Raw genomic sequence first — 68,378 nt, forward strand, 5'->3', positions numbered from 1 at the left:
TGTGCCCCAAGTACTGAAGCCCGCATGCCTAGAGCCCATGCTCCACAAGAGAAACCACTGCAATGAGAAGCCCACACACAGCAACTAGAGAGTAGCCCCCACTCACCAAAACTAGAGAAAGCCTGTGTGCCCCAACAAAGATCCAATGCAGCCAAAAAAAAAAAAAATTCATTGAAAAGAAACATTTAACAACCTAGCTGTCCATCAACAAATCGACGACACACAAAATGCAATATGTACATAAAATTGAATATTAGCCTGAAAAAGGAATGAGGTTTTGATCCATGCTACAATATGGATGAATGTTTAAATGTTATGCTAGTGAAATAAGGCAGGCACAGAAGGGTAACTATCCTCGGATTCCATTTACTTGTGGTATGAATAGGCAAATTCATAAAACAGAAAGTAGATTAGAGGTTACCAGGGACTTCAGGAAGAGGAAGTGGGAGTTAGTGTTTATGGTAAAGTCAGTTTAGAATGATTAAAAAAAATTGTGGAAATGGACAGAGGTGATGATTACAAAACACTGTGTGTGACTGAAATCAAGCCACACTCCCTTTAAAGACTCTAGGAAAGAATCGGTTCTTGAGTTCTTCCAGCTTCTTGTGGCTGCTGGCATCCTTTCGCTTGTGACCACAACAGTCCAGTGTCTGCCTTGGTGGTTGCTCCATCTTAATGCCGATGAACTGTACACTTGAAAATGGTATGTTTTATGTTATGTGTGTTTTACCACAGTATTTAAAAAATCCATATTGGAAACAAAAACAAACCAAGACAATGTAAAAACCATTCTTAGCTCATGGGTTGTACAAAAATAAATGGTGGGCAAAGTTCCCTGGTGGTCCAGTGATTAAGAGTCCGAGCTTCCACTGCAGAGGGTACAGGTATTCCATCCCTGGTTGGGGAACTACCCCCTGCATGATGCATGGTGTAGCCAAAAAGAAAAAAAAAGATGGTGGGCTAGATCTAGCCCATGGGCCATAGTTTGACAACTTCAGTTGCCCATTATTACTTTGAAGGAATAAATCATAGTTTTTATTTTCTATTGTGATAGGCATTTGGGAATGAACATGACATGTAGTTCTTTTTTTAAGATTTATTTATTTATTTGTTTATTGGCTGGGCTGGGTCTTCGTTGCTGCACTTGGACTTTCTCTAATTGCAGTGAGGTGGGGGCTACTTTCTAGTTGCGGGTTGGGCTTCTCATTAGAGTGGCTTCTCTTGTTGCGGAGCACAGGGTCTAAGTTCGAGGGCTCAGTGTTTGCAGAATGTGAGTTCTGGGGTTGTGGCGCATGGGTGTAGTTGCTTTGAGGCATGTGGGATCTTCCAGGATCAGCGATCAAACTGCTGTCTCCTGCATTGCAAGGCAGATCCTTAACGACTGGACCACCAGGGAAACCCAGCATGCAGTTCTTACACAAGGACATGACTCTGGTCACATGTGTGTGCCCCCCCCCCCCCCACCGCTCCATGTTAAGCTGGTTTCTCTCCCTGCTCTTCTGACTATGGTTCCTGGAATTATTCCACCAGGTGCTATCTTCTGGACCAGCCCCCCAGCTTAGATGTGGGCAGGGAAGGCTCTGGAAGGTGGAGTCTGTGGCATTACTAGGTCCCTGGATTCTACCCTGGGGGCTTCCTCTTAGCCCCGGATGTGGAAAGGGAGGCCCAGGATGCCAAGGGTCTTAGCCAAGACAGGAAGCTGCACACCCAGCAGCCTTAAAGAGGGAGCAGAGGCAGGGGTGTGGAATTAGTGTTCAAAATTTGGCCTGCTGAGTCCACATAGAGGGTAAGTGACAGCTGCTCCTGCCTGTAGCGGCAAAGCTGAGTCTCCAGCCCCATCCTCAGTTAGGACCCACAGCTCCTAATCCCATGTGCTCTGTGGATCTGAGCTTCCCCAGGATGGGGAGGGGTAGACCCAGATGGGGGTCTCTTGGTTTTTTTCTTGCAGCACCTGCAGGATGAAGGCTCTCTCCTTCCTCTTCATCCCAGTCCTGGGGCTGCTGGTGTGTGGCCAGTCGCTGTGCCCCATAGATAAAGCCATCAGTGAGAAGATCCAGCATGTCACCAGCTCCCTAGGTAAGAACCCTCCCATCGAACCTCAGCCAGGCCCTCAGGGGCCCCTCTGATTCCTGACATGGAGCAAACATCAAGCCAGCCCCAACCCCAACCAAATCTCAACCCCAAACCCAACCCAACGCCAATCTCCACCCGTCTCCACCTCCAACTACAGCTCAAAACCCTCCTCCCTCGAAAACGCCCACCCAGGACAGAATCCTTGGAGGTGGGGAGTTCCCCACCTACTGGGCCTTCCGCAGGGGAGTGTTCTTGACCCTCTGCCCATCTCCAAACCGCCAGGGCCCAGGCAGAGTGAGAAGGGGGTTGGGGCAGCTTGGTCTCACAGTTCCTTTGCATCACCCCTTCCCACAGTTCCTGAGGCAGTGAGGAACATTGGCCTGGACTGCCAAAGTGTCACCTCCAGGGGGTCCCTGGTCACCTGCCCTTCAGGTAGGTACAGAACTCCGTTGTCCAGTCTCCCGGGTCTATTCTTAGCAACCCATAACCCCCTCCACGGTGTTCAGGTTCCATTTCTCTAGAACCACGGAGTCCCAGCCTCTAATTCCTTAATATTCTGGTCTGCACTCCCGGCCCTGTCCCTTTCCCCAACTCTCGGGCCCCATTTCCTCAGGACACTGGTGTCCAGGCCCCTAGCCTCCCCGCCACCCACGCTGCCAGCGCCCTGGAAGCCCAAACTCGCAGCTTCCAGCTCGGGGTCCAAGCTCTCTCCTCCTTTGCTCCCCCCCGCAGGCTTCGCCGTCACTGGCTGCACGTGTGGCTCTGCCTGTGGCTCGTGGGACGTGCGTGCTGAGACCACGTGCCACTGCCAGTGCGCAGACATGGACTGGACCGGAGCTCGCTGCTGTCGCCTGTGGATCCAGTAACCTAAAACTGCGCTTGCGCGGTGCAGGCCTGGGGGGCGCGGCCAGGCATTTGGGGCCGCGGTCAGGCCCTGGCTGGAAATAAACCTCCTTGAGAAGCTGATGGAGAGGGCCCGGGCTCTGAGCTGTGTCTTCTGTGGGGTGTGGGTGACTGAGCTGGCGTCTCCAAAAAGAGCAAGGTGCATTAGCACCGGAGGAGGGGGGGCAACCGCAGCTTTTCTTCTCCCCATTCCCCCCCTCCTCCCTTGTTGTCCGCCACTTCTACTTTTGAAAATGGGGCCCTAACTTCCTTTAATGACATCCACACTCAAGGCTCATGGTCTTCGTCAAAGGAGAAGAGAGTGTTAGACTATTTTTGTGGGGGGCCTCTCTGCACGGCATGTGGGATCTTAATTCCCTAACTGACCATGTATGGAACCCGTGCCTTTTGCAGTGGAAGCTCTGGAGTCTTAACCACTGGACCGTCAGGGAAGTCCCGTAGTGTTACCTTTGAGGCCACTTTGACGGTCACATGAGGGTCCTAGGCCTCCTGGGAAGTTTCTGGGTTATTCTCCCCCACAGTGATGCCTCTTGGGGGATCAGGGTCTGGACAGAACAGGAACCACCCCACCCCCACCAACCCCTACCCCACATACGCTCCAGAGCCTTAAGTCATGAGCAGCCTCAGGGTCAGGGTGCATCCTTATTGATCGCTGTACCCAGAGACCTGAGCTCCATCCCTCACTCCCCAACTGCAACAGGGACATTCGTTCCTATTCCTCATGAACACTCAGATATGACAACACGCGTAGGGGACTTGTTGGCTCTTTGGTATATCCTGCTTAGAAGAGAGAATGGCACATCGAAGGTGTTCAGGAAATGTCTACTGAATAAACAACCAGACACACAGGTGAATACACCACCTAGGTACACATGCTACACCTATATACACAGTGACACCTGGCCTTGTGCACACAAAATACACAAGCCAGTTACCATGGTCACAAAGGACACCACGCCCTATAGACACGCACATGCCAACTGTGGGGAGGGAACTAGGGACACAGGAACTCTTGTATGCCTTGGAGGGACTCTCGTGCTTTCAACATCAAGTCCCCATCCCAGCCTGGATGACGTTGGTCTCAGTCTGGAGTCAATGCCCCAGAAGAGAAATACTCAGCATCACTGGGGGCACAAATCCAGGTGATTCAAGGTCCAGTTTCCTGAGAACCCTAACCCAGGAGTCTTAAAATCCAGTCCCTGAGAGACGCAGACAGAGACTTCAGAACACTTGGTGCCCAGATTTAAGAGGGACCCCAGACTTACATAGCACCGTCCCCAGCAGCACACTCCAGAGGCTGAAGAATGGGTGACAGGATGGGTTTCTGGTTTTCAGGATGATTTGGACTCTTCCTACTGACAACCACCTCCCCTGGTGGTACACCACCCCACCCAAGGCTGGTCGCAGTGATCATGAACTGATATCACAAACACTCCTGGTGCCCATGGAATCCACTACATGCCAATCCAGGGATTCCCCTCCCAGGTCCTTCCTCTTAAAGCACTTTGGCCTTGGGGTTGGAGTGGGATCAGAGTCAGAAATGTGTTAAGGACCAGAGAGGGCAAGCATAGTACCTTGGCCATCCTGCCCCCTCACTGTCCCCAAACTCTCATGTGAATGCCTCTGTCTTCAAGACCCACAACTATCCCCTTGTATCTGGACCCCAAGAAGGGCCTCTTTTGAGCTCTCCATTTCAACACAGTCTTCCTCCTATCCCAGGGTGTAGACTTTGAAAGGCAAAGCCCTTTCTTAAGTCTCTTTCCTCATTTGCTAATTGCCCAGCCCCCTGTAAGAGTTGAACTGTGGTGCTGGAGAATATTCTTGAGAGTCCCTTGGACAGCAAGGAGATCAAACCAGTCAATCCTAAAGGAAATCAACCCTGAATATTCATTGGAAGGACTGATGCTGAAGCTAAAGCTCCAATCCTTTGGCCTCCTGATGTGAAGAGCTAACTCATTAGAAAAGACCCTGATGCCAGGAAAGATTGAGGGCAGGAGGAGAAGGGGGCGAAAGAGGATGAGATGGTTGGATGGCATCATCGCCTCAATGGATATGAGTTTAAGCAAACTCCCGGAGATAGGGAAGGACAGAGAAGCCTGGCATGCTGCAGTCCATGCGGTTGCAGAGTCGGCCACGACTGAGCGACTAAACAGCAGCCCCGTATAGTAGCCAAGATTGTTGGTTGCCAGCCCCACAGACCCCACCTCAATCTAGTTCCAGCTAAAATGAACGGACATTTTCTGGATTACCTAAATGAGAGGCTCAGGTTCAGAACAACAGACTCGGGGTTGACTGAATCCAGGGTCTCGGACAAGGTCTCCAGGACCCGAATTCTTGTCGTGTCTGCTTTCCTTAGTGTTGACCTCACTTTTAAGCAAGTTCTCCCCTGTCATGGCTCCAGGCTTATATCCTGGCAGTCTGACGGAAGTGGGAAAGAGAGAATGCCCCTTTACCTGGCTAACCCAACAAAAGCCCCAGGCCTGGGTTTTATTGGTTGAGTCTGGCTCATTTGCCCACCCGCTCTGTGCCAAATCTTGGTCTTTGATTGGCTGGACCTGGATCATGCGCCCACCCTAAACCAATCCCTGGTTAGGGTTCATTTTCCTTCTTTAAAGAAAATTCAGACTGTTGCGCCATGAAAGCATCGGGTCAGCCAACCCCACGGGGTCCTCTTAGGCCACCATGACACCATTGCTTGTGGGTCTTCAGTTCCGGGGCTACCTTTTTCTCCAAGTCCAGAGAGCTGTACCCTCGTTTTAGCCTCATTTTAGTCAGGGAAATGTGCAATGTTGCAGACCCACCCCCTACGCCTGTCCATCAGAGCAGAGTCAGTTCCCCATTGGTCCATCCTTTCTGCAACTATTGCATCATCAGTGGAGGCGAGGCCACGTGTCTCAACGACTGCATTCTTTGTAAGAGGAGATGGAAGAGCTGGCGTCTAATTATTATTAAACTGATCTTCCTTGAGCAGACAAGACTGGCAGTACTTTATTTATTTACACCTCACTGGGTGGCATGTGGGATTTTAGTTCACCAGCTAGGGATATACTACAGCCCCTGCTGTGGAAGCTCAGAGTCTTAATCACTTGACTGTCAGGGAAGTCCCAAGATTGGCAATACTTCCGGAAAGAGAACATTATTAAAAAAAGAAAGAGAGAACATTATCCTCTCCAGCCAAATTTCAGGGGTAATTCCGAACTTGCACGCATGCTGTCACTTCAATTGTGTCCTACTCTTTGTGACCCTATGGACTGTAGCCTGTCAGGCTCCTCTGTCCATGGGATTCTCCAGGCAAGAGTACTGAAGTGAGTTGCCATGCCCTCCTCCAGGCGATCTTCCTGACCCAGGGATTGAACACGTGTGTCTTATATCTCCTGTGTTAGCAAGCAGGTTCTTTACCACTAGCGCCACCTGGGAAGCCCAAAGTTACTTAGAATTTAATCACATATTTTAAGCCTAAAACATACTCCTCACACATAGAAAGTTTTAATCTAATTTTTTTCCAAAGGGAGTGTAACAGAGTGGGACCCTATGGGGCCTTCCCAGGACAGACACCACCTCCCCCCATGTCCTCTGCTTGTCTCTTATCTACAGAAAAATTTTATCCAAAGAATAAATTTAATCAAAGAAATTTTAAAAGTGCAGAAACAAAGAAAAATGATCAAATAGAATAAAATAATAATAAACCATTAAACTAAGTCAAGGACATTTAGTCCCTCCTCAAGGGCTATAGATAATACTGTGTCATATGCTTGGAGCTGTTTCTCGGATACCAAACCCCCCAAGTGGGGGAAGCTAACTACACGATGCCCAGACTGCAGCCATGATGTAAGCGGCCACATCTTACACAATTTCAAGAGCTGGCCTCAAGGAAATGGAAACAATCCAACCCTGGAACTGAAGATTAAGTGTACTTAAAGCAATCAAGATGACACTGATCAGACCACTGCATAAGCAACTTCAGGATGATTGTCAGAGCTGATGTACTGTTTCTGGGCCCCCTCCCTCCACCTATACACTCCTAAAATTCCCCTTAAAGCTCTTGCCCATGATCAGCAGCTGGGAGATGACTTTTGGACATGCCACGTGTACACATGAGCAAACGTGCAGCTGGAAGTATTCAGGTATGTATATACACACACATATATACACACACAATGGAATATTACTCAGCCGTGAAAAAGGATAATGTTCTGCCATGTGCAGCAACATGGTGGACTCAGACGGTATTATGCTTAGTGTGGGATTCCCAGATGGCTCAGTGGGTAAAGAATCCACCCACAGTGCAGGAGATGTGGGTTTGATCCCTGGATCAGGAAGATCCCCTGGAGGAAGGCATGGCAACCCTCTCCAGTATTCTCGCCTGGAGAATCCCATGGACAAAGGAGCTTGGAGTGCTACAGTCCACAGGGACACAAAGAATCGGACATGGCTGAAGCAAATGATCATGTACACACGCACATGCTTAGTGAAGTAACTCAGAGACACAAATAGTTGTATGTCATGTTAGTGTATGTTATCACTTGTATGTGGAATCTAAAAACAATTTTTAAAGGAATGTACGTAACAAAATGGAAATGGACTCACAGACAGGACAAATTAGTGGTTACCAGTGGAGAGAGGGGAGAGAAGAAGGGAAATATAAGGGCAAGAGATTAAGAGATAAAAACTAATATGTATATAGTAGATTAGCAACAAGGATACATTTTACAGTACAAGGAAATATATCCATTATTTTGTAATAACTTTAAATGGAGTATAAGCTACAAAAATATTGAACCACTATGCTATACACCTGGAGCTAACATAATATTATATAAGTCAACTACATTTCAATTTTTAAGAACCCTGCCAGGGACTTCCCTGGTGGTCCAATAGTTAAGACTCTGTGCTTCCAATGCAGGGAGCATGGGTTCTATCCCTGGTCAGGAACTAAGATCTAGGTCAGTGCAGGAAAAAAAAAAGGAAAATAAACCTGCCAAAAACCCACATGTGTTTCGAATTATATTTACTTTTATCAGAAGGGAACTGCTCTAGACTGAAAGAGAAAATTCCTTGTATACTTAGCCTCATTTTAATCCCCAGTTTTCAAGGTCAGATAGACACAAGGAAAGCTTTAAAGATACCTATACAGAGTGGAGACAGTGTGTGTACATGAATATGTATAAGCATGCAAATAAGCACGCCATATGTACACATATACAGATGTGTGATTGGGGGTATTCAGAAGTGTGAGTGTGCAAGTGTGTGTAGGGGGTCTGGGTAGGTGAGCTGATATGTGGATGAGTGTGAATGTGTTTCTGAGTGTTCCTTCGCCAGGGGTCTCCAGGTGGAAGAGGAACTGCTTCTCGGTTAGACCAAGGTGACCTCTGGCCTCAGTCCCAGATGTGGGAGTGGACTTCCAGTGGTTAGCCCCATTGCCTCATATCCATTCTTCTCCTCCGAAGGGCCTTGGAGAAGTAGAACTTCTCTGGGTGGAGCTGAGGGGTGGGACTAGGACAGAGGGAAGGTAGGTGTGGGGACCTAGGAGTCTTGCCCCAAAAGGTGGGGTGCCATAGTATCTCCCATGAGAGCAAGAATGGGAGGATGAGGTTCATCCAGGTGGACACACATACACACACACGGAGAGCTTCCGGTAAAGTTCCTGACCATCCTATTTTCAAAATTATTTTTATTGAATATAATTGAGCCATGACTGTGTAAGTTTACAATGTACAGTATGTTGACTTGATACATTTTTCGATTGCAATATGACGATCCCCGTGGAACTCAGTTCTCCTGCATTGCAGGCAGAATGTTTATCATCTGAACTACCAGCAGGGCATTAGTTAATACCTCTACCACAAATTGCTGACCATCTTGTTCTGTTTCTGAGTCTGGGTGAACCTATCTTGTCCCTCCTGAGAACTTTGGTCTCCTAAGACTCTTTTTTTTCCCCCCAAGCTGTGACTGTTCTTTTTTAAAAACAAGGTCTTCTTTTAAAAAATTTTCCTTTTGGCTGCACTGGGTCTTTGTTGCTGTGTAGGTTCTCTGACTGTGGCGAGGGGGGCTACTCTCCTGTTGAGGTGGGAGGGCTTCTCTTGTTGTGGGCTCCAGTACTTGTGGCTCCTGGGCTCTAGAGCACGGGCTCAATAGTTGTGGTGCAGAGGCTTAACTGCCAGATTTCCCAGATCAGGGATCCAACCTGGGTCTCCTGCATTGGCAGGTGGATGCCTAAGGCTCCTGTTAAGCCGGGGTTGCAGTGAGGATGCCCCAAGGGTGGGGGGTTCCTGGATCCCTGAAAGCAGGAAGCCTACATTCTCCTTCCTCTCCTCCACCTCAACCCAGAGATTTCCTCATCTCCCCCAGACACTTTCCGGTGGGTGGGGCTGTGTGAAGACAAATTTGCTGCCGGGGACCATAGAGACTGAGGAAATCTACATAAACCAGAAGGTCAAGATGCAGGCGGTAATCAAACACAAGAGACGGGGATCCTCAGGCAATAAAGAAGGTTAGGCATCTTGGGTGAGGAGGGGAGAGGTTGGGATGGGAGGAGTGGGGAGCTGAAAGTGAGGGTTGGAGGGCTCCTCCCCCCCCCAAAATGTGTGTGTGTGTCACCCAAAGGCTCACACGCATTAAGATGAAGATCAGAGTTCCCTACTCCTTATCTTTGCCCCAAGAAATCTGTTGTGTGGAGGATTCAGTAAACCAAGATGTCTGAGCTCCCTCTCCCATACTCACCCCTGCCCCAGAGCTCTGGGCAGCTTTCTTCAAGCCCTCTCAATGACTTGCCTACAGCTGCAGATGACCCTAACTATGAGAATATCACCTTTACCTTCAAAAACCAGAACCAGCCAAAGGGCAGTCATTCACCACCCAACAATAAGGGTAAGCAGCCACACCCCTCCCACACACAGCCCCTATCATAGGGCCTTGGAAGAGGTCTGTGGGAGGCAGGGACAAAGGGCAGTGTGTGAAGGTCAGGGTCAATGGTGTGGGGGTGTGGTGGCTTTGAGACTTTGCGTGACAGTGGTGGGGGGCAGCTGTGTAGGCGGTGATGAAGATGACAATGTGATTGTGTTGGTGGAAGTGTTGGTGAAGGTCTGGGTGTTAGTGATGCTGGTGGGTCAGGACGGGATCACCTAGACAGAGCTGATCAGAGTGTTGATGAAGTCCTGATGACCTGTTGATAGGGACAGTGCTGGCAAGGACAAGCATGGACGTTGGTGATGGGGATCATAAGAGGGCATCGTGGGGACAGTGCTCGGGACAGTTGCTGGTGGCGCTGGCTGGGGTGCATGCTGGTGGCAGTGTTTTCGATGGCCACAGCTGCTCATGTATTGAGAACAGTAGATATAAGTGAAGAGCTGTCAGTGGTGTTAGAGTCAGTGTCGATGGGCTAAGCAGTGGTGTTAGGCCCTGGAGATGAGTTGTCCTACCTCTATCCCAGTGCCAGCCGAGTCCAGGCCACCCTCGGACACTGCCCAGGAACACCACTGGTTGCCTAAAGCCATGATGAGTCTGAACACCTTCTTGACTCTGTCCTGCATGGTCCTCTTAGCGCTGGTGCTGGTGAAGAGTGAGTGGGGTGTTTCTTTCTGTTGGCAGAGGAAGGGGCTGGGGGCAGTGTGGAGGGGTCCCCAGAAGCTGGGGAGGTCCAGTGCTGCTCCCGACTGCAGAATTCAGGTGATTCTAAAGTTTTTCTAAGGTTTCCTTGCCTCTCCCCATCCTGAACAGATTTCGAGGTGTCCAGGGAGCTGGTGGTCTTGAAAGAGGTGCTCTGGAAAGGTGAGAGGAAGAGCTGGGTCGGGGTTGGGGGAGTAGGGGGAGCGAAGGCGCCACTGACAACTCCAATCCACACCCTCATCTCCATTTCAGTGCAAGGGTACCAAGAAGAGCAGAAGACTCAGTGGGCCACTGTGAAGCAGAACATCACGGCAGCCAAGCAGAGCCTGGACACAATCAAGAGGAGCATCCAAGAGGGGAACCTGAAACAGAGGCAGCTGGCTACAGGTGCCCTGGCAGACCTCCCTGGGGCGAATATGCCTCCGTGCCCAGTATTGGGCTGGGTGCTGGGGAATCTGGGGAGGGGACAGCAGGGGCCCTGCCCTCCCCGAGCACAAGGTTTGGAGGGGTGATGGATATCACCCCCCACAAACACACCCTGAGTCACTCAGGGAGTATATATATGCTGCTGGGAATTCCAGGTACTTTGGGATTGTGTGGCATCTTTTTCGGTTTGGGGGTCGGGGAGAAGGTTTCCAATAAAGTTAAGAGTGCCCCATCTCAGCTTTTTCCTGTCTCCCCACCACTCCAGTCCAAAACATAGACGAAGTCAAGAAAACATTAAAGGAAATCCTCAATATGCTGAAGATGTCAAAACCAAGTAAGCTGGGGCCAGGGGCGGCAAATGAGGGGGGCACCCGGATTTGGCTCCAGGTTCTCTTACAAGAATGAGATCTATCTGATCTTGGGTCTCCATCCTTCACTCCCGCCCCTACTCTGCAGGTCCCACACCTTAATGCGTGAGAAGATCTCACAGCCCCAGCTGCACCATGGAGGAAAGACAGTATTTCTTAGTGAAGATGGAACATGGGAACCCATGCTGGTCTGAAGCTGCCCTTCATCCCACATGTAGAAAATCACATGTCTTGCGAATGAGTGTTGTGGCGTTGCATGTGTGCACATGCGTGCGTGTGTCAGGGTAAGCTCTTCAAGGAGGGTGGGTATTTCAACGTGTCCCATAGGAAGGTGTTATGGGTGAGTGTTGATGGTGAGTATGGTGTGCTCCCGGGTCACTGTACATGGGCACACACATGTGGGCTGTGGCATGGCGTTAGTGTAATTCATGTCACTGTGTGCGGCTGTGGGGGCCACAAAGGCATGTCACTCTAGGTGTGGGTGTCGGTGACATGTGTTGCAGGCACCCATTTCACCATCAGCATAAACACAAGCATGTGTCCTGCTGGGTGTTGTGTGATGGAGGTGTGAGGGGGTGGGGTGGTGGGTACGCCGTGGGAAGTTATCACTGTAATTGTGGATGAGTGTCCTGTCACGCTATGCCGGTGTGAACAGGTGCGTGTCAACACGAGTGTGCCTGATGATGTCGCCGAGGGTGTTCAGAGCAGTACCCGCATGTGTCCACTTGTTTCTGCACTCACATTTTGTGATTCATGATGATAAAGACCGAAGGGAAACCACATGGCTTTCCAATCTGTTTGGTGCGGTGGGGGGCTTTGGGACCTGGTGGGGAAGGCTCCGTAAGTGTGCAGACTTGGAGAATGGGAAAGGTCGTGTGGGGAGCACATGGACCTGAAGCCAGGAGCCCTGGGGGCAGGAGGGGGTGTGAGAACCAGTGCACCCAGTGGGTCCCTGTGTGTCCATGAACCTGCACCCAGGGGTGACTGAATCCCTGTGCCTCTAACTGTCTGTGCACTGAGAGGTCCAATGCTCTTGGACCAAAACAGAAATGAGGTTTTATTCTGATAACCAGGAAAATACAGGGAACAATGAACAGTCTAGAGATGTAGCATAAACGGGCCTGAAAGAGTTCATTAATCCTAGCTTTATTTTAAATGTTAATAATCTGTAGTGTCTGTAACTCTGTCCTTCACAAGACTAACCTCTAACATTCTCTGATTCTGTGAATTATATCCGGCACCTAACACTCTAATTCTGTGTGAATTACATCCTGTTCCCGGTGTTTTACACTCTCTTGTAGCAAATCACTGCTTGCAGCATTCTGCATTTCAGGAAGAAGATCATGGGTCAATAACCAGGAGAGCAATGGACCCAATTACTGAGTTGCCTGACACTGTGTACTTAGTCGCTCAGTTGTGTCCAACTCTTTGCAACCCCATGGACTGTAGCCCTCTAGGCTCCTCTATCCATGGGGATTCTCCAGGCGAGAATCTTGGAGTGGGTTGACATGCCTTCCTCCACGGGATCTTCCCAACCCAGGGATTGAGCCCAGGTCTCCTGCATTGCAGGCAGATTCTTTACCTTCTGAGCCACCTGACACTAGCTCTGACTGTTTTGAAATAATGAAGGAAGAAGAAAAACGCAAGACCTTCACCATTTTGATCTTTGCCACCAACCCGCACCTCGGGACTTGGAGCCCCACCTATTTATTAGACTTCTGATTCCCCAGGGCGGGGGATGGGGTTGGGGGGTGGGGAATGGTCTTGAGGCTACAGGCAGCTGCGTTCCCTCTTTGCCTGGCAAAAAATAAAACTCCTCTTTCTTTTCTCCTCCAAACGTAGTCTCTGTGCTTCTTCTGTTAGACATCGGTGCACCGAGAATCAAGATATTGGCATTAATGTCTCCCTAAGTGTGCATGGCCTCAGGGATATATAAGCCCCTGAGTACGGTACTGTGCTCCGGAATGTTATCTGTCCACAAAGCATGTATTCATGAGCGCACATGCCCCTAAGTGTACTATGCCCATGGCTCATGGGTGTACGTACCCTCAGAAAACTTGTGCCCACGGGCATGCACATGGACATGTTTGTCCGGAAGGTACATGTGACCCGAGACGAGTAGACGCACATGTGCCTGACACAGAGACCAGTGTTTATCATCAGACGTGCACTCCTGAGCAGGGGATGACCCATGCCCCTGTCCCCTTGATTGTGGGCCAACCAGGGCCTGCGAGGCCCCTGCCCGGGCACCTGCGCCCTTAAGTCGAGTTCCACGGACACGCGCGCCCCCCTGCGGCCGCTCTCCGGAATCGCCTCGCGCGTCCTGCCCACACGCCCGTCCCGTCGCTGCGCCTGCGCACGCCCCCTTTTACGGCGCCGTAAAGCAGCTCGGCCAAATCGGCGGCCGCAGGTCCGGGTGAGACCCCGCCCGCCACGACCCCTCCCCGGCCCCGGCCGTGTCCGTTTCCCGACCCCCTCCCCGCGGGTCTTTGGGTCCTGGGCCACGGTCTCGGTGTTCGCGATCCCCGGTCATCCCCCGCCTCGTCCCATCCGCCGGGGGTGGGGGGCACGAGGAGGGTGGGCTTCTCCCCGGCCCCGTTGCCTGGTCCACACCCGCGCCGAGGTCACGGGATCCCGGTCTTCCCGTGGCTTAGCTCACTAACCCCCTGGCAGCCGGGTGGAGGGGTTTCTACGCTCTCCCTCCCATCTCGCGCGCTGGGCCCTCCCCATGTAGGCTGCTGCGCAGCGGGGTAGGGACGTCCTGGAGTTCCTAAAATTCCCTCCGGTGCTCTTTTCATCCTCCACACAGACCCTAGTTGGGGCCCTGCCTCAGCCTCCCCCAGACCCTGGCCTCTGGTCCCGTCCCTGCGTAGTGGGGCGTCGGGGCTCTCAGCTACCTCTCCTGACGGTGTGTGTGTGTGTGTGTGTCTCGGAGCCCTTGACATCCCCCACCCGCGGCCATTCCCATCGCAGATCCACAGTGCGTTTGTCTCAGCATCCCCCAGGGATTTTCTCCCCACAGCCCCACTTCCGGGTCTCTCCCGCCACCGATGGCTTCACGCCCTGGAGTGGGAGGATCACGGCGCCCCCTCCTGGCTCCGCTAACCCCCCGGGTCCGACAGTCCGCCCCCTCCATCTTGTTTCCCACAGTGCAGCTAATTTTCCGGAAAGCACGAGGGTGGCGGGTGGGGGGTGGGCTCTCAGCGCCATCCCTGGCCGCCCCTCCATTTTTTTTTAACCAACGCGGGTTCACTCCAAGAGGCATGCTTCGTGCCTGACAAACTCGGTGTGCCCGAGGGTGCGGCTTTAGAAGGGTTGCCAGCATCCTCTCCTGGCTCGCTCCATGTGCCTTGCTTGTTCCCCAAGGCCCCAAACCCTCCTGGCCCTGGGTCTCGCCACACCCCCTTACTTCTCTCTTCTGACTTCACCCTGGGAAGTCAGCGCTGTTGCTGCTGGAGCGCCTGAGGTAGGGGAGGGATTGCTGCCGTGTCCTCTCATGGCCCCTGACCCTTGTCCCCTCCCTGCCCTAGGTCTGACGCCCCGCCCCCTCCCCACGCACCAGCTTGAAGGGTTCAGGACGATGCTTTTAATGCACAGAGGTCACCTGGAACTCATGGGTTGGGGTGGTTTTGAGTGTCTCCTTCTGGGTATCTCTCCCCACCTTCCCTCTCCACCAGAGAATGGAAGTGTTACTTGCTCAGTCGTGTCATGACTGCGACCCCATGGATGGTAGCCAGCCAGGCTCCTCTGTCCATGGGATTCTCCAGGCAAGAATACTAGAGTGGGTTGCCATTCCTTTCTCTAGGGTATCTTCCCGCCTCAGGGATTGAGCCCAGGTCTCCCACGTTGCAGGCAGAGTCTTTACCATCTGCCTCTCCTGGCCAAGGGTATAAGCCTCACAAGGGAGCTATGCTTTATGCTCAGGTAGATTCTCCTTTTCTTCTCATCTCTTCCCGCGTGGGAAATCAGCGATGGGATACACATAGGAGGTGGTTGGAAGGGGGTCTCCTTCCCGCCTCTGACACCCACGTTTCTTCTTCTCCCTGCAGGGCGGCGGCATGGAGGCGCGTTTCACGCGTGGGAAGTCGGCGCTGCTGGAACGCGCGCTGGCCCGGCCACGCACCGAGGTGAGCCTGAGTGCCTTTGCCCTGCTCTTCTCCGAGCTGGTTCAGCACTGCCAGAGCCGCGTCTTCTCCGTGGCGGAGCTGCAGGCACGCCTGGCCGCGCTGGGCCGCCAGGTGGGCGCCCGCGTCCTGGATGCGCTGGTGGCTCGCGAAAAGGGCGCCCGGCGGGAAACCAAGGTGCTGGGTGCCCTGCTCTTCGTTAAGGGCGCCGTGTGGAAGGCGCTCTTCGGCAAGGAGGCCGACAAGCTGGAGCAGGCAAACGACGACGCCCGCACCTTCTACATCATCGAGCGTGAGCCGCTCATCAATACCTACATCTCGGTGCCCAAGGAGAACAGCACGCTCAACTGTGCCAGCTTCACCGCGGGCATCGTGGAGGCGGTGCTCACACACAGCGGCTTCCCCGCCAAGGTCACCGCGCACTGGCACAAGGGCACCACGCTGATGATCAAGTTCGAGGAGGCCGTCATAGCCCGGGACCGGGCCCTGGAGGGCCGCTGATCTCCCCGAGATAAAGGATGCAGACAGCCCCCTTCCCAAGTGTGTCTTGTGTCTTGTTTGAGGGCCTTGGAGAGCCCCTACACACCTCGACGGGGACTTCCCTGGCAATCCAGTGGTTGGGACTCTGCAGTTTCACTGCTGAGAGTGTGGTTGGGGAACTGAGGTCCTGCAAGCCTCACAGGGCCCTGCCAAACAAAACAAATCCCACCGTAACCCAGGCCCTTGCCTCAGGCCGCTGAGGGTGGCCCGAGGCCTAATACAATGGAGAAGTGGGGTAGGGGCAGATATGACCTAGCTTAGGGGTTGGGGGAAGTGGGGTGGGACGTGGGGGTGGGGCAGAGGGCAGAGAAACCAGGCCCTAGGAGCTGCTGGTTTGGCTCCAGAAGTGAAAGTCGCTCAGTCATGTCTGACTCTTTGCAATCCCATGGACTATACAGTCCATGGAATTCTCCAGGCCAGAATACTGGAGTGGGTAGCCTTTTCCTTCTCCAGGGGATCTTCCTAACTCAGGGATCAACCCAGGTCTCCCTCATTGCAGGTGGATTCTTTACCAGCTGAGCCACCAGGGAAGCCCCCTGCTGGTTTGGCTGGGGGTGGGGGCAATGCTGGCACTTTCTGGAATCACAGCTGGAGGCCATCCATCTGCAGAAGAGGTGTGGGGAGGTGGGTATTAGGGTTTGGGGCAGGGGGTCAGGCTGAGGGAGATTTCTTTAGACCAGGGGCTGGCTTTACTTTATGTAACAGACCAGAGTGAACAGTTGCCCCCCACCCCCCCCCCAGCCTCTCTGGTTACTTTGCACCCACAGGGGTAGGCAGCAGTAGGTTGAGGAGTGGATGTAGCTGTGCATCTAGAAAACAAGCAGAAGGTAGTTGTTTGTCAGCTCCCCTCCCCCCCACTTTTTTTAGACCCTTGCTACTCCCAGTATGGTCCTGGGCCTTGGCATCAGCATTTGAAACTGATTGGGTGTCATCTTGGGGGCTCTGAAGGGCTCTGGTACCATAGTCCTTTATGTCTCAGCAGAGAATTCAGTGAATGGCGAAGTGATAGATAAGAAGTGATTGATTAGAGCAAGACACTAGCAAGGCTTTACAAGCAGGCGGGTGAGAAATGCCACACCCTGAGAATTTAACTGGGCTACAGTTTTAGAATCAAAGGAAAAGTGAGGAGGGGGAGAAGACCTCCTTTGTCTTTCTTAGTAGACGTCATGCTTCTATCATCAGCTCATTGTCCAGGGTGGACAGGGGAGCCTTCTTGTCCCCATGTGGTTAAGCTAGGGCTGTAAATTATTCTTCTTGTGTGCAGAGAGCTTGTCCCAGGAATCACTAACTGAGCTCTCTGGGCAGGAGATGGGGCTCATGTCACCATTGTTTTATTGTTTTGGGTCACGTCCCGAGCTTCTGTTACATGGTTATATTGCTAAGTAAGCCTGGTTAGTTTTGTGGTTAAGCAAATCTGCTTTCTTGAGTAATTACTCATTTACAGGGGTCTGCCATATCTTTCTACTTACAGTCCCCTGGCAGGATTAGCTGTCTAATAACCTACTTTGTTTACATGCGTGCATGCTCAGTCGCTTCAGTTGTGTCTGACTCTTTGTGACCCTGTGGACCGTAGCCCCGCCCGGCTCCAGACTCCTGGCATTCTCCAGGCAAGAATACCGGACTGGGTTGCCATGCCCTCCTCCAGGGGATCTTCCCAGCCCAGGGATCGAACCCACCTCTCCTACCTTGCAGGTGGATTCTTCACGGACTGAGCCACCTGGGAAGCCCCTTGTCTCTGTCTCTGTCACATCTTCTGAGAGCCTGTCGGAAATGCAGACGCTCAGGCCCACCCCAGGCTAACCACTCAGAGTCTGCATTTTAGCGAGGTCCCCAGGGGATTCCCGTGTGTACACTGGGGTGGCTGCCCCCTCCCTCCACTCCCCAGAGTTTCCAGTTCTGCAGATCTGGGCCCCAGCTGGGGATTTGCATCTCTAACAAGTTCCCAGGAACTGCTGGTACTCCGGAGGTGGGGGGAGGGGGGTCGGGGGGACCCATTTTGAGAACCCTGGCCCTAGCGACTTGCTTCTCAAGGGGAAATGGGCAGGTTCACTGCAGAATCATCTGGGCGCTTAAAATAGTTTGCGGTTAATTTCTGAGCATGTGAGCCGTGACTGGACACACCTTCCTTGCTCAAAAAGGACAGTGATCACACTTCAGGTGAATTGCGCCCTTGTGCCCACCACTCTTGATCACTCCTTCCTCCCCCTCCCCCGCCCAAGGAAAGCCCTTCTGGACTTTTGGGGGTGAAATTTCTTCAAATTTTCACTTCTTTCTCTCCCAGCCCCAAGACGTGAACAAGTGTGTTTTGAGAGGGAATCTCAGACGCTTTTGCTTGGGTCCCCCTTACGGCTTATGAGAAGGGTTTAAGGGCAGGGCGGGTGCAGCTTTTCCACTGACTGTTTGGAGAGGGATACAAGATGAGGAGATGGGGGTGGGGTGGGGATGCCAGGCTTGGTCGGGAGCAGCTTCAGTCATCCCAGCAAGAGGTGAGGCTCAGCACATTGCCAAGGAGGTACTGGGTGTCAACAGGAGAAACAAAAAACCCTGTGTAGCGCAGAGATGATCAGGAAATGGCTAGTGGGGCGGGGGTGTGGGGGCAGAGGGGAGGCAGCCCCGGGCAGCTGGGAGAGGGCTAGCTGGGGTGGCAACCTGAGCCAGGGGTGAGGAGGCAGTGTCGGTGCCTGGAGGATGGAGAAAAATCCGGAAAGCCGGATTTCAGAGGGAGCCATGGGCTGAGCAACCCGAGGTCTTCAGGGACCCTAGAGAGAGAGGCTTCCGGGCCCACTGGGGCAGGGGCCAGATTGTGGGAGCGAGGGGCAGGAGGTGGGGGTGGCAGGACAAGCTCCGTTCAGAAGCCTAGCAGTGAAGGATGCCCTAGAGCAGCAGTCCCCAGGCTTTTGGGCACCAGAGACCTGTTTTGTGGAAGACAGTTTTTCCATGAATGGGGGATGGGAGAGGGGAGTTTTGGGACAATTCAAGCACATTAAATTTACTGTGCACTTTATTACACCAGCTCCACCTCAGATAATCAGGCATTAGATCTCAGGAGTTGGGGACCCCTGCCCTAGGGACATAGGACGGGGGGAAGGAGATACAATTGGTCCCCATAGGATGATGGAGAGCTTGGGAGCTAGGAGAGGAGAGCCCAGGGTCTTTTGCTCCCTGCAGAGGATAGGTAGGGACTTGGGACAAAAGGAGAAAGTTTGGGACAGCTGAAGGATTATGGGGCCAGGTACCTGTTAAGGGCAAGGGGAGGACGCAGGGAACAAACTAGCAGCCATGGTCCTGCAGGTTCCCATCACAGGGGCTCTGACTTCGGATGCTCGGGGCTGAAGCCCCCAGGTGGAGGGGAGTGGAGTGAGGAGGATAAACCCAGCACCAATCCTTGGTGAGGCAGGCAGGCAGCATCCTTCGTTTCAGAGTCCCCCGAAGCAGGTGCCGAGAGCAAGTCGCATGTCAATTTAATTCAACTGATATTTATTGAGCGCCTACTCTATGCCAGGCTCTGGGGACACAGCTGAGAACAAAAGAAAGGCCCCTGCTCACCTGAAACAGATCAGTAACACACAACCTGCTGAAAGGAGAAGAGGCTTTGGTGCAAAAACACAGTGGGGTAGAAGGGATGGGGAGTCAGGAGGTGTCCTTTAAATGGGAGGGAGGTGGGAAGAGCATGTGCAAAGGCCCTGTGGTGGGAGTTAGCCTAAATATTGAAGGAGCAGTGAGGATGCTGGCAGGGGAGAAACTGGGGAGATACAGCCTGCAGGAGGGGTCCACACTCTCAGAAAGAAGCCTGTGGGACTCTGGCTTTTCCCCTGAGCTGGAAGGAAACTTCTGGGGGTCTTAGGGCAGTGAAGAGGAAGACCTGGGTGAGCAAGGAGGGGGCCTGCACCAGGCTGAAGCAGGAGGGGTGAGACGTGGGGGGATTCTGAATGTGGCTTGACTGGGGCCTGGCTCTTTCTGATGGGTTTGGAAGGGGGTTGGTGAGAGAAAGAGGTGGCGAGGGTGACCCCCTGTCGACCTGAGCAACCTGGAGGCAGAAACCTGAGTTCCCATGAGGAGAGGTTGGGTAGGCAGCTGTGCACTGGCCCAGAGTTCCGAGGAAGGTTTTGGGGGAGAGAAAAATCTCGGGGTGGTGCAGGGGAGAGTGAACAGGTGAGTGGGGGTTCTAGCCCATTTTTCACTTAAGGGGTCAGCTTTGTCCCCTCCCTGTTCTGGACCCCAGGGAACCCTCCACAGCCTCCAAACGTGTGGCTGGGGCTTAGCCTGGCCCTTGACTCTTAGGATTCTGCATGGTCCTGGGTGGCCCATTGTGGGTCTCTCCTCTTTCTCGAGTGGGCCCGAGAATCACAGGAGTGTGTCTGGCTCTTCCTTTTCTAGACGAGAAACGGGGTGGGCAGGTGAGGTGCTTAACCAGGGGCATTCTAAGATCCTGGTCTGCCTCCCTCCATGGCCCCCCAGAGGTGTGGGTCTGACCTTGGTCAAACCTGGGGTTGGTGCTGCCCCAGGCTCCCAGACCCTGCATGCGGGTGGGGCCGGCAGCTGAGGACCCAAACTGGCCTCCAGGTGACCTGTCCACCTCCCCCATGAGCTTCTCCAGCCTTCTATGTACTGGGCCCTATTCTGGACTGAGAACTGCATTCATGGCAGTCCACTGCCTTGCCCTGCAATATTCCTGAGTGTCTAGGGGTGTTCTCTGCTCCATCAGACCCGAGTCTTCATCTTCAGGGCCTGCCTAGTAAATGCTTCTTATAATGAAGTAGGAAAAAAAAACAGAGGGGAACTATCCATGCCACTTCAGTTCCTGGTACTCAGAGGTGGCCCTGGGCACCACATTTTACAACTCCCAGCATCCATGTTCCACGCCTGGAGACCAGAGCCAGCAAGGCCCCGAGGAGGGGGCATGAGGGGTCATCATGGCCCCATTCTATTGATGTGGGTCGGTGGGGTGGGGGGGGGCATTGGCTGCCTGAGCTGAGGTCTCTGTCCTCTGGGGCCAGGATATGGATCTGCATCACGAGCTAGGGATGGAGGAAGCACGCTGGGGTCTCAGGTATTCCCTGCTGCTCCCTGGAAGGCTGGGCTGCCAGGCACTGTGCCCCAAAGGGAAGGGAGCTTCTAGCCTCCAAACTGGAAGGCAGGGGATTCTCACTTGAGGGCAGGGCAGTGGTGACGGCCGGCTGGGCTGAGAGGCAAGGGATGGGCCCTCGGGGATTTTGGTGGGGACGGGGGAATGAGTCTGCCGCTTCTTCTCGCTGAGGGTCCTCAGGGTCTTGCTGTGGGTCGCGCTGTTGCCGTGTTTAAGGTGGAGGAGTGATGCAGAAGGGTGCAGCTGGATGGTGGGCAGGGGCACTCAGGGCCGAGGTGGCAGGCCAGAGCTCAGCATGTGGCCAGCCGGTCACACACCCAGCCATGCAGCTTGCTGCCACAGAAGGCATCATTCCACTTCCCAGAGCTCAGCATCATCACGCAGTTCTCACCCAGGCCCGCGTCGTTGGGTTCCCCCGGCTGCCAGTTGCTGGAGCAGAAGGCTTCAGGTCAGAGGATGAGGAAGGAGGAAGGGTCCCCTGGGCCCTCCCCACCCCATCACTGGATTCCCATCACAACGCCCAGCAGCCTGTTGACACCACCCTCCCTCCCCCGAGTCTAGTCTGAATCCAAACCCTGACCATCTCCCTTGGGTTCCATCCAGAAGCTCCCCAAGGTACATACCCCCAAAACCCTCCTCTCCCATCATAGAAAGGTTCCCCTCCCCTCCAAGGGGCCCCTCCTCTACATTCCCCCCTTCTTCACCTATAGTCCAGGGGCTGGTTGTCCATCCAGATAAACTCCCCCTCAATGTCCAGGTCCCGAAGGCCAATCCAGGAGCCCCTCCAGTTGGCGCGTTTGGTCAGGAAGTCCTGGGGAGGAGGATAGGGCTGGAGGGCTGGGGAGACGTGCCTGGGTCCCCCTGCCCTCACCCCACAGGAGATCGGGGTGGGGACCTGCCACCTCCCCCCGCAGAACCCAGGCCCACCTGCTCCTCTGGGCTGTGGATGCTAACCAGCCGCCCGTGCAGATTTTCGCAGGTGTACCGGGCCTCGAGCCACTTCTTGGAGCCCTCCCCGAAGTAGTAGCACTTCTTGTGGAAATAGATCCAGGCCTCGGGGCACGTGTTGCACACAGAGCCTGGGGTGGAGGAGAGGCTGAGGGGGGCAGCTGTGGTGGGCACCATGGTGGTTGCCGTGGTAGTTGCTGTGGTGCTGGGCATCGTGGTGGATGCTGTAGTGGATGTTGTCGTGGGTACCAAGGTGGATGCTGTGTTGGGTACCGTGGAGAGCGCAATGGCGGGTGCCGTGGGTACCACAGGCAGGGTGGGTGGCAGCGTCTCTCCTGAGGTCTGGGCTGAAAAGCAGATCAACCCCAGGGCCTAACAGAAAGTGTCCTTCTTCCCTGGAGCTCCCGTGTTGATGTACATGTGAGACCATCTCCACGGCAGGAGCACCTCAGCTACCACCACCATCAGCATACCCCCCCCGCCACTGTCAGTAACACCGTGATCACCAGCACCCCCACCACAGGCACCCACAATGGCCAGCAGCATCTCTCCACCACCAACTCCACGGCCAGTGCCAGGCCAGCCACAGCTTAGACTCCAGTGCCAATGGCACGAGGAGGCCAAGACCGCCAGCATCACTTTCCCCGCTACCATCCCCACCAACAGCTGTCCCCCACGGTAGCCCTCATCACCATCACAGCCAGCACCCCCCAACCAGCACTCTTGGTGACTTTCTAGGAAACTGAGATGATTTTCTTCCAGTTGGTCAGAGGAGTCTGTGGTGCGGGTGGGGTAGGAGAAGACTGGAGGGCTGGATCCTGATGATCTCCATCAGGGACCACCGTGGTCTTTCTTCCCTTGCCCCAACCCCGAGGAAACTCTCAGCCACTGTCATAACCAGCAGCACTGCCAGGGAGGAGGGTAAAACCACTCTTATTGGACTGAGGATCTGGAGACTTAAATTAGATTTTCTTAGAGTGAAGTTCATGGAAGGCTCCATAGCTTGGGTGGAATTTTTCTAAGGAGCCGTGGGTACATCGCACTCTGAGGAGCCCTGGGGAGACTTCCCACACATCGGACAGTAACCAGAAGTCAGCCCTCTGGGGGGAACAGTGTTAAAACAGAAGAGGGCGTCTCTGGTCCTTCAAGATAACTTTGGGGGATGATGCCCTGGCTCTGGGTCACATGATCATGGAGAGTCAGCCTCCAAGCTGGGCTCAGAACCCAGGCTATGGGGCCAGCTTTTGGGGGAGCGAGTCAGGTCAAAATGAATGCGATCCAGGTTCCGGTGTGGGGGGAAGGGCAGAGCGGGGGTTCTTGCTGGGATTCCCACAGACACCCCAGGTCCCAGGGGACAGCACTCCTCCACACAGAGCAGAGATCCTTCCTCTTCTCTGACCCAACTGGGGCTTCCCAGAGGCCAAAACTCGAGGGTACAGAGGGGCGAGGGGGTGGGTCTTCAGGCAGGAACACCCAGGTTCCACCCCAGGTTACAGGCACAGTGATTGAACCCTTTCTGCGCCTTGCTGGGACCACCCCTATGACCCTGGGGACTGCCAGCATCATCTCTCTCATTGCCACCCCTAGGAAGACCCCATGGTTCCCCTGGTCCTCACTACTGTGAGGTTACTCCCCGCTTTGCCCCCTGGCTGGGTCAGACAATCCTCCGGGAGGGCTGTGGCTGAGGGCCCCCTACCCACGACCCTCCCCTGAGTGGAGATGGCCGTGAGATCAGTAAAGAGAACCCATTTTTGGTGAATGCACAACATCTTTACCTGGAGGAGGAAAAAGCGTGGAAGCCCCCCACCCAGGTCAGTGGAAGGGAGCTGCTGGAATCAGAAAGGGTTTTCTCTGGTGTTCCCATGTGTCGGTCCAGCCACACACGCGAGCACACACCCATCCACACTCTCATGCCCACACCTCTACTGCAGGTTGGAACAGGTCGCTCCCGAGGTCTCATGCAAGCGCCAACAAGCCCCCTCCCCGCGCGCCCCCGCCCCCCACGCGCCCCCACGTGCCCCCCACCAGACGCGCATGCTCACCGTTGGACGCGCGTAGCTCGATCCACAACTTTCCCACCTCCTCTTGGAGTCTTCCCAGTGAATCCAAGGCCTGACGCATCTCATTCAAGCCTTGAGTGATTGGGTCAGGGGTAGGGGGTAGGAGTTAAAGTGTTTGTTTTTAATTTGCGGAGGGGCGGGGCACATCCAGGCATACCTCCCTGCCCCGCTGTTCCTCGCGAGCCGCTCACCGCGGGACTTCAGGTCACTCAGGTCAGCTCGAAGACCATCCAGGTTCCAGGAGAGCGCAGACTCTGATGGGGGTGGTGGTGGGGGCAGGGCTGGTGTCAGGGATGATGCCCCCGAGCTCCACAGCCCCCCTTAGCTCTAGAACCCAACCGCCCCCGCCCCCAGCTCTCACCCTGAGATTCCATTCTCTTCTGTTCAGCTTGGATTCGTTCCATGTCCTGCATTATCTGGGCAGCTGGTTGCAGGGGAGGGGGCTTAGCGGTAAGCAAATTCTCAGACTCACCCCCCAGTAGTCCCTTCCCGGCACCTCCTCTCCTACTCTCCACCGCACCCCCGCCCCCGCCCCCAGGGTGGTCTCTTCGCCTGAGTCTTTAGAGTCACCCGCCCATTTTGCAACTCATGCAGGGCTGGACCCCATGTCCACATGTTCATCCATCCTCCTTAGACCTCAAGCTCAGCTCACTCACCCTGGGATTTCTGGGCCATCTGGTCACCCTTGTGTGTTTCCAAGTCCTTGGACACCTGAGAGACTGGAGCAGGGGGAGAGAAGACCTGTTGAGCTAGGAAGGCAGGTTGACGAATCACCCCCACCCCCAGCCCAAGTGCACAGACCCCCATCACATCATCCGGATGAACACAGCCGTTGCTTAATTTAGAAGAAATTTTAAAATGTTCTTAATTCCAAGGACAGGAGTACAAGCAGATCTGGTTTTATTTCACTTGGCATCTAACGCACGTTTTACAAGAGAAAGTTCTGTGGCAACCCTACTTTAATAAAGTCTGTGGGTGCCATGTTCCCAGCTGCATTTGCTCCCTTCCTGTCTCTGTCACATTTTGGTAACTTTTGCAAGTTTTCAAACATTTTCATTCTGGCTGTATCTGTTATGATGGTCTGTGGTCAGTGATCTTTGATGTCACTCTGATAATGGTTTTAGGGCACCAGGAATCACACCCATATGTGGTGAACTTAATTGATGAATGTTGTGTGTGTTCTGACTGCTTCACTGACCAGCGGTTCCCCCATCTCTGACCCTCTCTTGGGGCCTCCCCATTCCCTGAGACACAACAATACTGAAATGAAGTCAGTGAATATGCGGCCTCCAAGTGTTCAAGTGAAAGGAAGAGTCACATGTCACTCACTTTAAATTAAAAGCTAGGAATGATGAAGTTTAGTGAGGAAGGCACCTGGAAGGCTGAAACAGACCAAAAGCTAAGCCTTTTGTGCCGAACAGTTAGCCAAGTGGTGAATGCAAAGGAAATGTTCTCAGAGGAAATTAAGAATGCTACTCAAATAAAGACACAAATGATATGGAAGTGAAACAGCCTCATAGCTGATACTGAGAAAGTTTTCGTGATCTGGAGAGAAGATCAAACCAGCCACAACATTTCAAGAAGTCAAAGCCAAAGAAGCCTGAGCACCATAGAATTGATGCTTTTGAATTGTGGTGCTGGAAAAGCCTTGAGAGTTCCTTGGACTGCAATGAGGTCAAACCAGTCAATCCTAAAGGAAATCAACCCTAAATATTCATTGGAAGGACTTATGCTGAAGCTGAAGCTCCAGTACTTTGGCCACCTGATGCAAACAGCCAACTCATTGTAAAAGACCCTGATGCTGGAAAAGACTGAGGGCAGGAGGAGAAGGGGGCGGCAGAGGATGAGATGGTTGAGATGGCATCACCGACTCAATGGACTTGAATTTGAACAAAGTCTGGGAAATAGTGAAGAACAGGGAAGTCTGGCGTGCTGCAGTCCATGAGGTTGCAAAGAGTTGGACATGACTTAGTGACTGAACAACAACAAAGCCTCATCTAGAGCAAGGTCTTAACTCTCTTCAGTTCTAAGACGGCTGAGAGAGGTGAGGAAGTTGCAGGAAAGTGTTCAGCCTGCAGAATTTGGTTCATAAGGTTTAAGGAAAGAGGCCGCCGCCATAACATGAAAGAGCAAGGGGAAAGTAGCCAGTGGTGGTATAGAAGCTTCAGCTAGTTCTCCAGAAGATCTAGCTAATTCATGAAGGTGGCTACACTAAACAAGAGATTTTTGTTGTAGATGAAATAGCCTTGTATTGGAAGAAGATGCCATCTTTCATAGCTAGAAAGGAAAAGTCAATGCCTGGCATCAAAGCTTCAAAGGATGGAACTTCCCTGTGATCCAGTGGTTAAGAATCAGCCTACCAGTGCAGGGGACATGAGTTCAATCCCTGGTCCGGGGAGATCCCACTTGCCTCAGAGCAACAAAGCCCGTGCTCTGCAACCACCAAGCTTGCCTGCCTTAGAGCCCGAGCCCCACGACAAGAGAAGCCCCCATTCTGCACAAGTAGAGAAAGCCTGTGTGCGGCAATAAAGACCCAGAGCAGCTAATAAATAAATAATTTTTTAAAAAGCATCCAAGGATAGGTTGGCCCTCTTGTTAGGGGCTCATGCAGCTGGTGACTTTCAGTTGAAGCCAGTGCTCATTTTACGTTCTGAAAATCCTGGGGCCGTTAAGAGCTATGCTAAATCTACTCAGCTCATGCTCTATAAATGGAACAGCAAAGCCTGGATGACAGCACACCTGTTTACCACATGGTTTACTGGGTATTTTAAGCCCACTGTTGAGACCTACTGCTTAGAGAAGAAAGTTCCTTTCAAAATATGACTGCTCACTGGCAATGCATCTGGTCACGCAAGAAATCTGATGGAGATAGACAAGGGGATTCATGTTGTTTTCATGCCTGCTAGCCCAGCATCCACGCCGCGGCCCATAGATCGAGGAGGCATTTTGACTTTCAAGTCTTATTCTTTAAGAAATACATTTCATAAGACTAGAGCTGCCAGGCTTCCCTGGTGGCCCAGATGGTAAAGAATCCTCCGCTTGCAGGAGACCTGGGTTCAATCCCTGAGGGTTGGGAAGATCCCCTGGAGGAGGGCATGGTAACCCACGCCAGTATTCTTGCCTGGTGATCCCCATGGACAGAGGAGCCTAGTGGGCTGCAGGCCAAGGGATCACAAGAGTCAGACATGACTGAGCTGCCACAGATAGTGACCCCACTGATAGGTCTGGGCAAAGTCCATTGAAAACCTCCTGGAAAGGATTTGCCACTCCAAATGACATGAAGAACAAGTGTGATTCATGGGAAGAGGCCAAGCTATCAATGTTAATGGAAATTTGGGAGGAGTTGATTCCAACCCTCGAAAATGACTTTGAGGGGTTCAAGACTTCAATGGAAGAAGTCACCACAGATGCGATGGGAACAGCGAGAGAACTTGAATTAAAAGGGGAACCTGAAGACGGGCTTCCCTGGTAGCTCAGACGGTAAAGAGTCTGCCTGCAATGAAGAAGAAGCAGGAGACCCAGGTTCGATCCCTGGGTTGGGAAGATCCCCTGGAGAAGGGAATGGCAACCATTCCAGTATTCTTACCTGGAGAATTCCATAGACAGAGGAGCTTGGCGGGCTATAGTTCATGGGCTTGCAAAGAGTCAGACACGACTGAGCGACTAACACTTTCACTGAAGATGGGACTAAATTGCTGCCATCTCAGAATAAAACCCCTCCACCAGCAAAAGATTATGACTCGCTGAAGGCTCAGATGATCAGCAATTTTTTTTTAGCAAGAAGGTATTTTTACATTAAGGTATGTACACTTTTTTTAGACCTAATGTTATTACACATTTAACAGACCACAGTATCATGTAATCGTAACTTCTATATATACGAAGAAACCAAAATATTCCCATGACTTCCTTTATTGTGACATTGGCTTTATTCTGGAACCAAACCCTTGATATGTCTGAGGTCTGCCCGTACTCAGGAAGTGCAGGCAAGAGTCCAATGACTCTTTTGCCCTTTCGCCACCCTTTTGCCCACCCAGAATGAAATGCAAAAGCAGCAGGCATTTCTCAAAAGCTCACTGGACTCGTTTCTGAGCTCTTCAAAAGCCTTAGTTTTTTTGTTTTTTTTTCTCCTGCCTCTTAGCACTAACATGATGCCTAGTTTACAGGTGTGGAAGCTGAGGCATGGAGCAGGTAGGTATAAGTTCCATCAGGCACAGCTCAGAGCCTCCCCTCCAAGACTCTCTGGGTTTTCATCCCCTACCCCACCTCCTCGGGTGAGCATAGACCGACCCTTAGATCCTGGGAGAGACACTGGAGCCTAGACTTTGTCTCTCATCCCACACCAGTCAGTGGCAGAATCAAGACCAGAGCCTGATTTCTGTCCCCCTGCTCCCCCGCACCTCCCCCCCAGCCCCTCCATACCGTTCTGGGCAGCGGTCTCCTCCAGCTGTTTTAGATTTCGTGCGTTTTCCCAGTCTGTGGCATGGGAGAGGGGGTGGATGAGGGAGAGGAGAGGAGAGAAAGGATATATATCAGGTGTTCCCATCCATCCACACCCCACCTGCCAGCTGGAGATGGAGGTTTGGGGTGGGAAGTGTCCCAAGGTGGGGAGATCAGGGAAATTGGGCTCCCCAGGATCTGAGAGTGGAGGTCCGGGAGGGAACATGAGATGAGGGTCTTGGGGGTTAGGGGTGTCCTCACGCCACAAGAGAAGCAGAGTCAGCAGCCCAGCCCATAGTGCCGTCATCACCAGTGCCAGCAGGGCCAGCTGAGTCCCCCTAGAGCAGCACGACCTCCGCCTTCTGGAAAATTTCGTGACTTCTGCCAGGAACAGGGGGAGCAACAGGGAGTGCAGGGTGAGGCTAGGCTCCGGCTCGGCCGGTCTTCCCATCCTCCCATCACCCAGAGTCCTAGGAGCTCATCCAGAGACCGCAGTGAAGCAGAGGGTCTCAGTGGACCCCCAACCTCCTCTGGACATTTTACCCATATGCTACTTTCATGTCCATCAGCAAATGCCACCACTCCCCATCTTTGTCCGTCTCTGCATCTCTGAGTCTGTCCCTCTGCCAGTCCAGCCCAAAGACGGCTGCTCCTTCTGCCCACAGTCCAGCAGCCAGCAAGCCTGACGTGGTACCAGGTCACTGCCCCGAGAGATGGGTCTGGGGACCAGGAGCTGAGATCTCCGCCTCCTCCACAGATCCCCCTCCTCAACTGGCCAACCCATGCCCCTTCTCCCTAGTATGGATTCAGTTACCTGTCCGCCCCCTATGCTGGGTCCCCAGCACCATCTCAGGAAGACTGGGTCCTCCTTCCCCGGCCCCCTGGCGCCCCACCCCCAGCCCTCATCCCGATGCCTATTCCCTAAACACCAGACACTGGGTCTCAGTTCTTCCCCAAATCCAAACTCTTTGCTCACCCACTCCGGGCTCCCCCAAAACTCTACCTTGATGCCCCATTGCAGGCCTGGGTCCCCTCCCCTCAGCCCGGCTGTGAGGAGTCATTGTGTTGGATTCCACTTGTCCTGAGTCCCCTTCATATGGGTATTGGTCTGTCGGTCTATCGGGCTCCCCCGTGCCCCAGCTGGAGCTGGGTTTTTTTTTTTTTTTTTTTTTTGGTCTTCAGTGTTGAGTTTTTTTGGTGTTGAGTCAGGGAAGGGCGTGGCCTGAAGCTTCCTTTGTCTGCCTGGCTGTCTGCCACGAACCCCAGTCAGGGCTCACCTCCCTTCCCTTGCTGGGCTTTTGCTAAAAATTCACTTTTCTTTCCAAATAAGAGCCCCGCTCCTCTCCTGGGTGGAAGATAGGAGGTCAGAGTTCTTGATTTGGCCAGGGTCAGCTTCAGAGAGTTCTCTCACCTGAGTAGGAACTTTCCTCCATGGCAGCGCTGCTTGGATTCTCCCAGTGATGGGGTGCTCACCACCTGCCAAGGCAGCTCACTTGACGGGCACAGTAGCGGCAGTTCTGGCTGGGATCTGGGTTCTAACGGGGTGAGGGTTAGATGTCAGGCTCTAGTTACTTGCACAGGCCAGCACCTGGGACTTGAGGAGTGCAGTGACCATTGACTGGTTTTGTTTAGCTGATGACTGGAAATCAATGCTGCAGTTAACTGGGGGATGCAACTGGTGTGGAGGGCGAGAGGCCTGAAGCCAGAGGTGGGCGCCCAGGGGCCCATCGCATGTGAGGCGCAGAGCAAGTGTTCCATCAATGTGCACCTGAGTCATCTTGGCAAGTGGCTTAACCTCAAAACCAATTTCCTCATCCACCACATGACAAAATTAAGGTATTTTACTCCATAGGGCGGTCTGCTCTAGGTGAATGTGCAAAGTGCTTTGGGACACAGCAAGCACCAAAAATACCATCAGCTATGGTTACTGTTGCTGCCGGTACAACCTCAACCCAGGACTCAATCTTTCTGAGCCTCAGTTTTCCCCTCTGTAAAATGGGGGCGAAGATAGTACCCAACCCATGAGCCAGGGTAGGACCAAATGAGATAACAGTGGACTTAAGGCTTGTGGCACAGCTGCACACAGTGGGTCTTCAGGTCTTAAATATCTATATCAAGCATCCATTCTGTGCCAGTTCCTATTGGGAAATGCAGACTCTGTTACCCAGGCCTCGGTCTCCTTCTCTTCCGATATGCCCAAGGCATTTTTAAAAGTCTCTTGACTCTGAAGTACCTACTAGGTGATGAAGAGCATGGACTTTGCCGTCAGAGAAGCCTGAGGTCCACCAGCTGCACTGCCTTGCTGGGTGACGATGGGGAAGCAAGTCGCTTCCCCTCTCTGAGTCTCAGAGAAACGGAGAAGACAGCCAGGCTGTCGCTCAAACTGGGTCTTTCGCCATCCTGGAGGAAGCCAAAGGGGTCACCGTCCTGTGGCCGGACATGCCTGAGCCCGTGCTGACCAGACCTGGGGCTGAGTCCTGGCTTCTCCCTAGACAAACAACTCAGCTTACCCATCTGTAAACTGGGGACGAGTGACAGCACTGGCTCCCCTGGAGGCAGCATTGGAGGTGCTGTTGCGCAGTAGGTGACCTAAGGGACCCAGAGGGGAAGGAATCTGCCCACATCACACTGCGGTGGGACTGGACCCAGAACCCAGGATGGGTGACCTCGGAACCTATTGGCTCCACCCCTGGGAGACGACCTCCTGGCGTGTGTGTGCTGCTGAGGGCTGGGGTGACCAGGTCCTATGCCAGCCCACCTCTCTAACATGAGCACTCCTTCCCCTGATTACAGCCTTCCATAGCTCCACAGGGTCTGGCACGATCAGACCCTCATGCACCCACCGAGCTCACCTTTCTTGCTCAGTCATGCCAATCGGCTGGGTTTCACTTCCCTAAACCTGGTCCCTGCACACACTTGGCAATTCCATCCCCACCTGCCCCCCTGCCCACCATCCATTTCATAGGCAGTCCTCCTCCTGGCCATCCCTTGAGACTCAGTCCAGAGGTCGGTTCTTCCAGGAAGCCTTTACACTTTCCACAACCACCACACACACACTCACACAGTCACAGACTCAGAGGAACGGACACACAATCACATGTGTTGCACACTCACATGAGTTTTGAGCGTGTCGCTGTCCTCCTGGTCAGTTGGGGCCAATGGGAGAGGCTGGCAGAAGCCACGGGCTGTGGTGAGGAGTTTAAACCCAGAGAGATACTTTCTTCTGAAACTAGATTCACGCACCGCTTGTATTTTCACAGACCTGGTTATGGGCTCGCCACCCGGATAACCCCAGTCCACGCATGGCCTCCTCTGCAGCCCTGCCACCTGGCCAGGTCTCTGCTTTGTTGAGCTCCATCCCTCAGGTGAGCAGACTGAGTTCTGAGGCATCAAGTCACCTTCCCAAAGTGCCAAAGGAGCTAAGGGATAGAGTCAGGATTCGAGCCCAAAATGACTAAATCATCATGCTGGGAAGAGGGAGAGAGACACACAGAGAGAGATGGAGAGAGAGGAGTGGAGAGAGAGAGGGATGGAGAGAGAGGGGGATGGAGAGAGAGGGGGATGGAGAGAGAGAGGGAGACAAAGAGATGGAGAGAGGGAGGGAGGAGAGAGAGGAAAATAAGGAAGGAGGGAGGGAGGGAAGGAGGAATGGAGGGAAGGATGATAAAGAAACATATATGAGATAATGTGATAACCTTCAGGTTAAATACTGAGAGTCTTGTTATATGGTTTATTTTAGTAGCAACCCATGTTGGGCACAGTCCTCTGTGTCTTAGATGCATCCACAAATGTAACATTCCTGACCCACCATCTTATGAGACAGTTTTGTTACCAGTGCTGTCTTAGGGATGAAAGATGGGGAGCACAGAGTGGGTAAGTAACTTTCCGAGGTCACACAGCTCTCAAATGGCAGAGCCAGGATTTGAACCCAGGTGGTGTGGGTCCTGAGTCTGCAGCCTTCCCCACCATGCACCTAGCCTTGTACTGACAGGGAACTTCCTGACACCTCATGCACCCTGCTCTTCCTCCCTGAAACGTGTCTCCTGATCCTTAACTCAGGGACTCTCAGTGGGGAAACGATCTGTGCTGAATTGGTTGGGCCGCCTTCCCGCCCCAGGCCTGATGCTATGCCTCTCAGAAAGAGGTCCACCTGTGCCCACCGTGTTCCACTTCCCAACCAGACCTAGGCCAGGCTGTCCACCAGGCAGAAGGGGTAGCTGGAATGTCCCTGGATGGCAGACTGCAAGATAGCAAGCGCGGTGTTTGCTCATCTGTCACCTGTATCCCGGGCTTGGGGATGGGTAGCCTTCAGCACTTGTCTACTGAACGAATGACTGGTGGCCTGAGGCTGCTCATACTGGGCCCCCAAATGTCCCTTGCAACCTTGATCAGGGCTAATTGTGGGGGCCTGAACCTTTGGCATGGTTTGTCGAGCGACAGAGGAGAAACACTGTAAGTTGGGGAGAGAGTTACCAGCTGGGCATCAGAGAGAGGTCACAGGGAGCCACTGGGTGGACAAAGATGGCAGGAAGCCCGGGGAGCGAGGACCCTGGGGGACTTCCATGGGGGCCACGTGGCAATGGGGACAATGGTGGGGGCTGTCACCTGGTTCAGGAACCAGAGGAGGTGGCCGGGGGCCGTGGCTATGTACATGGAGAGAAGCAGGCAGGTTTGAGATGAGATGGCTTTGGTGATAGGAAAGAGATGGGGACGGGTGCTCAGAAGATGCTATGGAAAATGACCAGTCTCGGCAGGAGTGTCTGGGTGGACAGCCGGGCAGTGAGGCTACTGGAAGAGGAAAAAGTTTGGGAGCAAGTCCTGCTGGGCTGTGGCTAGGCCTCAGGACGGAATCCCAGATACAGGCTGGGGCTGGAGTAGAGGCTAGTGACGGAGTCTGGTGTTTCCCAGTTTCTGATAGCTCTGCGGGTGGATGCACCCAGCCTCGCTCTCTACTGGTGCCCACTGGTCCTCCGTGTTCTAACTGGGGCTCAAGGGCTCACTGCAGTCCTGGGTCCCCACCGAGACTCAATTTAGACAAGAGGATGTTTGAAGGGCATGACCCCCCCTCCGTCTCTGGGGGCGAGGGACCGTATCACGGACCGCCTGCTCCCTCTTCCCTTTGACAGTGTCAACCCACGTCTCTCACTGATGTTAGTGGATAAACAGGAAACCACGCGGATGTGGGCCGTGAGCCAAAGGTGTCGGTTCTGCTTTCAGGGTCGGCATCCCTACACCGCTGCTAATCACCCCTGGATCTGGACTCCGTAGGAACTGGTCAGAGATTAGGCAATGACTGTAAACAATTCTCAGGCGGGATCCCAGCCACAACGAGGACTCCTGGACCCTGATTCATCCCCCAAGAGGCTCCCACCCCCAACACTAACTGGTCCTCAGTGCAGCGCCCACGCAGAATCTCAGCACCAGGGACAGGGCCCCACACTCAAAGCAGCTGTGATGAAGGAAGGAAACTCGCGACCTTGACCCGAACCCTGTCCTGGCACTGCTCAGGGCTCACCCCACCTGTCCAGTTTTTCCAGATGTTGCGAGGAGGGGCAAGGAAAGGGTGTGTGAGTGTGTGGTGGGGGAGGCAAGTAGGTGTGTCAAATTCAGGAGGACTCCCAGGCAGAGGTGTCTTTATAGCTGGGTTTCTCATTCTCTGCACAGGTTGACATTGGACCCAGATGATTCCTTGTCGTGGGGGAGCGGTCTTGTGCATTATCGGATATTTACCAATGTCCCTGGTCTCTGCCCTGGTCTTCCCAGGTGGCTCAGTGTTAAAGAATCTGTCTGCCAATGTAGGAGACGCAGGTTCGATCCCTGGGTTAGGAAGATCCACTGGAGGAGGAAATGGCAACCCACCCCAGTATTCTTGCCTGGGAAATCCCATGGACAGAGGGGCATGCTGGGCTACAGTCCATGGGGCCACAGAGAGTCGGATACACTTAGTGACTGAGCATGCGCACTGGCCTGCACTTGCCACTTGCCTAGCACCTCCCCTCTCTCTTCCAAAAATGTCCAGGCAACTCCAGATGATGCCTGTGGGCACAGAATCACCCACAGTTGAGGACTACTGCTTCGAAGCAGATTTCCAGTGGCGAGGTACTGGTTTCAGGCTTTTCTGTATCTCCCTCTGTCTCCCATCTCTCTCTCCATCCACTGTGGACAGATAAACTCTGACCTCTTTCATTCATTCAACAATCAGTCACTGAGCACCGACTGTGTGCCATATTGCAAACAAGATTAAGTCCCAGCTCTCTTGAGAGAGGAAAACAAAGATTTTTGGTTTTAATTCTGTATATACAATATACACAAATGTTATATTTCTTATATTACACATACAAATGTATTTCACACACAATGTACCATTTAATCATTTTCAGTGGCATTAAGTCCATTGTTGGGGTGCAACTATCCTCACCATCCATCCCAGAATGTTTTCACCTTCCCAAACTGAAACTCTGTCCCCCTTACACACTAACTCCCCCCTGCCAGCCCCCGGCCCCACCACTCTACTTCCTGTCTCTATGGATCTGACTACTCTAGGGACCTCCTAGAAGTGGAATCAATCAGTATTTTTCTTTTAGCCTCTGGCTCACTTCACTGAGTGGGAGGTCCCCAAGGGTCATCCCTGCTGCAGCACAAAAACAAAGTTTAAAACTCATCAATCCACAGGATAATTTCAGGTGGTGGAGAGCAGGGTGGGGGCTACTCGGAAGAAGAGCTGGTTTAGGCCGGAGGACTCAGAAACCTGGGGGGAGGGGAGGGGGCATCAGAGGAGACCACCCCTGGAGAAGCAGATCCTGCTGCTGCACTTTTGTCTAAATGTTTCATGCTGCCAGTTGCTCCCCGGGACTTTGCAGCCTCAAAGTCACAAGTGGATGCTCTCACAGTCAGGGGAAACCCACACCATCCTTTCCCAGAGGCCCCAGGTCCCAGAGAGGCGCCAGGGGCCCTGCAGCCTCCCCTGACCTTGGCTGTGTGGCTTACACACAGATCCCGTAGGTCTCAGTTTTCCCTATGGGGGAGGGCACTGGACTCCTGGAAGCCCTGGGGCGCCAGTCAGCTCCTCCCTGGCAGGACCACAGGTCTCGTCATAGCCTCTTGCAGGCTCCCAGCGCTGTGGGGAAGTAGGAATTCTGAAGAACTGGGGTTGGTCCCGAGTGACTCACTGGGGTGAGGGATGTGGGATTTAGGGGCCCCCAACAATGCGGACACACAGAGACATGAAGTGTTGCGACACCTTCACATGCAGCATCACACAGGCACATTACAGACCAACAGTCACTATGCAAACAAACCACAAACACCCACACAACATACACACACACAGATACAACAACACAACACACAAATACAAAGACTCACACACGCTGACAAACAACACCATCCCACCACAGACAACTGCATGTATCTGTGCAAAACCACACATGTACCCCAGACACACAGACACAGCCTGGAGGCATCTATACAACACACACACAAAGATACAGACCACAGGACACCACCAGCCACACACACACACAACACATACACACAGATGCAATCAGATACAAATACACAGAAATGCATCGAGGTACGCACAACACACACACACCCAGCGTAAACGCACAGGAAGAGACACCACACATGGAACTGCGGATGCAAGATAAACACCCAGTGAGCACACAGACACACGCATGTCATCACACACACATAGGCACAAACACACACATAAGTGCACTGAAACACACACACAAACACCCAGACATGCACACACACACACACACACACACACACACACACAGGCACAGTCACACGCGCGCGCGCCCTCTGCTGGTCTTCGGCAGAACTGTTTCAGTAGAGGACCCCCGCCACCACCTGGCTCAGTCACCCGCATCCTTTCTACTTCCACCGTCTCTCTGTTTAGCCCCGTGCATCACTTGTTCATGTGGTGAAAACACTCACGAACAATCAGTCTAAGAAAGAAATGGAAACTTTGATTAGAGCCAACCTGCGGAGGATAACCCAGGAGACAGTCTCTCATCTCTGAGGGCTGTTCGAAAGAAATAAAGGGGGACGCTGGTACAGATGTGATTTTGGAGAAGAGGGGTTCATACAACTGAGCATTCATCTTTTTAACATTTTTTTAATTTTCACTTTTGGTCATGCCATGTGGTATGTGGCATCTTAGTTCCCCAACCAGGGATCAAACTTGCAACCCCTGCATTAGAAGCCTGGCCTCTTAACTACTGGACCATCGGGGAAGTCCCTCACCTTTAAAAAAAATTTTCATTGAAGTGTAGTTGATTTGCAATGTTGTGTGGATTTCTGCTGTATAGCACAATGGCTCAGTTACACATATTTTTTTTCCTATTTCATATTTGAGCACTCATCTTGACAGAAGGTTGCTGCTAGTCACAAGAAACAGATATCTTCCTTAATGGTTTTAGTGCTTCTCTGAGGATGGGAAAATACAAGGAACTGAGTTCATAAAATTGTCTCCTGAACTGTCTAACTATCTGAAGGCCAGTTCTGTCAATTTTCCTAGAGCACAAAGTGCCTCGGTCTGATTTTCACTCTGGGTTTCTTGCCGTAGGTCAGCGACTGCAGGCTAATGACTTGATTCTTGTAGAACTAGAGAGTGTGCAACATTCTTTGTTTTATAATCCCCTCACTTTTGGTCTTAATTTTGACCGAGTTCGGGAGGTATTTTGTGATCAGTTTGTCCCATGACGCTAGAAATGCTCATCCCGGGGTCTCCAGAAAGATCCCTTGGAGGAGGGCATGGCAGCCCAGTCCAGTATTCTTGCATGGATAATCCCCACGGACAGAGGAGCCTGGTGGCCCACAGTCCATGGGGTTGCAAAGAGTCAGATATGACTGAAGCTAAGCGCACACACACAGATCAGGCAAGGATTTCATGACGGAGCCCCTCAGTGCACGAATAGTGGACTGTTAACAGCAGCCAAAAGGGACTTCCCTAGTGGCCCACTGGTTAAGACTCCACTCGGCAATACAGGGGACACGGGTTCAATCCCTGGTCTGGGAACTAAGATCTCACATGCCATGGGGCAGCTAAGCCCGCTCACTGCAACTTCTGAGCCCGCATGACACAACAGTAAGTTTTAAAAAGAATTAAAAATAATTTTCTTTATTTTTGGCTATGCTGGGTCTTTGTTGCTGCATGGACTTTCCTCTAGTTGCAGAGATCGGGGCTACTTTCTTATTGCGGGGCACAAGCTTCTCAGTGCAGTGGCTTCTCTTATGGAGTGTGGGTGTGTAGGTTTCAATAGTTGTGACTCAAAGACTCAGTAGTTGTGGCTCCTGGGCCCTAGAGCACAGGTTCAATAGTTGTGGCGCACAGGCTTAGATGCTCGGCAGCATGTGGGATCTTCCCAGATTAGGGATCAAACCTGTGTCTCCTGCATTGGCAGGTGGATTCTTTACCACTGAGCCACCAGGGACAACAGCCAAAAGCCCCTGCACCATCTGTCTTACCGGCCTGTTATGGTCCAGGAAATTGTTCCCTCTTGTTGCTTCTTCTCCTAGCTCAGTTCGGTTCAGTTCAGTCACTCAGTTGTGTCTGACTCTTTGCGACCCCATGAATTGCAGCATGCCAGGCCTCCCTGTCCATCACAAACTCCCGGAGTCTACTCAAACTCATGTCCATCGAGTCGGTGATGCCATCCAGCCATCTCATCCTCTGTAGTCCCCTTCTCCTCCTGCCCCCAATCCCTCCCAGCATCAGGGTCTTTTCCAATGAGTCAACTCTTCGCATGAGGTGGCCAAAGTACTGGAGCTTCAGCTTCAGCATCAGTCCTTCCAATGAGCATCCAGGACTGATCTCCTTCAGGATGGACTGGTTGGATCTCCTTGCAGTCCAAGGGACTCTCAAGAGTCTTCTCCAACACCACAATTCCAAAGCATCAATTTTTCGGCGCTCAGCTTTCTTCACAGTCCAACTCTCACATCCATACATGACCAATGGAAAGAATTACACTATTACAATAATTGATCTTATAGGACTACATTGATTTTATAGACATTTAATCAAGTCTTTCAAGTCATCTAATCATGTTTAAATTTACATGAGGCTTGATTACACATTTGGTAATGCAAGAAACAATCATCTGGTAAAATAGTCAGACTACAAGTCATGTAGCTAGTGGCATTAATAAGGTCATAAGTAAGTCAGTTCAGTTCAGTCGCTCAGTCGTGTCCAACTCTTTGTGACCCCATGAACCGCAGCATGCCAGGCCTCCCTGTTCATCACCAGTTCCCGGAGTCCACCCAAACCTATGTCCATTGAGTCAGTGATGCCATCCAACCATCTCATCCTCTGTCGTCCCCTTCTCCTTGTGCCCTCAATCTTTCCCAGCATCAGGGTCTTTTCAAATGAGTCAGCTCTTCACATCAGGTGGCCGAAGTATTGGAGTTTCAGCTTCAACATCAGTCCTACTGATGAACAACCAGGACTGATCTCCCTTAGGATGGACTGGTTGGATCTCCCATAAGTAATTATTTAAGCTAAATACTTAGGTATTTAAATATTTATCCATTAGATACATTAACCATGTAATGGATACATAATACATGTAATGGATAAAGTATTATCCATTAGGTACAGCCCAGGTTCACCCAGGTCATCTGACCAGTCTGTTCTGCACCCATCTCTACCTTGAAGGAAAATGATTCATTGGCATTGTACATAAAGTTCACTGGAGATGCCTGTGCCTACAGGGCAACTGGTCATCGTGATCCCTTTCAGACTGTGGAAGGGATGTCGCTGTCTAAGGACTTACGGGGACTGGTGCGAGAGGAGAAAATTGATCTTTATGGTGAAGCAGGTTATTTCTACCTTTGGGGGGGTCTGGTTCACACATAATGCAGGCACCCGATGCACACAAGAGGGTGAGGGAGGAGGCCAAAGAGCAGAGGAAAAGTTTTATGTTTAAATTTGTCTTGTTTTGCCCTAAAATGTGAATTTTTATTTCATTGCTGTCATGCACTCATTCATCCATTCACTCATTTGTTCATGCATTCATTCACTCAGTGAGACACTGGACACCATAATGGGGCCCTTAGGACTGATGTCATGAACAAACTGGACAAATGTCTCTGCCCTTGAAGCTGACATTCTAGCAGGGGAGACAGACAAATGTCAGGGTGATGAACGCCAGGAAGAGTCATAAAGGAGACAGGAGGAGGGGTGTCAGAGGAGCTGTTTATTTATTTATTATAATTTTATTTATTCATTTTATTTTTGACAGTACTGGGTCTTTCTCCAGTTGCGGCAAACGGAAGCCACTCTCTAGTTGCGGTGCATGGGCTTCTCATTGCGGTGGCTTCTCTAGTTGAAGAGCGCGGGCTCCAGAGCGCGAGGGCTTCGATAGTTGCAGCTCCCAGGCTCTAGAGCACAGACTCAGCAGTTGTGGTGTACGGGCTTATCTGCTCCATGGCATGTGAGATCTTCCCAGACCAGGGCTCAAACCCATGTCTCCTCCGTTGTCAGGTGGATTCTTTATCACTGAGCCACCAGGGAAACCTCAGAGCTTTTAAATAGTGATCCAGGAAGGCTCTCAGAGTGGGTAATGGTGGGGCTGGGACCCCTGCAGGAAATAAGAATCCCCAGGTTCATGGATGGGAGGGGTTCCCAGCAGAGGGAACAGCACGTGCAAAGGCCAAAGAAGCGCCCACACAGCCCTGTGAAACTGCCATCTTCCCCTCCTGCCCATGCCTGGGGACCCCCTGGGCATCACCCCAGGGTGATGGTGTAGGGTGTGTTGGAGCGAATCAAGTCGGCCGGTGTGATAAGCAGAGTGAGTGCAGATGCCGCCCCTGCCCTGGGCTGAGCAGAGCATTGCCCGCCATCCCCTGCTTCTCCCCATGCCCATCATCCGCCTTCCTTACCTTTTCATTGTCTGTCTCTCCTCTTGTGGGCGTGCGTGTATGCTTGGTCGCTTCAGTCGTGTCCAGCTCTTTGTGACCCCATGGACTGCAGCCCACCAGGCTCCTCTGCCCATGGCATTACCCCAGCAAGAACACTGGGGTGGGTTGCCATTTTCTCCTTCAGGGTCTCTCCTCTTCCATGACCTCAACCCTGATCACCATCCTCCCCGCTGGAAAATGGCTTCTGGCAGCCACATGACCCTATCTTCCCCCTGCTTCCAGCCACCACTCCCCATGCTCCGCTGCCTGGAGTTCGAGGGCTTTAACCTGCTCTAGCCCATCTCTCCCCACCCCCACTCCGTAGGCACACACTTACACCTCAGGGCCTTTGCACTGGCAGCTCCTACTCCTGGGGCGTCAAGCTGGCCTGCAGTGACGGTTTGCAGGGAGCCTCCCTGCCTGCACAGATGAGGCAGGGGGCCTCCTCTGAGCCGCCGCAGTTCCCTGTATCCCTCTTACCCCAGTCCATCTGCAATACATGAGCTCTCCTAGGATCCAGAGGCTTTTTGAGAGTGGAACCTGGGCACCCTTCCTGGAGGGGCCCTGACTCACAGCCACATGGCCCCTCCTCACCCGGGGTTGGGGGGGCGGCGCGGGAGACAGGTCAGTAGGAAGAGGGCAGGCCTGAGTGGCATGGGGAGGGGCTGGCTCTGCATTTTTACCTCCTGGAGCCTCAGGGTCTGGAGCTGGATTTGTTTTTTTGTATTGTTGGGAGGGTAGGGAAGGGTTGGAGAGGGGCCCAGGGTGAGGGGGACACAGAGCTTGATTTGTCCACATCCTTCCTTCTGGAGAGACTCCCAAGCCCCAGGCCCACTCCCTTCAGCCTCTTCAGGCCCCAGCACACTCCCTGGGACCAGGGGGCTGAGTTGGCCCATCCCGGGAATCCTGAGAGCGTTCCAGGGCTCGTACTGGGAGATTCATGGATTTCTCTGGGACGTTGCCCATGGTTCTCAGAGAGGATGGAAATTGTGTGGGGACCAGACCAGACAACAGATAGTTCCCAGCTGCCTGCTGCTGCTGCTGCTAAGTCACTTCAGTCATGTCCGACTTTGTGTGACCCCATAAACGTCAGCACACCAGGCTCCCCCGTCCCTGGGATTCTCCAGGCAAGAACACTGGAGTATGTTGCCATTTCCTTCTCCAATGCGTGAAAGTGAAAAGGTGAAAGTGAAGTTGCTCAGTCGTGTCCGACTCTTAGCGACCCCAGGGACCGCAGCATACCAGGCTCCGCCATCCATGGGATTTTCCAGGCAAGAGTACTGGAGTGGGGTGCCATTGCTTTCTCCGTCCCAGCTCCCTAGAGATACAGAAATCTCTAGGCAGCTGAGAAACCAGAAAACCCCAGGCTCCATCATCAGGGACCCAGGCCCCTTGCCTTTAGGAGTTCCAGGATTCCACAACCCTCGTCCTGACTTTCAGGAACCCAGAAATCTAGGCCCCCAGACCCCCAGGCCCTTAGAAACCTTGTCTAGCATGGTGAGTTCTATCCACTCCATCTGGAGGTTCGGCAGGCTGGTTCCCTAGATCTGTCAGTAGGAGTGCTGCCTTCTGCTGGATACACCTGGTCACTGCGCCCTCCTACTAGGTGACTCCCACAACCCACAGCTGCTGAGAGAAGGCCTCGGAGTCCTAGCTCCACCCCCTCCCCTGCGGGCCTCAGTTTCTTCATCTGTAAAGTGGGGATGCGCACAATGCGCCCATGTAGCTTTTCCTGTGAGGAAGTCCTGCGCAGTAAGAAAAAAAAAAAGTGTCTTCCGCCACATAGAGAGAAGTCCGCCATAAATGGGAGCCCTGTTAGCTTTATTTCCTGAAACATGTTGCTGTTGCGTATCTCCCACTATTAATAGCTCCCCTCCCCAACATGCACACTCAAAGCACAAAGGCTCTTAGAGAAAATCCCAAACGCCCCACGGCCGGCGGGACCCTGTGTGGCTGGCACCTGCCCTGTCTGCACCGCTCCCACTTGGTTCAGCTCCAGTCACACCCGCACGATTTTCTGGTTTTTGAGTCCTTTGGCTGGCCATTCCTCGTCCTCCAGGACTCTGCGTTCCGAGGGAAGTGGTCCCGGCTACACCGGTCCCTAGCCTCTCAGCCCTTCAATGGTCTTTTAGTCTTGTAGAGACATGAGCTGCTGCTGCTGCTAAGTCACTTCAGTCGTGTCCGACTCTGTGCGACCCCATAGACATCAGCCGGCCAGGCTCCCCTGTCCCTGGGGTTCTCCAGGCAAGAACACTGGAGTGGGTTGTCATTTCTGTCTCCAAGAGACATGAGAGTGGGACCATAAAAAAGACTGAGCGCTGCAGAATTGATGCTTTTGAACTGTGGTGCTGGAGAAGACTCTTGAGAGTCCCTTAGACTACAGGGATATCAAACCAGTCAATCCTAAAGGAAATCAACCCTGGATATTCATCGGAAGCACTGAAGCTGAAGCTTCAGTACTTTGGCCACCTGCTGCGAAGAGCTGACTCGTTGGAAAAGACCCTGATGCTGAGAAAGATTGCATGCAAAAGGAGAAGGGGGCAACAGAGGATGAGATGGTTGGATGGCAACACCGACTCAATGAACATGAGTTTGAACAAACTCCAAGAGATAGTGAAGGACAGGGGAGACTGGCAGGCTACAGTCCATGGGATTTCGAAGAGTTGGATATGACTCAGCGAGTGAAAACACCACCACCCCCGCCCCTGAAACATGTGAATGAGCCTGGCTTGCTTGTTCCTTGCATGGAGCCCTGTTGGAACACGAGTTCTAGGGGGAGAGGTACTGTGCCTGTTGTCACCACAGGGTCCCCAGCCTGTGGCTCAGGGCTAGGCACACAGTGGGTGCTTTACAGGCACTGCCTCTGCATGAGTTTCTTATGACTGCTGTGAGGAATTACTGTAAGCCGGTTGGTTTTAAACAACATGCATTGTCGTGCAGTTCTGGAGCTCAGAGCCTCACACAGGTCTCACTGGCTAAAATCAAGGCACTCATAGAACAGCCCTCCCTCTTTTGGCCACGTGCTGGGGCCTGTGGGATCTTAGTCCCCACCAAACCCCCCCGCCCCCTGCCAAGGATGGAAGCCGTGGCCCCTCTGCAGTGGAAGCACACAGTCCTAAACTCAGAGCCACTAGGGAAGTCCTGCCTTTTTGACATTCTAGAAAGAACCCCTTCTCTTACCTTTTCCAGCGTCTAGAGCACCCCACCCACCTACCACATTCCTTGGCTTGTGGTCCCTCGCTCCATCTTTGAACCAGACAGTGTAGCATCTTTCCACACCCTCTGACTCTGCCTCGGTGGTCACATCTCCTCTGACTCTGATCCTCCTGCTGTTCTCAGTCATGTCCGACTCTTTCTGACCCCATGGACTGTAGCTCAACAGACTCCTCTGATCACGGGATTCTCCAGGCAAGAATACTGGAGAGGGTTTCCATTTCCTCCTCCAGGAGATCTTCCTGACCCAGGGATCAAACCTGCATCTCCTAGGACTCCTGCATTGGCAGGCAGATTCCTGACCTACTGAGCCACCTGGGAAGCCCCTCTGATCCTCCTGCTTTCCTCTTATAAAGGCTCCTGTGATGACATTGGGCCCATCTAGGTCATCCATGATCATCTCCCCAACTTCAGATCTTTAACTTAATCTCACCTCAAAGTCCCTTTCACTCTGTAAGGTTCCCTATTCAGAAGTTTCAGAGACTAGGATGGGGACATCTCTGGGGGGCCATTGTTCAATGGACCACAGTACCCAAGGAGATGAGTGTTTTTATTATTGTTCCCACTTGACAGATGCAAAAACTGAGGCTCAGAGAGGCAGTGTCATGTGCCTAGGCTCACCGTGTGAGTGAGAGGCAAGCAGTGTGGCCTTTCTGCCTCTGTCTGGGAAATCCATCCATTTGAGCCATCTGTGAGTGGGTGTGGGGCCATAGGAGAGGCAAGAGGTGGGCGGGGGGCAAGGTGAGGTGGATGGGGAAGGGGCTTCCAAGGGGGCCAGAGGAGCATGTGTTCTGTCCTAGCCTGGGGGCTTCCTCAGACACCCCAGCCAATCTGGTAAGATGCCCCAGGGATTCCTGGGGGTTTCCTGGAATTTCAGGGAGTGAGATTGGAAAGGACAGGCTATTCTGTCCCAAGGTCACTTCCTTGGAAAGAGGGGTGATGGGTAGGGCTGTTCCATGAAGGAAACTCTGGCTGGGCTCCAAGGTCACCTCTGACTTGCTGACTCGGCCCTGGAGAGTGAGGTCGTGTGGGTGCACAGGGGTTGTTGGTGGGGACACCTACTAGGAAAGGATAAGAAGGTGGTCACAAGGGTTCTCTTCTGCCCTGAACCCCCTGCTTCCCAGCACAAGCCCTACCTCATCCTTAGGCTAGAAGGGCAAGGAGTTAGGGACTGTGTTTCCAGAATGTTCCACCTCCAATCTCCCCATGTGGACTCACCACCTTCTATCGTGCCTCACCATCTCCTCCTCTCCTGGCCAGACTGTGAGCCCCAGGAAGGCAGCAGCCACAGCCTGAACCCCAACATTTCATTATGACAATTTCCAAGCATACAGAAAGCTTGAGTTTTAGAATGAAAACCCATCCTTAGATTCTACAATCAACATTGTCTCTATTTGCTTGATTATCTGCCTATTCTAAAGCTTCATATAAATGGATTCATGGAGTCTATACTATTGATATTTTGTGGGTGGCTGCTTCTGCTCAGCCTGAGATTTTTTTAATTCCTTCATGTCCCTTGCTGCTGACCTCCTGTTTTCCACTCTAACTCCAGTGCCTGATGTATTATAAGTGCACAAGGAGTGTTTCGGGTGAGAAAATGATTGCATTAAATGAATGAATGAAATTGCTCCTTGTCCACAGACTTGCTCTTCCATCATCTCTCCTCTCTCCAGCTTCTCTCTGGGGCCAACCTCCTCCTTGGTCTGCTGAAGCGCCATCTATTGTCATCCCCAGAAGCCCTCCCTTTGTGGTACAGTCAACCACCCTTCTATCTGTCTCTGAGTGAGTGGGTGAGTGCCATTCCAAATAGCAGAGACCCCCTCCGCCACTGCCTGCTTCCCAGCCCCCCAGTCTCATCTTCCTGTGAAAACACGTGTTATCAGGCACGTGTAAACCCGTGCTTCCTGCCTTCCCACAATATCAGCTTCAGTTTCCAGCCTCACTTCCGGCCCTCCTGCTTTTCTCTAGATAAGCCCCTCCACCTGATTCTGGAACTGCTGAAGACTCTGTTGGGTCAAAAATACCCTCAGACTTCCCTGGTGGTCCAGTGGTTAAGAAATTGCCTGCAAAGTGCAGGGGATACGGGTTTGATGCCTGGCTCAAGAAGATCCCCCACATGCTGCGAGGCAACTAAACCCCTGCGTGCCACAACTGCGTGCCTCTGCTCTAGAGCCTGGGAGCCACAAGCACTGAAGCCCACACACCCTGGAGCCTGTGCTCTGCAACAAGAAGTCTCTGCGATGAGAAGCCCAAGCACCTCAATGAAGAATAGCCCCTGCTTGCTGCAACTAGAGAAGCCTGTGTGCAGCAATGAAGACCCAGCACAACCAAAAATCAAATAAATAAATCTTAAAAAAAAAAATACCCCCATCCCAGCTACTGCAGGCTCGAGACATTGCTGAACACTGGCTGTACAGAAATGATGCAACCACTTTGGAAAACCGTTTGGCAATTTCTTATAAAGTTAATCCTCACCTCCTATCTGACCCACTCCCAGGTATTTGCCCAAGAGAAGTGAAAACTTAAATCCATAAAAAGATTGTTCATAGCAGCTTCATTCATAGTCACATATTGGAAGCAAGCCAAACATCTGTCAACAGGTGACTGGATACACAGAAGGCAGTCCAGCCAGCCAGTAGTAAATGATCTGGCAATGAAAAGAAACAAACTTCAAGGATTTCCCTGGTGGTCCAGTGGTTAAGAATCTAGCATGCAATGCAGGGGATGTGGGTTCAATCCCTGGTCAGGGAATTAAGACTCCACATGCTTCAGGGCATCTGAGCCTATGAGCTGCAACTAGAGTCCCAACACCAAGCCCAACTAAGACCCGTTGAAGCCAAAAATATATACATTTTTTTTAAAAAAAGAAAAAGAAACAAATTACAGCACTCTACACTGTATGCCTCAGTTTATATGGCATTTGAGGAAAGACAAATCTAGTCAATACTGATGGAAAGCAGGTCATGGTGGCCTGGGGGAAGGAAGAGGATGAGGACTGACTGGGAAGGGATGAGAAGGAATTTTAGGGGCTGATGGAGATGTTCTGTATCTGCAATACAATGGTGGCTACACAGTTGTATACAGTCCTCAAAACTTGTTAACTTGCAAATAAGTGCATTTAAAATAAAAATTTGGGGTACTTCCCTGGCGGTCCAGTGGTTGGGATTCCTCATTTCCATTGCAGGGAGCATGAGTTCAATCCCTGATTGGGGAACTAGGATCCTACAAGGTGGGCAGCTTGGCAAAAAAAAAAATAATAATAATAAAGTGAAAATAAAAATTTTGAAATTGTGGAAAAATACACATAAGATAAAATTCACCATGTTAACCACTATTTTTTGCATTTTTCAGCCTTTTATTAAAAACATTATGAAGTGTTTCATAAAATTTTATGAAATGTATTATATGTAGAATGAATATATTTTGTGATGAAAAAGAGCTACCTCCATCCAAACATTTCTTCTTCCCTTGTAATCATACCACTTTAACCATTTTTAAGTGGACACTTCAGGAGTGTTAAGTATATTCACACTGGGGACTTTCCTGTTGGGCCAGTGGTTAGGCCTCTGTGGTTAGAGGACCTAAGATTCCCAGTGCTGCCAAACAAAGTATATTCACATTGTTCTGCAAGGGATCTTCAGAATTGTTTCTCTTGCAAAACTGAAACTCTGTATCCATTAAGCAGCAGCATTTGTCCTCTGTGAGTGGTTTATTTCACACAGCATACTGTTACAGTATGTGTCAGAATTTCCTTCCTTTTTCAAGGCTAAATAATATTCCATCGTATGGATGAGCTTGTTTGGTTTACCCATTCATCCACTGATGCACACTTGGGTTGCTTCTACTGGTTGGCCATTGTGAATAATGCTGCTATAAACATGGGTATGCAAATATCTTTTCAAGACCCTGCTTTCAGGACTTTGCTGGTGGTTCAGTGGTTAAGAATCTGCCTGCCAATACAGGAGACATGGGTTCAATCCCTGGTCTGGGAAGATTCTACATGCTGTGGAGCAATTGAGCCCTTGCACCATGACTACTGAAGCCTGTGAGCCCTAGAGCCTGTTCTCTGCAACAAGAGAAGCCACCACAATTAGCAGCCCATGCAAGGTAAGTAGAGAAAGCCTGTGTGCAGCAACTAAGACCTAGCCCAGCCAAAACTTTTTTAAAGAAGCCACTTTCAATTCCTTTGAATATCTATCCAGAAGTGAAATTGCTGGGTCATATGGAGTTTCTGGAGGGACCCTGATCCTGGTGACCTTGATTTCATCCCAGTGAAACTAATTTTGACCTCCACAGGTGTAGAATAGCTGTATATTGTTTCAAACCACCAAGCTGGTGGACATTTGTTACAGCAGCAGTAGGAAGCTCATGCACTCTCCCTAGTTGACTATCCAGAAATCCATCAGTCTGACCAACAGTCTGCTAGGTACGATATCTGTCCAGAAGTCCAGACAGCTCCTGGGCAAGGTCACTGTCTTGCTCTGGGCTGCAGTTTAGAAGATTCAGAGACACTGAAAGATTCCGCCTGGTCAGGGAGTTTCAGTGCTGATCCCTCCTCTTCCTGTTCAGTGGATGCGCTCAGGGCTGGGCAGTTTGGTTCTGGACTCAGCTTTGCATCAAACTAAATGCTGCTAGCCTGTCACTCCCCTCGGTTGGACAGTTGGACCTGTCTCCACTGGAAAACCTGGGAGAGCCTCCAGGTCCCCAGGATGGGAGTGCTGGGTAAATTCAGATCAAAAGTCCCCAGTTGATAAATTCAGGCTGTGTGCTCCTCATATTCCCCACCCCCACCCCGAAATGGGCTCAGTGACACCCTCTACTTGCCAACACCCTCTGTCTGCAAAGCCCTCCCTTCCCAGCTCCATTGCCAGAGTTGAAATCCCATTGTTCTTCCAAAGTCCATCTTTTCTAGATGTATTTCCTGAACTCCTCACAGGACCTGGGGTGCCCAAGACAGAAGGAGTCTGCTCACCAGATCCGAGCTGCCCCTCTCCCACTTCTGTGTCAGGACCTTGTGTCAGGCTACCTGTAATCTCAACAGGGTGACAGTCTCCTCAGGGAACTGGGCCAGCACTGCAGCATCTCAGCAGAGTCCCTCTTCTGGGGATACAGGAGACTCCTCCATGCATTCCTCAATCTAGTCACTGGTCACATTGTCCCAGGGCATAGGGACAGGGTCTGACTCATTCCTGTGTTCCCAGGGCTCTACAACCCCCCTGACCCAATGCAACTTGCACACTGGGTTTGGGGTGGGGGGAGAAATCATCGGCCCCTGGAGGCTTCCCAAGTGACTCTAGTGGTAAAGAATCTGCTTGCCAATGCAGGAGACACAGGAGATGCAGCTTCGATCCCTGGGTCAGGAAGATTCCCTGAAGAAGGAAATGGCAACCCATTCCAGTATTTTTGCCTGGGAAATCCCATGACAGAGGAACCTGGTGGGCCACAGTTCATGGAGTGGGAAAGAGTCGGACACACGTGCATGCACGTGGGCCCCTGACGTCAGGGTCACTCACAAGAATTACATCAGAGTCTCTGAGATAAAGCTTAGATCAGAGGCAGGAGCCAAGATTCATTTTCTCATTTATTGATGCTCCCTAGGGCTGCCAAGAAGGTTCACAAAATCCCCTATCTTTGAGGCAGCTCACCTGGGGTAAAAATGCAAATAAATCAAACAGCTCCATCCCTAAGTCGCCGGGCCTTGGTTAGGAAGGGCGATGGGGGTCAGATCACGGGTCCAAGGAGCTCAGATTTTTGGAGCGGGAGCAGATTTGGTGAGGTCTACGAGTGGGGGGTTGCAGCGAGACTGGAGCGCAAGTCTCCCCGTGCAGTTACTGGCTTGGGCTGTGGGTGGCGCCAAGGTTATTGCTAGAGTTGGGTGGGGAGGGGATTCACGGTGGTGGGCGGAGCCAGGAAGGTGAGCGGCTCAGGCGATTGGACAAGTGCCAGTGGGCGCGGCTCTGGGCTAGGGGCAAGGTCAGCAGCTGAGCCTCTTCTCACAGATCCAGTTGTCGTTCTCGTTGTCACACGGCGCGTCGTTCCACAACCCCGTGCGGAGCATCATGATACAATCCTCGCGCCCCATAGAGTCGTTGGGCTCCCCCCGATTCCAGTGGCTGCAGTGGTTTGACCGGGGGAGGGGGCGGTGTTGCTGAAAAGCTAGGCTTTTCCGAGTTCTAACCTGTTTATTACTTGGGTCTAACCCTCACATCCTGAGAATTAACACCTTGGTATATAACTTTCTCAGCCCAGAATTCAACCCTAGTCCGTTCCTGGGGTCTGGCCCGCCCAGCCCTAAGGAGACCCTATGATCTGGCCGAAGCACTTCTAGGATCCGAACGGTCAGCCTCCCCAGGTCCCTTCTCTCACCTGAAACTGAGCGCGACTCCGTCCACCCACTGGTAGCCCTGGATCCTGCGCACCTTGCGCACGGCCCTGAGGCCCAGCCAATAACCGCGGCCACGCGTATTCCGACTCAGGAAACCCTGGGCGGTGGGGAAGACTGAGCGGGCGGCGTCCCTCCTGCCCCGCCCCCTAACCCCGAGCCACGACCCTCGGGTAAACCCCGCCCTCTCCCGGCTCGCTGGCAGCCCGAGCTTCGCACCTGCTCTTCCAGGCCTCCGACGATCACCAGGTGCGCTCCGGAGCTCTCGCAATGCTGCTGTGCCTCCACCCACGTGGCCCGCAGCGTGGAGAAGAAGTAACAGGAGCCCTGGAACGGCAGCCACGACTCGGGGCACTCCTTGCAGGAGCCTGCAGGGTGGCGAGGGTCAAAGAGATGGTTTGCTCCCAAGTGGAGCCGACGAGTGGATTGGAGAGGGGGATGCTGGACAACCCTCCCCCCCACACACACACACATACCCCCGGGCCCAGGGTTGGAACCACCGAGACCAGGCCAAGGTCAAAGGGCGGGGCCAGGCAGATCAGGGAACCCCGGGCAGGGTCCACTGATCCTCTCCCCTCGCCGCCCTCCCCGCGTGCTCACTGTTTCCAAGCCGGGCTTGCTCCAGTGCCCGGAAGAGCTCAGTGCGAATGTTCTCACGGTCCCTACCAGCTTCAGCCAGGCTCTGGGTCACTGAGAGGGAGAAAAGTATAGCTAGCGTCAGGATCGAGGGTAAGATCATGATTAGTTAAGGTCAGCATCCACGTCCGTGGTCAGTGCCAAGGTCATGAGTGACATCACTGGCAAGGACTGTTAGAGCTGGGTAGGGTGCCCGTTGTGATTGGGGTTAGGACTTGCATTTAAGGTTAGAGTTCACAGGTCAGGGTCAGGATGGGGGACACGATTTGGGTCAATGGTCAAGATCACAGGATAGTTGGGGGGGGTCACAGAAGGGTCCAGAGTGAATCAAGTTTCGGGTAACAGCCGGGGTGAGGGGACAGGGGTGGTCCCGCACTCACCGCGCTCGCTCAGTTCTTTTAGGGCACTCTCCTGCTGCAACAACTTCGACCTTGCCTCTCCAAGCTCCTTGCTGACTGTCTGCAGCTGTGCCTGTGTCCCCAGGCCTGGGGAGGGGGTGAGGTGACGGGAGCGGGACACCTGAGGTCAGCCCGCCCAGCCCCTACGCGCCGCGGGCTCCGCTCCCACTCGCCTCCTCCAATCCCGGCCACAAGTCCCGGACCCTCGCCCCCAGCCCACCACCACCGTCTTACTCACAGCAGCTATTGCACGCTCGGACCTCCTCCTTCAAGATACCCAGCACCGCCGTCTGTTTGGAGGCTGGAAAGATTCCACGCCCGCCCGCACACACGCCAAGTCACCCTCGGGGACTCCCAGGACCCCACCCAACTCCAGGGCCAGCCCCGCGGACCATGGGATCCCCGCGCTCCCGCCCACTACTCCGACACCGGGGTCCGAGACCCTTCTGCCCCCGAACTCTGACAAGAGCCTCAGTTCTCTCCGTACCGTTTGTGCTCAGCAGGCCTTGGTGGTCAAGCAGTGCCCTACGTTCGGTGGACGCTGCGGAGAGAGGAGGACTCGAAAACTCTCCCCTTGGCCCCTGGGAGTGCGGGGACCCGGGTCATGGGGTGCACAGAAGGGGGCGGACAGACGTGCAGCGCACATGATGCGCACACACACCGACATAGGGCGGGCACATGCACAGGTTCGCGCACGTGGGTGCTCGCACTCAGACCCAGGCAGAGGTCCCGGATCTGGTTGGTGTGCCCCGGGGCGCAGAAAATGTCTATGTTCCCTGGGGGCTGGCGGTGCACACGCCATCTCCCATCATCCAGTCACTCACCCTTGGAAAACAGGACGCTGAGAATGAGGGTCCACAGGACTGTGATGACTATGAAAGCCAAGACCAGGAAGAGGGGTCTCTGTCCCCAGCGTCCCGAGAGCCCTGGGATAACACAAACAGACTCCTGAGCTCCTCCCTGGATCCTTGGGCTCCGAGGACAGCCCCAGTTACTTGGGTTTCTCCCAGGTAACTAAGATTCAGAGAGGTGCAGTAACTTGCCTGTGGTCACACAGTCCCTAAGAGGCAGAGTTGGAATTTGAAATCAGGTCCAGCTGACTCTAGGATCTGTGGTGTCTTTCCTGCACCCACTACATAAGCTCTCTCTTGTCTGATCCTCTCCCTTCCCCCGTGCGTGCGGGCGTGCGTGCCAAATCGCTTCACTCTTGTCTGACTCTTTGCAACCCTATGGATGGTATCCCGCCAGGCTCCTCTGTCCATGGGATTCTCCAGACAAGAATACTGGAGTGAGTTGCCATGCCCTCCTCCAGGGGATCTTCCCAACCTAGGGATGGAATGAACCTGCATCTCTTACGTCTCCTGCATTGGCAGGGGAGTTCTTTACCACTACTGCCACCTGGAAAGCCCCTCCCTTCCCCATCAAACCCCAAACCACTGGCCAGAGAGGGACCCAAGGGGACCTCTGAGGCAGCCCGGTTGCTCATACCTCCGGGGATCTCTTCCTGCCTGCCGTCCCACTTTCGGTACCCTGCAGTGTCCATGGTGAGCAGGCGCCTAGCTCTGGGAGTAGATACAAAAGTAGTCCCATCCCTCCCCCATCCTACCCACCCTCTTCCTTCCTTCCCATCTTCCTGATCTCAATTCCTGGTACTGAGAACCACGGACCAATCACAGAGATGGACCCTTTCTGGGCTGGGCTGGGCTGGGCTGGAGTAAGGGAGGGGTGGGGAGGGGAAGTGGGGAATTGGGGGGTGGAGGGGGAGAAGTGCGGGGGAAGGGGTGGGGAGTGAAGTGTGTGCATGCGTGTGTGTTTTTGTGTGTGCAGATCCGGCCTCCCGGGCCTGGTTGCAGCAGCAGCATCTCCAGGCTGCTTATCCCGGGTGTCCCATCACCAAGTACACACTCTAGCGACACTTCCCAGTGTCGCTGGGGCTTCGCTTTCCAGCCCAGTCTGCACCTCTTTAGGTCTGGCAGCAGTCTTCCTTCAGAGAGAGACAGGGTGAACCCAGTCAAGTTCAAGGCCGCTCCCTTCTGGTCCCTGAGAAAGCCTCTTCAGGTCCCCCCCAACTGCCACTCTACCCACACCCCACACCCCACCCCGTGCCAGCTGCTCATCCCTTTTCAGCCCTGCTGCAGGTGCCAGCTAGAAGTTGCAACTGACCTGAGCGTCATTCAGTCCTCTTCCGCCAGAAGGGAGAACATTGCCGATTGTTGAGGGGAAGTCAGCTAAGCTTCTGGACTCTACGATTGGGTGTGTATGTATAGGGTATCCATATGGAACTTCTAGAAGCCTCTGTTTTCCTCCTCTGTGTAAAGGGGGACAATGTCAAGGCCTACCTCCAAGGAATGCTGTGATGAACAAATGAAGTAATATGTGGCAAGCCTTGACACCATCCCCAGGCACAAAACCCTCCAAATGTCACTCATTCTTTCCACTAATGCTGGACGCCTACCACAGGCCAAGGAACTGAAGCTATGTCAAGGCCCCCAAAGAAGCAAACTCCTTTTCCCTTGGAGTTTACATTCCAGTAGGAACTTCCCTGATAGCTCAGTTGGTAAAGAATCCACCTGCAGTTCGGGAGACCTGGGTTCAATTCCTGGGTCAGGAAGATACTATGGAAAAGGGACAGGCTACCCACTCCAGTGTTCTTGGGCTTCCCTTGTGGTTCAGCTGGTAAAGAATCTGCCTGCAATGGGGGAGACCTGGGTTCGACCCCTGTGTTGGGAAGATCCCCTGGAGAAGGGAACGGCTACCCACTCCAGTATTATGATCTGGAGAATGCCATGGACAGTCCATGGGGTCTCAAAGAGTTGGACACAACTGAGCAACTTTCACTTTTCACTTCCAAGATGTGGGAACAGCCAACAGTGAACAGAATCAAAAGATAGCTGAATAGCATAGCGGCTCTAAACTCCAAGCAATTAATCTCCCCCACTGACATGGACCAATGTCAGGAGACATTTGTGGTTGTCACAGTTGGTGGGGGTGCTCCTGGCATCTAGTGAATAGAGGCCAAAGACGGGGCTCAACATCCTACAACGCACAGGACAAGCCCCCACAGCAGAGACTGATTGGCCCCCAGTGTTCATATGCTGAGGGTAAGGACTCTAACATTGTTTTTCAAAGTCACAAGTAGGACTTCCCTGGTGGTACAGTGGATGGGAATCCACCAGCCAATGCAGGAGACCTGAGTTTGATCCCTAGTTCAGGAAGATTCCACACGCCAAGGAGTAACAAAACCCATGTGCCTCAACTACCGAGCCTGAATGCTGCACCCTAGAGCTGGTACTCGTTCATCAACGAGAGAAGCCACTGCAATGAGAGGCCTGCGCACAGCACCTGGAGAGTTGCCCCCACTCGCTTCAACTAGGGAAAAGCCCATGCAGCAACAAAGACCCAGCGCAGCCAAAAATGAATAAATGAACTAATTTTAAAACACTTTTTAAAAGTCACAAGCACACTGAACTTATTTACAAAACAGGAACAGGCTTCATAGTCTTAAAGAACTAGCTTATGGTTAGCAGAACGGAAGGGTGGGGGAAGGGATAGTTAGGGAATTTGCAATTATTTACACACTGCTGTATTTATGGTGCACTGGGAAGACCCAGAGGGATCGGATGGAGAGGGACGTGGGAGGGGGGACCGGGATGGGGAATACATGTAAATCCATGGCTAATTCATTTCAATGTATGACAAAAACCACTGCAATGATGTAAAGTAATTAGCCTCCAACTAATAAAAATAAATGGAAAAAAAATAAATAAAATGGTTAACCAAGAAGACCTACTGTACACCCCAGGGAACTCTGTAACAACATAACTGGAGAAAGAATTTGTGAAAGAATAGATTTATGTACATGTATAACTGAATCACTTTTCTGTAAGACTGAAACTAACACAACATTGTGAATCAACTGTACTCCACTATAAAAATAAAATATAAAACAAACAAAAAAGTCACAAGTGTTACAAAAGAAAAGGAAGACCAATCAAGTTGGACAAGGAGCCCTGGAATGCCAGGCGGGAGCAGTGACCGACAAGTCAGGTGACCTGGGTGGGCCTTGCTGAAAAGGAAAAAAAATTTTTTTTGGTAAGGAGCACTTCCTGCATTTTAGCCCCCCTTACAGATACATTTTGGAGAAGGCAATGGCACCCCGCTCCAGTACCCTTCCCTGGAAAATCCCATGGACGGAGGAGCCTGGTAGGCTGCTGTCCATGGGGTCTCGAAGAGTCGGACACGACTGAGCGACTTCACTTTCACTTTTCACTTTCATGCATTGGAGAAGGAAATGGCAACCCACTCCAGTGTTCTTGCCTGGAGAATCCCAGGGACGGGGGAGCCTGGTGGGCTGCCGTCTATGGGGTTGCACAGAGTCGGACACGACTGAAGTGACTTAGCAGCGTAGATGCATTTACAGACTCCACCTTCTCACAGCCTCTCAACAACCCTTAGAAATAACAAACCTTATCCACCTTGTGTTTAAAATTGTTATTTGATTCCTATTCTCTCACCTTGTCTCAGGCAGGAATGAGAATTACATGATCAAATAAAATGAAAAGACAAGTGAAGTTTCTTTTAAAGCAAGACACTCATTAGTGTAACTTGGAGTCATGTGTTCTGCACCAACTCCCGAAGGTCCCCGGTGAGATGCAGCCCCAGGTGCCCACAGCAGTACCTGCACCTGAGCACATCCTATACTACCATTTTCCCTTCCCTTTCCTATCCTCACTTTGCTCCAGGGCTTCTAGAACCACTTCCCAGGTAAACTACAAGTCCTCTAATCCTTAGACTCTGCTTCTGGGGTGACCCAAAGACTCCCTGACTGTTTCAAGAGACCTGCAGAGCAACACCTTCAGCCTGGCAGTGTTCCATAAGAGGCAGTTGCTTTTATTTTTGCGGTTGATATTGTTATTATAATCTTTCTATGACCGGCCATCCAAGATCAACTGAAAATTCTAGTTAAATGGATTACCCATGGTCAGGGAGAGAAAAGGTCTTAGAAGTGTTGATTTTAACCTGTTTTCTTGTTTTTGTTGTGTAGTGGCTAAGTCGCACCCAACTCTTTAAGACCCCATGGATTGCAGCACACCAGGCTTCTCTGTTCCCCATTATTCTGTAAAGTTTGCTCAAATTCATGTCCGTTGAGTCAGTGATACTACGTAACCATCTCAGCCTCTGCTGCGCCCTTCTCCTTTTGCCTTCAATCTTTCCCAGCATCAAAGTCTTTTCCAAGGAGTCAGCTCTTTGTATCAGGCGGCCAGAGTATCAGAGTTTCAGCTTCAGCACCAGTCCTTTCACTAAATATTCAGGGTTGATTTCCTGTAGCACTGACTGGTTTGATCTTCTCGCAGCCCAAGGGACCCTGCAAGAGTCTTCTCTAGCACCGCAATTTGAAAGCATTCTTGGCGATAACTAAAAGGAGGATAATCAGGGTGATGATAAAACTGGATTGCTGGGTCTTCTGTGATGGCTCAAGTGGTCAGGAATCCACCTGCCAACCCAGGAGACACGAGTTCAAGTCCTGGTCTGGGAAGATCCCACATGCTGCACAACTGCTGTGTCCGTGCTCCACAAGGAGAGAGTAACCCCCACTGCCACAGCTAGAGAAAGCATGCACAGCAAAGAAGACCCAACACGGCCAAAAACAAGTGAATAAATAAATTTTAAAAAAAACTGGATGGCTTCTACTTCACAGGAAGGAATCACAAGTTCAGACAGGAAAGGTAGTTCACCCAGGATTTAGCCAAAACGCGTCTGTGCCCTAATTCAAAACCATGTTCCTCCTGCAACACCGCCAGTCCTCTTAGTTACTGTGCAAGACTGAAACATCTGGACCAAATCTTACCCCTTTCCTACACAAAACCCTGCACTGTGACTTTGTGACTCCTCCCCTCACATGGAATCAGTTTCCTCTCAGTCAGAATCTAGAACACCCGCGAGACTTGCTTTGACCAGTGAGTGTGCAGAAGCACCACCACGTGAAATCAGAGTCCGGGGGGCCAGTGTGTTTTGCGGCTTCCACCCACGTGCTCCTGGCGTGCTGCGGGTCTCCCGGTTACAGAGCCTGACTTTGCTGGGTGAGAACGAGAGACCACGTGGCGGAGAAGGTGGTCCCCATGGCCTCCAGCAAGAAAAATCCTCTTAGCTCTTCCAGCCAGTCCAACTGTCATCCCAGTGCAGCAACTCAACTGATTCTAGGCAAGACCAGGAAAGGAGTCACCCGTAAACCCATTCAGTTCAGTTCAGTTCAGTTCAGTTCAGTCGTTCAGTCGTGTCCAACTCTACGACCCCATGAACAGCAGCACGCCAGGCCTCCCTGTCCATCACCAACTCCCGGAGTCCACCCAAACCCATGTCCATCGAGTCAATGATGCCATCCAACCATCTCATCATGGAATTGTGAAAAATAACAAATCAGTTTTAAGCCCCAAGAAGTAGGGCGATTTATCTTGCATAGACAGCAAATGAATATGTGCCATGTATTGTAGTGTCTGGCAATCCACTCCAGTATTCTTGCCTGGAGAATTCCACGGACAGAGAAGCCTGGCAGGCTACAGTCCATGGGGTCGCAAAGAGTCAGACATGACTGAGTGACTAACACACACGTTGTAGTGTCACAGAGCAGTAAGTATATACTATTCCACCAAAGAATGAAGGGAAAATGAAGTAGGGTAAGCAGATGGTGAGCAATTTGGGGCAGCTGTTTTAGGACAGCCAGGAAAGGGTCTTCTGAAAATGCAACATTTCTTTGGAAAGTGGTTTGACAGTTCTTACATCAGTGAAGCATAGTATTACCATGTGACCCAGCAGTTTCCGAGAAAAATGAAAACATACAACCACATAAACACTTGCACATGAATGATCATAGCAGCATGATTCATAGTAACCAAAAAGTGGAACTCAGCCAACTGTCCATCAACTGATGAGTGAATAAACACAATGGGGTACATTTAAACAATGAAATGTCACAGCCATAAAAAGAATGAAATCTTAATACATGCTATGATGTGGGTGAACTTCAAAAACATTATGCTAAATGAAAGAAGCAGATATAAAAGACCATATATTGTATGACTCCACGTGTAAGAAATATCCAGAACAGGCTATTCTATGGAGGCAAAAAATAGGATTGGCAGTTGCCTAAGGCTAGGAGTGGGGCTTCCCAGATGGCTCAGTGGTAAAGAATGCGCCTGTCAATGCAGGAGACTCAGATTCGATTCCTGGATCAGGAAGATCTCCCGACAAATGAAATGGCAACCCACTCCGGTATTCTTGCCTGGGAAATCCCATGGACAGAGGAGCCTGCTGGGCTACAGTCCATGGGGTCAGAAAGAGACACAACTTAGCAACTAAACAACAACAAAGGCTAGGAGTGATTGGGGGGAAAGTGGAGGGTGATGTTTATAGAGTGTGGGTCTTATTTTTAGGGATTATGAAAAGTTCTTACATTGGTTATGGCGATGGATGCACAATTGTGTAAATATAATAAAAGCCATTGAACCGCAAGAGTGAATTGTATGGTATGTGAACAATATTTCAATTAAGGCAGAAAGAGAGAGAGAGGAAAGAGTTAGGAAGGGAGGGAGGGAGGGAGGGAGGACCAGAGGAAAGAAGGAAGGAAGGCAGGGGCAACATTTAAGCACAGATCCAAAAGAAACAAGACAATAGCCTCAATATATTGGAGGAAGCACATTTCAACCAAAGGGAATATCAGGTGCTAAATCTTCGATATTTACTCTCATTTATTTAACAAACATTCATTTAACACCTCCTAAGTGCCAGAACCAGTCCGAGGAGCTGTAGATGTCAAAAAGAAGCAGCTGCAATTTCTGCCCACAGAGAAGTCACACATGAAACCAAGAATCCCAGTTACTATGTTACTAGAACAAAATGTTCCATAAACTCATTTCATTTTCTAATCAATGACTTTCTCTCCTACTTTCCTAATTCACAAGCTCAGATTTTTCCCTTCTTTCTCTTGAATTGTCCAAGAATCTTTAGTGACTCTAAAAACCAAAGGGGAGGAGACTAAGCAAAAAGGCTTCCACCCCAGATGGAGACTGGGACTTTTTCAGCCCACTTTTGCAACTCCTTTCCAAATCACGCCTTGGTGCTTCTGAAGACAGGTCCCTATGGGTTGACCAATGAGACGGGCAGCCTTCTGGATCCAGGTACCCAGAAGCCAAAGCTGTCTCTCTGCACTTACTCTCACCAAGGGACATGTGGGCTGAGATGCAGACCGATATCCACCATCCCAGGAACTCATTACCTTAAGCTTCACCCAAACTCTTTGGAGAGATATTTAATGACTGCCTACTCTGGCCTCTCGTAAATCCCTTTTACAAATATTTCTTGAGTGCCTACCGTGTCCCATGCCCTGTGGAAGGCCAAGTTATGGCAAATAAGACAGCCAACCCCAGCTCAGTTGGATCTCAATCTAAATATTTGAAAAGCAAAACGTTGGGGGAAATATCCAGGTAGAAAGGATTTCTTGGTCAAAATATCGAGAAGATAAAAGAATGATTAATAAATTAAGCTATTTTAATCTATTATTTATCTATCTATTATTTATTTGGCTTCTAAATTTTTAAAAAAATTCTTTAAAAATTTTTTTATCTATTATTTATTTGGCTGTGTCTGTTCTTAGTTGTGGCATATGGATCTTCATTGTGTTACATGGGATCCCTTATTGCAGCGCACAGACTCTCTAGTTGTGGAGTGAGGACTCAGCAGTTGCTCCTGGGCATGTGGGACCTTCCTTCCCAGACCAGAGATCAAACAGAAGTCCCCTGCCTTGGGAGGCGGATTCTTAACCACTGGACCGCCAGGGAAGTCCCTAAACTACATTTTCAGAAATTCAACTTTTATTTGGGTCATGTTTCCTTAAGAAGCTGTTTTCCCCAGATCTTTCAGTATCTTACCATATAAGCACACACAATGGAGTTTTAAAAAATTATTTTAATTGCTGTTATATTTTTGTTGTACTTATATCCAGGCTTATCTTAGATATACCCCATGGGCTAGTCTGATTCTAAAAAATAGGTTCTGTTTTGTTCTTTCTACTATTTTTGGTTTAAAGACATGGTGTTATTTACTAGTTGAGTCAAACTTCCTGGGTTTAAATCCCAAATATACCCTTTACGAGATGTATTGGGTTGGCCAAAAAGTTCCTTTGGTTTTAAAAGTAAAGCTAAAAGACACAGTTTTATATTTTTTACCAAGAACTTTATTGAACAACATATTCACTATTTTGTTTCACTACCTTCGGCCATTTTTCAGGCAACTTCATAATTCCATCTTCCCAAAACTTATCATTTTTGGCAAAGAACTGTTCCAGGTGCCTTTTACAGTCTTCCAGGGAAGAGAAAATTTTCCATTAAGAAAGTTTTGTAAAGATTGAACTAAATGGACATCTGAAGGTTCAATATCTGGCGAATACAGCAGATGAATCAGAAATCCCCAGTCAAGCACTTATAGCTTTTGCCTGGTCATCAAAGAAACATGTGGTCTCGCATTATCCTGATGGAAGATTATGGGTTTTCTGTTGACTAATTCCTGATGCTTTTCACAGAATGCTGCTTTTAGCTGGTCTAGTTGGGAAAAGTAGTTGTTGGAATTAATCATTTTAGGGTTAGGGTTAGGGTTAGGGTTTTCTAAAAGGAGCCCATGTAAAGGACTCCCTTCCAATTCCACCATATACACGTCCTCACCTTCTTTGGATGAAGACTGGCCTTTGCTGTAATTGATGGTAGTTCATTTCACTTGTCCCCAAATCTATTCCATTTCACATCATTGATTATCACGCAGTATCCACTTTTCATCGCCTATCACAATTTGTTTGAAAAATGGAATGGTTTCAGACTTCCCTGGTCATCCAGTGGTTAAGAATCCAGTTACCCATGCAGGGGAAATGGGCTCGATCCCTGGTTGGGGAAGATCTCACATGCCATGGAGCAACTAAACCCATGCCCTGCAACTACTGAGCCCCCATGCCGCAAGCACTGAAGCCCTCGAGCCCATGGTCTGCAACAAGAGATGCCATGGCAGTGAGAGGCCTGTGTCCCACAGTGAAGACTCAGCATAGGCAAAAATAAATACATATTTTTAAAAACTTCTACTGTCATTTAAAACAACGGAACATTCTTGTTACGTTTCAGTAGAGAATTGCATGCGGAAATACAGTGAAGAAAGTTTTTTCCCATTAATGTGGAACACAAACATCAAAGTGATTAACATAACCAAGCTGGTGCAAATGATTTTCAACACTTGACTTGAATACTTTGAGTATATTGGCTATCTCTCACGTGGTACAACATTGATTATTCTCAATGAATGTATTGATTTGATTGATATCCATCTCAACTGATCTACCTGACTATGGGACAACGTTCAGCAGGAAATCTCCAGCACAAAACTTCGCAGACCACTACTGACACGTTCACAGCACCTTCTCCATACACTGCACAAATCTCTTTGCATTTCAGTTATGTTTTTTGTTGTTATTCAGTCACTAAGTCATGTCCAACTCTTTGCAACTCCATGGACTAAAGCACACCAGGCTTCCCTGTCCTTCACTGTCTCCCGCAGTTTGCTCAAACTCATGTCCTTGAGTCAGTGATGCTATCCAACTATCTAATCCTCTGTTGCCCCCTTCTCCTCCTGTCCTTAATCTTTCCCAGCATCAAGGTCTTTTCCAGTGAGTTGGCTAGAAGAGTTGCCTTTTTACCTTTCTTGAAATAATAGAGCATAGTATGCTAAAAATGTTGCTTTCTTTCCTTCCATCTTCAATATAAAATGGCCACACAAAAATTCACCAGTTTTGATAGGTTTTTAAAAATGCATACTGATATGACAGCTACCACAATACAATCTAACAAAATTGTTTCAAATGAAGTTAAAGACAACTAAGAACCACTAGAGCCATCTTATGGAAGAAAATGAATGAATCTTTTGGCCAAACCAATACAATCTTAGAACAATCAATGAATCTTCTTATGACTCAGTTCCCCATCTATAAAATGAAAGAGTAAAATTAATAGTTTCTACTTCTTCAGACTCTTATGAGCTTATGAGTTAATATGTATAAAAGTTCTTTAAAACTCATGGCTACTGGAGAAGGAAGTGGAAACCCACTCCAGTACTCTTGCCTGGAAAATCCCATGGACGGAGGAGCCTGGTAGGCTACAGTCCATGGGATCGTAAAGAGTCAGACACGACTGAGCAACGTCACTTTCTTTCTTTCCTGAAAGAGAAAACTCAGCTAAACTGTACTCAGATTTCTAAGTCATCAAAACTGAAATAATAAATGTATGCTGTTTAAAAAAAAAAAAACTCATGGCTATTCTTATTTTTATTCAATTATTTCAACTTTAATTTTAAAAATTCCTCTATTCTTACTTTCTTTTAGCTTATTTTGGCTTTTTAAAAACTAATTTGTCTATCTATGACCCAGCAACTAATGCCCTGGATGTTTATCCTAGAAAAAAGGAAAAGTATGTTCACCCAAAATTTGTGTAAAAATGTTTATAGCAGCATTGTTTATAATAGCCAATAAGTGTAAACAACCCATTAAAAAAACTAACTTGTCAAGTGAGTTTCTTAATTCCTTCATTTTCAGTCCTTTGTTAATAGATTGAACCATCCTTTCAATTCACCCTTCCCCCCAACCCCTCTCTCTTACTTTCCACACATCACCCTCGCCTTAGTTTTAAAAAAAAGTCCTCACATTTAATCAGAGAACCCCTTTTGCTTCTCACTGAATCTCACTGTGGCTTTCCCCCCCTCATTGTGGCTTTTGATCCTGTTCCCTGACTCCTGCAGATTTTGAGTATCTGCAGTATGTATTGCATCTGCAAGTATGTATTGACTATTGACTCTTCTGGTTTGCTTTTCTATACATTGTATCCTTTTTCCATTTTTTCTATAAGATGATTTAGGGTTTTTTTTCCTTTATTAACTTAGAGAAGTTCTGTACGTAGAGATGCAAAGGCAAATAGCATTTCCCAAGTAATGGAGGGTTCTTTTCATTTCCCTTGTGATGCTTTCGATTGCTCATGAATAAGAAGAACCTGATGGGCACTCACTCTGAAACAAACGAGTAATAAACTAGTTGCATAGGTGACCATGGTTTAGATCCCAGTGACCTAGGTTGACAAGAAGCAGAAACCGCTTGAGATATATAGCTCTGGGACATTTCTCTAACTTACACACATACAACCACACCAAGTATGTATTACATATGCAAGGGTGTATATCACCCATTCAGAGAGGCTGGCCATGGTGCTGAGTTGGGAAGGATGGTTAGACATTAAATGTCAACAGTCAGACTTTCCTGGTGGCTCTGTGGATAAGAATCTGCCTGCCAATGAAAGGGACACGGGTTTGAGCCCTGGTCCATGAAGATTTCCACATGCCAAAGAGCAACAAAGCTCGTGTGTCACAACTACAGAGCCTGCGCGCCTGGAGCCTGTGCTCCACGAGAAGTCACAGCAATAAGAAGCTCTTGAACCACAGGAGTAGTGCCTGCTCACCACAGAAAGCCCATGCAAAGAGAAAAAGAAAGCCCATGCAAAGCAATGAAGACCCAATGCAGTCAAAAATTAATAAAATAAAGCTTTAAAAAGTCAACAGTCCTGGGGAATTCTCTGGTGGCCCAGGGGTTAGGACTCTGCACTTCCACTGCAGTGGGCTCAGATTCAGGAACTAAGATCCCACAAGCTGCATGGAGTGGCCAAAAAACAGTGAAATGACAACAGCAAAAGTCAGCAGAGCTCAGAGGCCGTGCAGGGCTGATCAAGGTTCCTGTTCACAAGATGGGAGGTTCCTGCTCCTCTTCCTAAAAGTTCCCTGGTTCTGAGATGCACAAGGCTTATCTTGCCTTTGTCATCAGAAATGGAACCTGAATCAACAGGGGCTGACAGCTGCCTTACCAGCAGGAGGTTACAGAGGGGCAGGACAGTCTGGGAGGGTGCACCCTCCTTCTAGGGCTCTCAAGGACAGCAGAACTCAAGAGGGTTGAGGGCTCAGTAGGAGGAAACGGAAGGGAAAAAACCCACAAGCGTTGCACAATCTCATTAGACTATGTTCTTGGGAAGGGATCTAGAAGGAATGGATTTGTCAGCCATTATGGAGGGCATTGTTATTTATTTTTGGCTGTCTTGGATCTTTGTAAAGAATCTGCCTGCAATGCCGGAGACATAGTTTCAATCCCTGAGTTGAGAAGATCCCCTGGAGAAGGGAATGCCAACCCACTCCAGTATTCTTGGCCTGGAAAACCCCGTGGACAGAGGAGCCTGGCGGGCTACAGTCCATGGGGTCGCAAAGAGTCGACACGACTGAGAGACTGACACACACATATGAGGGGCATAAGAGGAAGTTTTCTGGAAAAGATAGCATTGGAACAGGGCCACCGAGAACTTGTGCACTGTTGACAGAGAAAGGAACAGTCCACCAGACAGAGGGCACTTTGGGGGAGTGGCGGCGGAAGAGGGGAGATGTGCACCATCACCAGGCAACCAGAAGGCTGCCCACTCCCTGTCCCATGCTCAGAATTTTCCCACAGGGGAAATTCAAAGGGAAGGGAAGTCCCAGGCACAAGACCAGCCACAGCCCTCTAACTTGTAGCCTTGTCCCCCACCCAGGGAAGAGAATGGAGACTCATCCTGGGAGTGGGAGAGAGAGAGCAAGGAGATGGGAAACATGTGACCAGGAACTTGAAAACAATGTGATGACTCTGGGAAGCACAGGGGACTAGGAGAACCCCTAGAAACATCTAACTCAGCCTGGAGGATCTGGTGGGACTTCCAGGAGGAGGTGTTGCCTGAAGATAAAACCAGAATTATTCCAGAGCATGAAAGAGCGTGATATTACTATTTGCTATGATTGGGAGGAGAGAGGGCATAGGACTCTTCAGAGAAGCTGAAACTAATTCAGAGTGGGAATCTGAGGCTGGGGTGCTAGCTGGGGCCAGATTGTACAAGGACTTGGATCATGGAGACAGGGGGTTTGGATTAGTGTGGGAGGAAGGTGAAAGTCAGACTTTCCCGGGTGGCTCATTGGTAAAGAATCTGCCTGCAATGCAAGAGATGCAGAAGGCTCTGGTTTGATCCCTGGGTTGGGAAGAAAGATTCCCTGGAGGAGGGTGCAGGAATCCACTCCAGTATTCTTACCTGGAAAAGCCCGTGGACAGAAGAGACTGGTGAGCTACAGTCCATAGGGTCACGGAGAGTCTGAAGGGACTGAGCTCGCGAGGTTCAGTCCTAAGGCCAAGACCACTCTGTGATTTCCATTATCGCCAAAGACAAGAAGCTCGCTTATTGACCAGGGTACCTGGTTCGGTGCAAAGCATATCTTGTGCTTTGGTCACTGATGTTAGTTTTGGCTTTGCCTTTTTATTATTAAAAAAACTAAGCAGGAAGCCGCCTGAGGCGGCGCAGGCGTCGGTGTTCTGTAGTGTCCGGTCTATGGAGTCAGTTGGAGACGGCGGTGGCGCGGAGGCAGCAGGCGGTGTCCGAGTGGGGGCCTTTGCCCCGCCAGGATGTTACCGGGCTTGGCTGCCGCTGCTGCGGCCCACAGATGTAGCTGGTCTTCCCTGTGCCGGCTTCGTCTGCGCTGCAGGGCGGCGGCCCGCGGCTCCAGCGACCGCCAGGAATGGCAGAATTTAGTGACATTTGGAAGCTTTTCAAACAGCGTTTCATGCTGTACACTGAATCAAGTAAAGTTGTATTCCACAAATGTTCAGAAAGAAGGACAGGGATCACAGACTCAGAAAATGGAGAAAGTACCTTCATTTGATGAAGCCGCAGAAAATATGGGTGCAGAACTGAAAGCTCCAATTATTAAGCAAGAACCTCTCCAAGTAAGAGTCAAAGCAGTTCTTAAAAAGAGGGAATATGGACCAAAGTATACTCAGAATAATTTTATCACTGGAGTCAGAGCAATGAATGAGTTCTGCCTCAAATCCAGTGATCTGGAACAACTACGAAAAATCAGACGACGAAGTCCTCATGAAGATACTGAGTCCTTTACTGTATACTTGAGATCAGATGTGGAGGCAAAATCTTTGGAAGTTTGGGGAAGCCCTGAAGCTCTTGCCAGAGAGAAAAAACTTCGTAAGGAAGCAGAAATAGAATATAGAGAAAGGCTATTTAGAAACCAAAAAATACTGAGAGAATATAGAGACTTTCTGGGAAATACTAAGCCACACTCTAGAACAGCATCAATTTTTTTAAAGGGGCCAGGCAAAGTGGTGATGGTTGCCATTTGCATCAATGGATTAAACTGCTTCTTCAAATTTCTTGCTTGGATTTATACGGGTTCAGCAAGCATGTTTTCAGAAGCGATACACTCTTTATCTGATACTTGTAACCAGGCCTTACTCGCATTGGGCATCAGTAAGTCTGTTCAGACACCAGATCCTACTCATCCGTATGGATTTTCAAATATGCGCTATATTGCTTCACTAATTAGTGGTGTTGGTATTTTCATGATGGGTGCAGGATTATCTTGGTACCATGGAATCATGGGACTGCTCAATCCTCAACCAATAGAATCTCTTCTATGGGCATACTGTATTTTAGCGGGATCATTAGTATCTGAAGGAGCAACACTTCTTGTTGCTGTAAATGAGCTTCGTAGGAGTGCTCGGGCCAAAGGAACGTCATTTTACAAGTATGTAATGGAGAGTCGTGATCCTAGTACAAATGTTATATTACTGGAGGATACTGCAGCGGTGTTGGGAGTGACAATAGCAGCCACTTGTATGGGCCTTACCTCCATAACAGGCAACCCAGTGTATGACAGCCTAGGCTCTTTGGGTGTGGGCACCCTGCTGGGCGTGGTCTCAGCGTTCCTCATCTACACCAACACAGAGGCGCTCTTGGGGCGATCCATCCAGCCAGAACAAGTACAGCGGCTTACTGAACTCCTGGAGAACGATCTGTCAGTAAGGGCGATTCATGATGTTAAAGCCACAGACCTGGGCTTAGGGAAAGTGAGATTTAAGGCAGAAGTAGATTTTGATGGACGAGTTGTTACAAGATCGTATTTGGAAAAACAAGATTTTGACCAAATGCTACAAGAAATTCAAGAAGTGAAGACTCCTGAAGATCTAGAGACCTTCATGCTTAAACATGGAGAAAACATTATTGATACTTTAGGAGCTGAAGTAGACAGACTTGAGAAGGAGCTGAAAAAACGAAATCCTGAAGTTCGACACGTAGACTTAGAGATACTGTAGGCTTGGTGGGATGAATCACCTTGGAGGGAGCCTTGGAACCAAGTTTACGAAGACTGCTTTCCCACGCTGAGGGGGTCAATGCCGTTCAGAGCCTTGTGCTTGAAGATGGAGGAAGTATTTATATGAAGAGGGCGATGCAACAGTCCACGGAGCTAAAACAGCTTCTTCTAAGAGACGTATTACAAGTTGAATCAATTTGGAAATCATGTTTTTATGTTTCAGTGGGAAACGTTTTAGTTACTTAAATTGTTCATAATTTCTTATTTTAGCCTGTCTGTGTGTATTGTACCTGCAATCATGTTTCCTTCCTTCACTTGGGTAAAAATAAGCAGCATCCATAAGATTATGATTCTTTATTTTGTTGCCAGTGAAGATTTCACTCCATCAAAACCTGTCAATCTTGAACATTCTGGCTAAATCTTGTATTCTGGTTTTTAAAACAGTCACTCATTTCCAGAGTCTGTCTTTCCTTACAGAATGTAGAAATTATTTCGACATGGCTTGTATTTCTGCCCTGAGCACTACGGGGAACACTGTGCTAGTAACTTAGTTATCCATAAATGTCCATTCCAGTAGGACTTTGTTACTCAATTGAAGGAAGATAACTTCAGTGCACTCTTTTAGGTCACGCTAGTTGCCGTTGTGTAAAATTTCTTTTCTCTCCTTTGTTTTTTTTTCTTATTTAGTTTAATTTTTCTAATGGTAGGAAATATAACCCTAGAGGTTTCCATGGGCCAGTGTGATGACTGGTTTTTAGTTTTTGTTTTTTTAACTGGCTCCAATGCTGCCATGTGTATTTACTAGGAGATAATGCATTTATAAGCATTTTAACATTCTGTAAAGTGGACTAGAAATATTTATGATTTTACAGACACCACAGCATTTTATTTTTAATTTATTGTAAAAGAGGCACTACTTATGTAAATCTGAACTGTGATGTTTCTCGCTTTAAGAGATAGAGACATAAGCCTCTTATGCAGAGACTTGTGACCATGACTTTGTTTAATGTCATAGTCAATAGTATGACAT

General features: G+C 50.8%; 5 protein-coding genes and 1 pseudogene across 9 annotated transcripts; 4 read left to right on the forward strand and 2 right to left on the reverse strand.

Moving 5' to 3' along the window:
- Positions 1 to 528: 528 nt before the first annotated feature.
- Positions 529 to 2,968, forward strand: RETN (resistin). Its single transcript, XM_020898834.2, has 4 exons — positions 529 to 703; positions 1,949 to 2,076; positions 2,428 to 2,505; positions 2,806 to 2,968. Exons 2-4 carry the CDS (start codon positions 1,959 to 1,961, stop codon positions 2,937 to 2,939), a joined length of 330 nt encoding a protein of 109 aa, XP_020754493.1. The 5' UTR covers positions 529 to 703; positions 1,949 to 1,958; the 3' UTR covers positions 2,940 to 2,968.
- A 6,386-nt stretch (positions 2,969 to 9,354) lies between these two features.
- Positions 9,355 to 12,155, forward strand: MCEMP1 (mast cell expressed membrane protein 1). Its single transcript, XM_070458663.1, has 7 exons — positions 9,355 to 9,466; positions 9,754 to 9,843; positions 10,406 to 10,534; positions 10,693 to 10,743; positions 10,834 to 10,968; positions 11,273 to 11,341; positions 11,464 to 12,155. Exons 1-7 carry the CDS (start codon positions 9,415 to 9,417, stop codon positions 11,475 to 11,477), a joined length of 540 nt encoding a protein of 179 aa, XP_070314764.1. The 5' UTR covers positions 9,355 to 9,414; the 3' UTR covers positions 11,478 to 12,155.
- Positions 12,156 to 13,720: 1,565 nt separating this feature from the next.
- Positions 13,721 to 16,034, forward strand: TRAPPC5 (trafficking protein particle complex subunit 5). Of its 3 annotated transcripts, none has more exons than XM_070464789.1 (2): positions 13,721 to 13,785; positions 15,425 to 16,034. In XM_070464789.1, the coding sequence occupies exon 2, from the start codon at positions 15,434 to 15,436 to the stop codon at positions 15,998 to 16,000; it is 567 nt and encodes a 188-aa protein (XP_070320890.1). In that variant the 5' UTR covers positions 13,721 to 13,785; positions 15,425 to 15,433; the 3' UTR covers positions 16,001 to 16,034. The 3 variants fall into 3 exon arrangements, with proteins under 3 accessions (XP_070320890.1, XP_070320891.1, XP_020754490.1); XM_070464790.1 differs by having other exon boundaries at positions 13,738 to 13,791; XM_020898831.2 differs by lacking the exon at positions 13,721 to 13,785 and adding an exon at positions 14,304 to 14,841.
- A 3,461-nt stretch (positions 16,035 to 19,495) lies between these two features.
- FCER2 (Fc epsilon receptor II) lies at positions 19,496 to 31,805 on the reverse strand. 3 transcript variants are annotated; one of them, XM_070464792.1, is made up of 11 exons: positions 31,688 to 31,805; positions 29,985 to 30,108; positions 28,835 to 28,954; positions 28,556 to 28,609; positions 24,790 to 24,852; positions 24,495 to 24,557; positions 24,325 to 24,387; positions 24,116 to 24,205; positions 22,053 to 22,420; positions 21,830 to 21,936; positions 19,496 to 21,554 (listed from the first exon to the last, which is right to left on the reverse strand). In XM_070464792.1, exons 2-11 carry the CDS (start codon positions 30,004 to 30,006, stop codon positions 21,416 to 21,418), a joined length of 1,089 nt encoding a protein of 362 aa, XP_070320893.1. In that variant the 5' UTR covers positions 30,007 to 30,108; positions 31,688 to 31,805; the 3' UTR covers positions 19,496 to 21,415. The 3 variants fall into 3 exon arrangements, with proteins under 3 accessions (XP_070320893.1, XP_070320894.1, XP_070320892.1); XM_070464793.1 differs by lacking the exons at positions 29,985 to 30,108; positions 31,688 to 31,805 and adding an exon at positions 29,577 to 29,728 and having other exon boundaries at positions 22,053 to 22,204; XM_070464791.1 differs by lacking the exons at positions 29,985 to 30,108; positions 31,688 to 31,805 and adding an exon at positions 29,577 to 29,728.
- Positions 31,806 to 49,256: 17,451 nt separating this feature from the next.
- CLEC4G (C-type lectin domain family 4 member G) lies at positions 49,257 to 52,706 on the reverse strand. The gene is made up of 9 exons (XM_020898829.2): positions 52,598 to 52,706; positions 51,934 to 52,035; positions 51,597 to 51,650; positions 51,348 to 51,410; positions 51,092 to 51,196; positions 50,676 to 50,765; positions 50,295 to 50,443; positions 50,060 to 50,175; positions 49,257 to 49,806 (listed from the first exon to the last, which is right to left on the reverse strand). The coding sequence occupies exons 1-9, from the start codon at positions 52,650 to 52,652 to the stop codon at positions 49,668 to 49,670; spliced, it is 873 nt and encodes a 290-aa protein (XP_020754488.2). The 5' UTR covers positions 52,653 to 52,706; the 3' UTR covers positions 49,257 to 49,667.
- Positions 52,707 to 65,546: 12,840 nt separating this feature from the next.
- LOC139034312 (proton-coupled zinc antiporter SLC30A9, mitochondrial pseudogene) overlaps positions 65,547 to 68,378 on the forward strand; it is a 3,175-nt pseudogene continuing 343 nt past the window's right edge.

The sequence above is a fragment of the Odocoileus virginianus genome, chromosome 3, assembly GCF_023699985.2.
Source record: "Odocoileus virginianus isolate 20LAN1187 ecotype Illinois chromosome 3, Ovbor_1.2, whole genome shotgun sequence".
Classification (NCBI taxonomy): domain Eukaryota; kingdom Metazoa; phylum Chordata; class Mammalia; order Artiodactyla; family Cervidae; genus Odocoileus; species Odocoileus virginianus.

Coding starts and splice junctions, on each gene's coding strand:
- RETN (XM_020898834.2), top strand. CDS start 1,959: ATGAAGGCTCTCTCCTTCCTCTTCATCCCAGTCCTGGGGCTGCTGGTG. Junction 2,077..2,427: donor GCATGTCACCAGCTCCCTAG/GTAAGAACCCTC, acceptor CCCTTCCCACAG/TTCCTGAGGCAGTGAGGAAC. Junction 2,506..2,805: donor CCTGGTCACCTGCCCTTCAG/GTAGGTACAGAA, acceptor TCCCCCCCGCAG/GCTTCGCCGTCACTGGCTGC.
- CLEC4G (XM_020898829.2), bottom strand. CDS start 52,652: ATGGACACTGCAGGGTACCGAAAGTGGGACGGCAGGCAGGAAGAGATC. Junction 50,176..50,294: donor TCGGAGGCCTGGAAGAGCAG/GTGCGAAGCTCG, acceptor CCCACCGCCCAG/GGTTTCCTGAGTCGGAATAC. Junction 49,807..50,059: donor GGAGTCGCGCTCAGTTTCAG/GTGAGAGAAGGG, acceptor AAACCACTGCAG/CCACTGGAATCGGGGGGAGC.
- TRAPPC5 (XM_020898831.2), top strand. CDS start 14,719: ATGTGCCTTGCTTGTTCCCCAAGGCCCCAAACCCTCCTGGCCCTGGGT. Junction 14,842..15,424: donor TTGCTGCTGGAGCGCCTGAG/GTAGGGGAGGGA, acceptor TTCTCCCTGCAG/GGCGGCGGCATGGAGGCGCG.
- MCEMP1 (XM_070458663.1), top strand. CDS start 9,415: ATGCAGGCGGTAATCAAACACAAGAGACGGGGATCCTCAGGCAATAAA. Junction 9,467..9,753: donor ATCCTCAGGCAATAAAGAAG/GTTAGGCATCTT, acceptor ACTTGCCTACAG/CTGCAGATGACCCTAACTAT. Junction 9,844..10,405: donor TTCACCACCCAACAATAAGG/GTAAGCAGCCAC, acceptor CCTCTATCCCAG/TGCCAGCCGAGTCCAGGCCA.
- FCER2 (XM_070464791.1), bottom strand. CDS start 29,634: ATGACTCCTCACAGCCGGGCTGAGGGGAGGGGACCCAGGCCTGCAATG. Junction 28,955..29,576: donor GCCTGCAATGGGGCATCAAG/GTAGAGTTTTGG, acceptor TGTTCCTGGCAG/AAGTCACGAAATTTTCCAGA. Junction 28,610..28,834: donor GACTCTGCTTCTCTTGTGGC/GTGAGGACACCC, acceptor CCCATGCCACAG/ACTGGGAAAACGCACGAAAT.